The following is a 72,089-nucleotide window of genomic DNA, read 5'->3' as shown; positions in this document are numbered from 1 at the left end:
ATTCGACTTTTCTGGATACAAATTCATGTTTCATGTAATTTGTTAATGTCCAACGAAATCCTTCTTTTCTTGTAAAAGTAAGGTCGCTCTTGTTGTTCTTTCAGGAATGACATTTTATGAGGGAGACTTCTTAATTGAACTTGTGCTTTATTGCAAATCTTTGTGGGGAGTGTGGTTGTGGAATATTTTAGGAGTTATCTTGTACCTTAATAAACTCCTTGATAAATACACTAAGCTTCGACTATGTGAAATCAGCGAAACAAAGTTGATATGTTCTCTTTTAGTCATGAATTATCTCTTTGATAATTTCATTATGATCCCGCAAGTTTCGTACCTTTGCCAATTTATATTGACAAAAAGGGGGAGAATTATTTGGTAGTTCACACTACATACATATGGTTTACGGAGCATTATGTAAGGGGGAGTGGTTTTCATTCTGAGATGGAAGTATTGACTAAGCGAGAGTGATACATATCACCGTAGTATTATTGTTAAAGTTGTGATACAATTAGACTTTGATGTTGTATAATAATACTATGACACTGTATAATAATGATTGAGAACATATGTTTTTCATATGTTTTCTTATTGTTATGGTTACAGATCTTCAACAACAATGATGCTGAGTGGCGAAGAATTCAAGGAATATAGAAGAACCAAGGAAATCAAGCATGTTGGATGAGAAGCTACAAGGTTATTTATTTTGTAATCCATATGTGTTGATAGTTTTGTCACTAAAATTGACAAATTGGGAGATTGTTAGAGCATTGATCGGTCGAACTCGCAAGCGTTGCTATCTCAAGCTTGTTTGTCAAGTTTAGTTGATCAAAACTATAAGTCTTGATTTCTAGTCTACGTATAGCTATGTATCGGATTATGACAGAATGTGTGGTTGAGCTTTAGACTTCACGACGTTCATCGATTAAAGACGAAGATCTACTGAGGAGAGCTTGGAGGAACTTCATCAACAAAAGGATACACGTTTAGGTACGGTTACTCATATCTAAAATAAGGTATATTTCATTTGTGTGTAACAAGCTAAGACCATCTAATGGTGGAGAGATATTTCTTTGGTTTTAAGCAGACTTAGCTTGAATCTTAAGTCAGGATTTCATCTAACGGTGAATATCGAATGCGTTGTTACTAAGATATCTTAGCTTTGATTGAAAGCAATTTTGAAAGACTATATAAGGGAGAACTCTAGTAACTTGAAAACCTAATCCCGACACTTTCCTGTGTCCTAGTTATGACTAGAGTTGATTCTCCTTTAACCTAGGTTTTTCCAAAACCATTATAGGTTAACGACTTGAATACTTCATTTGGAATTCGTGAAGCCAGACCCAACTATTTTCTCTGTAGTTGCGTGATCTGATCTTACTTTCTTGTTCTATCGTTTTGAGTACTATCTTCTCTAAGATTAACTCGAGATTTTTCTCCGATAGGTAAGATATAAAAAGTAATCACAAAGCTCTTCGTCTCGTTCTTTGTGATTCCACAATAACTTCTTCTACTACCATATAGTTAAGTTATTATGAGGTGATTGATATTTCTAGGCTGTTCTTTGGGAATATAAGAACGGATTATCGATTGGTTCCTGTTCACATTGACTTATCAAAATACGGAACAAAAACTTCATAGGTACTTCTGTAGGACATAGATTTATCTATCGGAATAGACTTATCTATGGGAGACAAATTTGTTTATAAGTCTTCGACTTTGGGTCGTAGCAACTCTTAGTTGTGGGTGAGATCAGCTAAGGGAATCAAGTGCTTAGAGTCCTGCTGGGATTCAGAGACGTAAGGAACGTGACTATATCTTAATCGGTGTGAGACTTGGTTAGGGATCAAATACATTCCTGTCTGAAGTTAACTTGTAGTAGGCTGGTGTCTGTAGAGGCTTAGATCAGTGTGGTGTTCAAATCTGGACTAGGTCCCAGGGTTTTTCTGCATTTGCGGTTTCCTCGTTAACAAAACTTCTGATGTCTGTGTTATTTTATGTTCCGTATTATATTTTTTTTATATAATTGAAATATCACGGGTTGTGCGTAGTTCAATCAATTGGTAAATCCGACCTTGTTTGTTGGAAGTATAATTGATTGGCACTTGGGCGTTGGTCTTTGGTATCATCCAAGTCATTTCTCATATCAATCGGTCTCACAGATTTCTATCTGTTCGGTTGCAGATTGTATTGAGAAATTGAGATATAACTCTTTGGCATATTTCTTGATTGAGCTCGCTTTATAAGATGGAGTTCTCAGAATTATATTGGAGTTAGTCCATACATATTTCCGACCGAATTATTGGGTGTGGTTATTATACCTCTGTAAACACCCCAATCTCGCACAAACGTTGGGTCTAAATTAAAAATGTTGTCGCGAACCGAATCTAGCAATGATGCACTGTAAGCCCAAATATACCGTTACGAGTAAAATGGAACCAAGTGAGTTGGACAAAATGAACTCATAGAGTTCGTCCACTTTTAAAAATCCACTAATTAATACCAAAGGTCCTTAGCTGGACGTCCATATAGTGCGACCATGTTTTGTGTCCACTAAGTCCTTAGCTGGACGTCCATATCTTCCTTGTAGTGCGGCAAGTGTTAAAGATCCATCAGGACCTGTCCGGTCTCATGAGTATGAGTTAGTCTTTTGCATTTAGCTGGCCGTCCTCCCAGATGTCGACATTTTTTATTTTAGGTTCCTTTGTTTCCAAGTCTTTCCTTCCAACTAAGATCTTAGGTTTAAATGAAATCTTTTGCATTTTGGTAATAATATCCAATGAATTTAATAATATGAGAATAATATTTTTGAAAATGAGTAATATTTAGGTTTTAGAGTTCAACTGTTTAATCTTAGGCATTGAATCCTAGGGCCTTAGTTGATTGGAGAAGGCTATAAATAGGGAGCTTTTCCACGAGTTGGAGGGAGAAATTTTTAAGATAGGAAGGAATACTAGCTCGAGAGAATTCATAGAGGTCTTGGAAGGAAAACAGTGAGGCTAAAATTTCATTTTGAAACGGTGGAACTACGGGTTGCTAGATTCGGTTTGCGGAAGCATCATCTGTTGGTTCTAATAAATCCAAGTTACATTTCTATCATCTGCGAAACAGGTATATAGGATATCCCTTGGGCTATTATATGATTTTATTTCGGTACTTGCTGTGTAATGGTATTATCATCATGATGGAATGAAACGAAATGGTTTTTGAAAAAGTCGGGATACAACAACCACACCCAATATTTCGCTTAACAATCTGTATAGACAAACTCCAATATACTTTATAGAGAATCAACTAAACAGTCAGACTCAATCTAGATAAAAATTATATCAAAGAGTTTATATCTCAATCTCTCGATTTGATATATATTCAAGCAAATAGAAATCGGCGAGTCTTTATCAAATACTAGAGAGATAACTCGGATGGTACCAAAGACCAATATCCAAGTGTCAATCAACTTAAATCAACAACCAAAAGGTCGGATATTCTAATTGATTGAACAGCGCACAACCTGTGATATTTCAATTATATAACAAAATATAATGCGGAAAAGAAATAACACAGACACCAGAATTTTGTTAACGAGGAAACCGCAAATGCAGAAAAACCACGGGACCTAGTCCAGATTGAACACACACTGTATTAAGCCGCTACAGACACTAGCCTACTCCAAATTAACTTCGGTCTTGACTGTATTTGAACCCCAATCAATCTCACACTGATCCAAGGTACAGTTATGCTCCTACGTCTCTGATCCCAACAGGATACTACGCACTTGATTCCCTTAGATGATCTCACCCACAACTAAGAGTTGCTACGACCCAAAGTCGAAGACTTTAATAAACAAATCTGTATCACACAGAAAAGTCTACGGTAATAGATAAATCCGTCTCCCACGAATATACCTACGAGTTTTGTTTCGTCTTTTGATAAATCAAGGTGAACAGGAACCAATTGATAAACCAGACTTATATTCCCGAAGAACAGCCTAGTATTATCAATCGCCTCACAATAATCTTAATCGACGCAGCGAAAAAAAGATATTGCGGAATCACAAACGATGAGACGAAGTGTTTGTGATTACTTTTATATTTTTCCTATCGGAGATATCAATCTCAAGCCAATTATTACAATTGTACTCGTACGATAGAAACAGCAAGATCAGATCACACAACTACACGAAAGTAGTATCGGCCTGGCTTCACAATCACAATGAAGTCTTTAAGTCGTTAACCTGGTTTAGAAGAAGAAACCAAAGGTTAAAGGAGAATCGACTCTAGCTTAGCACAACTAGTATCACGTAGAAGGTGTGGGAATTAGGTTTCCCAGTTTCTAGAGTTCTCCCTTATATAGTCTTTCAAATCAGGGTTTGCAATCAATGTTAGCTTGGTAACAAAGCATTCAATATTCAACGTTAGATGAAAACCTGATTAGATTCAATATAATATCTTTCAACCGTTAGATCGAAAACTAGCTTGTTACACACAAATGAAATGCATGTTTCTAGGCTTGTGTAACCATACCCAAACTTGTACATCTGTTGGTTCAACAATAGTCAACCAAATGGTTAGCCATATGATCACTTTCATATCAACCATATTCTTCTTCACCATAACTAGTTCAAGTGACTCAAATGAACTAGTTAGAGAGTTGTTCAATTGCAAGGAAATCTTATGTAACTACACAAGACAGAATTGAAGCAAAAACGATTTGATTCACTCGAATCGGTTCATGAACTATATAGCTACGGTTTGCAATTTGCATTCCTTAGTTTATATAAGAATAAGTTCACAAACATCGTTTTTAGATATAACGTACTCAAGTTCGCGTACTGGGTTCGCGGACTTAAGTTCCCGGACGGAGTTCACAAACTCCAACAGAATTTCTCGGGTCGAGAAATTCCTCCAGTTCGCGGACTTGGCTCACGCCACTATTCCGGTTCTCTTGATCAACAAAGTTCGCAAACTTCGGTTCAAGGAATAAGGACTTATACATATATGTGTTTCCACAACAATGTTTATATCCTCCAATGGTTATATAATCTAAACTCTCATTTCAATCATTGAAACATTCTTAGAGGACGTTGATATTCTATAGTTGTTATTCACAAACTATTTTTCGTCAAAGTAAGCAATTTTCAAAGTGACTGAAACTTGTCATGACTTTCGTCACTAGGTAAAGATGAACCTGGCTAAAGCGAAATCTTACCAACACATATTTCGAGAAATAGATAGGCGAGATAAACTCAGCTCGAAATAGCAAATGTGTATAATCTAAATTTATATAGCAAAACGACTTTTATCTCAAGATAGGAGATAAATAGACTTTTGAGTGATAAATAAGTTCAAGTCTCCACATACCTTTTAGTCGATGAAGATCCACCGGTTCCTTGAGTAGTCCTTCGTCTTGTATGATGATTTCCATGAGAGTTCTTGATCTCAACTACACTTTCTATCCTAGTCCGAGACCTTAGCTATAGTAGACTAGAAATCAAGACTTATAGTTTTGATCACTAACATTGAAAAACATGCTTGAGATAGCAACGCATGCGAGTTCGACCGAGCAATGCTCTAACAATCTACCCCTTTGTTAATTTTAGTGACAAAACTATCAATACATATGGAATACAAAAAATAAATAAATAAACTTTTGTAGCTCCTGTTCCACATGTCTAATCTTCAACATTACTCGAAATATTCGTCACTTCCAAGTACTCCAATGATCCCAAAGGTTGTAAGTTCAGCATCATCGTTGTTGAAAATCCCTAGTTATAACAACAAGGAAACAAAAGTTCTCAATCATTGTTATATAGTGTCATAGTATCATTACACAGCGTCAAAGTTCAATTGTATCACAACTTCAACAACAATACTATGATGATATGTATCACTCCCCCTTAGTCAATACTCAATCCCACATGGAAACCACTCCCCCTACATAATGATCCGAAAACCCTATGTTTTTATTGTGTGAACTACATATTAATTCTCCCCCTTTTTGTTAATAAAATTGGCGAAGGTACAAGAACGGGATCCTAATGAAATTTCCGAAAGAGACATTTCATGACCAAAAGAAAGAAACACATATCATCTTATTTAGATACAATCATAAAGCAAAACTAAATTCATTCATCAAGGAGTTTATAAAGATACAAGATAACCCCTATAATATTCCACAGTCGCACTCCCTACAAAGATTTGGCAATTAAGCACAAGTTCAATTAAGAATTCTCCCCCATAAAATGTCGTTCCCGAAAGAACATCAAGAGCGACCTTAATTTCAAAAGAGAAGAAGGATTTCTTTGGACATAACAAATCACATACAAGTATGAATTTGAATCCAAAATACTCAATTAAATTAACCACAAGAGAACTCATGATTAATTTAATCGAAAAATGCTCAACATAAGTGAACTTATGGAGACTCAAAAATATACAATTAGATTAATCACAAGAGAACCCATAATTAATCTAATCGAAATACACAACCAAACTAATCACAAAAGTAATCAATTTAATTGGTCATGCTCTCATAAGAAAACTTACGGAGCAACAACTAAATAACCAAACAAGATGATTAATTTAGTTGAATATGCTCGACATAAAGTATCACGGAACAACAACTAAGCTAATCATAAAAATAATCAACTTGGTCGTTTAGTGCTCAACATAAGACACTTTACGGAGCCTCACAGTAATACATAAAATATGGATCAGGGAAGATCAATACTGCGGAATACACAAGGATTCATTCTATTTTCCATCACTATTCGCATAACGACATTCAATAGACATAATCCTTGCAAACAAAAGATTTTAACCTATCTTCCATCAATAATTGACAATAGGCTTAACTTTTGTATTTGTCAAAAGTCTATTCATTCTTTTATCAATATGCATATCGACATACGAAAGACTTTACTTTTGACAAGGTATGGGACAATCATAGTTCACGGACGTAAACACACATATCCCATAACAATATTGCAATATATAAAACCATAAAGATTAATACTGCAAAAATCATCTTCCAAACAAATTTAGAATTTAAACCAATAAATCTAAAAACATGAAGATGAAAACGTTGGACATAGCTATGTGTAATCACAATAATGGCTATTCCAAACTCTAGTTATTCTTCTAAATAAAACAAAAGAAAAATAGAAGATTTACTAGGCAATAAGACCTTTGAAGAATTTTATCGTCCCCGAACTCCTTGTCGTCAACACCATTGGGACATAAGGTTCATTAAGGTAGGAGTTTATATCAATAAACCTTCGGCTGATGATGTCGAACCAGGGCCTTCTGAATCTCATGAGTCTTATACACAAAAGCCTTTTTTGTTGAATCTCCTTTCGCATCTCCTTCAACACTTCAAGAACATCAGAAAACTTCTGAGAGTTTGAAGGAACGCTCTTGGCTTCCTCACATTCCTTCTTTTTTTTTCAAGGTAGGAGATAACGGAGATTTCTCTTTTTCCTTCATGATTGATGGCTTAACAATCATATTAACATCTTTTCCATCAGAAGACATCATGCTTGGAGTATCCATACGTATGGGTTTGTGAGAGGAAATCACAAATTGAACTCAACAAGTAGTCTTGAGATAAAAAGAGGTTTTGAGGAAGGAAAAAGGAATGTAGGGTTTCGAAACCTTTAAACAGGTTCGTACACGTCCAACTCACAACCCTATAAAGAGTAGAATTGTCGATAATAACCCTCTTTGTTGATAGACAGGGAAGAACAAAACTAAGAAAAGAAAAAAAAAACTTTTCCTAAAGCCTGAGAGGTACAAAATCATTGTCTCTTTTGATCAGGCACATGAGACAAGATTTCCAAAAAACACAATCAAGTTGCGTTGTGGTGAACAACAATTTGTCCACCATTTTCCTCTTGAGAGGAATCCACAGACCTCTGTCTATCAAAACGACTCGACCATACTTTCTTCTCTAATGGTCTTGGTTTATCCTTGGAAACTAACTTCTTAGACGAAGATAAATCCTACATACCTCAGCGGTCTTCCGAGCAAGTTTAAGCTTATTTGCTAATTGATTTGCTCTTCGTTGAAGTTTGTTGACGTGCCTCAATTGGTGTTTGTACTTGTAACACCTTGAAAGTTCATGACCCTTTAGAGAACAATACGAGCACGTCAAACTAGGATAAAAGTCAGGCTTCTGAGATGTGCACGCAGCTAGACACATGGTGGAACCTGAAACATTACAAACAGAGTTTCCAAGAAATGGGTCAATTTTTTCTTCCAGATTAGTTGGGTTCTTCTTCTGAAAGAATATCAGATTGATGTATGTATTGCTACAGTTATCAAAATCAATATTTTCACCAAGAAGTGCAACACTTGATTTCTCGTCTTCATTAGAATCATAGTTGTCAGACATTTCATCAAGAGTTGCAGCAAGACCTTTGTTCCCGGTGTATTTTCTACGATTTGGGCACTCGTTTGCAAAATGACCAAATCCCTTACACTTAAAGCACTGAGGCATATCCTCATCATCAGTTTCATCTGTTTCCCTGTTTTTAGGAGGAATACGATTATGAGGTTTAACTGATGCTTTAGGCTTATCTCTGGAGAACCGTTTACTTCTCTTCAACAGAAGATCCCTAAACTGTCTTGTGATCATCGAGACGACTTGTCAAGATCTTCATCTGATGAATCTGTCTCAGAGTGATCATCTTCGGAGATATACACTTTTTTAATCTTATAAAGTAATTTAGTGTCCTTTTGTGCTTTGAAGCAACATCCTTAGTTTTGGATGAATGTTCGTGATCAAATATCTTAAGCTTCACAACCAGCGTATTTATGGAGAGATTATCAAGGTTATTTTCCTCAACGATGGCATGCTTCTTAGAATCATATATAGATGGCAGCGATCTGATAATTTTCATCACAATGTCCTTTTCAGGAATAGTCTTACCCAATGCAAAAGATGCATTAACAATTTCAGGCACTTTGTGATTAAACTCATCAAATATATACTCATCTGCCATACGAAGGTTTTCCCAATCGGAATTAAGGTTTTGAAGCCTATCTTCCTTTTCACTGGAGTTACCTTCGAATACGGTTTATAAGATATCCCACACATCTTTAGTCCTCGTGCAATTTGACACATGGTGCTGAATATTTGGGGTAATGGCATGTATGATGGCATTCAAACCGTCGGAATTTTTCTTTGCAACATTTATCTCGACAGGGGTGTATTCACCAATATCCTTGGGAACATTTGCATCTTCAACTGCCACGCCGGGAGCATTATAGCCATTAACAACATATACCCATGATTGAAAATCACGTGCTTGAAGAAAAGCTCGCATAGAAATTTTCCACCACAAGTAATTAGAGCCATCGAAGACTGGTGGTACGTTAATTGAGATAACACCTCTGTCCATAGAGTCAGATCGCTACAAACACAGACTTGTAAGGTCTTGAACGTGTTTGCCTGCTCTGATACCAATTGAAAAAGTGGGGGTACAACAACCACACCCAATATTTCGCTTAGCAATCTGTATGGACAAACTCCAATATACTTTCTAGAGAATCAACTAGACAGTCAGACTCAATCTAGATAAAAAGTATATCAAAGAGTTTATATCTCAATCTCTCGATTTGATATATACTCAAGCAAATAGAAATCTGCGAGTCTTTATCAAATACTAGAGAGATAACTTGGATGGTACCAAAGACCAATATCCAAGTGTCAATCAATTTAAATCAACAACCAAAAGGTCGGATATTCTAATTGATTGAACAACGCACAACCTGTGATATTTCAATTATATAACAAAATATAATGCGGAAAGAAATAACACAGACGCCAGAATTTTTTTAACGAGGAAATCGCAAATGCAGAAAAACCCAGGACCTAGTCCAGATTGAACACACACTGTATTAAGCCGCTACAGACACTAGCCTATTCCAAATTAACTTCGGTCTGGACTGTAGTTGAACCCCAATAAATCGCACACTGGTCCAAGGTACAGTTATGCTCATACGTCTCTGATCCCAACAGGATACTACGTACTTGATTCCCTTAGCTGATCTCACCCACAACTAAGAGTTGCTACGACCCAAAGTCAAAGACTTTAATAAAAAATTTGTATCATACAGAAAAGTCTACGGTAATAGATAAATCCGTCTCCCACGAATATACCTACGAGTTTTGTTTCGTCTTTTGATAAATCAAGGTGAGCAGGAACCAATTGATAAAATGGACTTATTCCCGAAGAACAGTCTAGTAATATCAATCACCTCACAATAATCTTAATCGACGCAGCAAAAAGAAGATATTGCGGAATCACAAACGGTGAGACGAAGTGTTTGTGATTACTTTTATATCTTTCCTATCGCAGATATCAATCTCAAGCCAATTATTAAAATTGTACTCGTACGATAGAAACATCCAGATCAGATCACACAACTACAAGAAAGTAGTATCGGTTTGGCTTCACAATCCCAATGAAGTCTTTAAGTCGTTAACCTGGTTTACAAGAAGAAACCGAAGGTTATAAGAGAATCGACTCTAGCTAATACAACTAGTATCACACAGGAGGTGTAGGGATTAGGTTTCCCAGTTGCTAGAGTTCTCCATTATATAGTCTTTCAAATAAGGGTTTGCAATCAATATTAGTTTGGTAACAAAGCATTCAATATTCACCGTTAGATGAAAACCTGATTAGATTCAAGCTAATATATTTCAACCGTTAGATCGAAAACTAGATTGTTACACACCAATGAAATGCACGTTTCTAGGCTTGTGTAACCGTACCCAAACTTGTACGTTTGTTGGTTCAACAAAAGGTATGTGGAGACTAAAACTTATCTATCACTCAGAAGTCTATTTTATTATATATCCTAATGCGACTAAGTCATATAGCTATATAGACTTTTATATTATACATATTTGATATTTCGAGCTGAGTCTAACTCGGTTATCTATTTCTCGAAATATGTGTTGGAAGCTTTTTGCTTTAGACACGTTCATCATATTCTTGACGAGTTTAGTTGGAAACAATTTTTTTGTTGGAAACTAAATAATAAGTCAAAAGATGATCATGTGAAATCGCCTTGAAACATCTTACATGATTTGTGTGAGACAATCATTTGATGTCGACTCGGAAAGTTTCGTATTGATCATTCAATCACTTGAAAATTACTTGTAAGCTAATATCTTGTGTGACACAGATATTGTCGTCTTCTAAGGATGTTTCAAGGATTGAAATGGGAGTTTAGAACAATTAACCTTTGTCCGGATACAACACAGTATGCATACCAGTATGCAAATTGTTATGGGATGATTCACGTCCGGAAACCTTGTTTGCATACTAGTGTGCGAACGGTTTTAACTGTTAAAGTCTGGGAACCAAGTTTGCATACCAGTATGCGAACGGTTCTACCTGAGTTAAGGTCCGGGACAGCAGTATGCACACCGGTTTTCAAACTGCTGGACAAGACCAAAGTCTGGAAGCTATAGTTTGCGTACCCATTTGCAAACTTAGTGGTTAAAGTTCTAAAATCGGTTAATTATGTTTATACTCATGAAAAAATACATTTATGAATTAAAGAATGCAATATTTGCAAACCGTGGCTTAATGTTCATGAGTTGATTCTCATGAATCAATCCGATTTTTATTCATTCATTAGTGCATATATATTTCTGTGAAATAGTGAACATTCATTTGATTATCTTTCATGATTGATTGATCATCATATTTGATCTAGAAGTGTTAGATGAATGTAGTTAAGACAAAAGTGTTCATATGGCTAACTTCGGTTAACTATTATTGAGCCAACTCAATATACACATTTAGGTACGGTTACCCATATCTAAATGAAGGTATGTTTCATTTGTGTGTAACAAGCTAAGTCCATATAACGGTGGAGAGATATTTCTTTTGTTTTAAGCAGACTTATCTTGAATCTTAAATCAGGATTTCATCTAACGGTGAATATTGAATTCTTTGTTACTAAGATATCTTAGCTTTGATTGAAAGCAAACCCTGATTTGAAAGACTATATAAGGGATAACTCTAGCAACTGTAAAACCTAATCCCAACACTTTCCCGTGTCTTGGTTGCGACTAGAGTCGATTCTCCTTTAACCTAGGTTTTTCCAAAACCATTATAGGTTAACGGCTTGAAGACTTCATTTGGGATTCGTGAAGCCAAAACAACTATTTTCTCCGTAGTTTCCTGATCCGATCTTATTTGTTCTATCGTATTGAGTACTATCTTCTCTAAGATTAACTCGAGATTTATCTCCGATAGGTAAGATATAAAAAGTAATCACAAAGCTCTTCGTCTCATTCTTTGTGATTCCACAATAACTTCTTCTACTACCATATAGTTAAGTTATTGTGAAGTGATTGATATTTCTAGGATATTCTTCGGGAATATAAAACCGGATTATCAATTGGTTCCTTTTCACCTTGATTTATCAAAACACAGAACTAAACTTCATAGGTACTTCTGTGGGAGACGGATTTATCTATCATAATAGACTTATCTGCGGGAGATAGATTTGTTTATAAGTCTTCGACTTTGGGTCGTAGCAACTCTTAGTTGTGGGTGAGATCAGCTAAGAGAATCAAGTGCGTAGAGTCCTGCTGGGATTCAGAGACGTAAGGAACGCGATTGCACCTTAATCGGTGTGAGACTTGGTTAGGGCTCAACTACATTCTAGTCCGAAGTTAACTTGTAGTAGGATAATATCTGTAGCGGCTTAGTAAAGTGTGGTGTTCAAATCTTGACTAGGTCCCGAGGTTTTTCTGCATTTGCGGTTTCCTCGTTAAAACAACTTCTGGTGTCTGTTTTATTTCTTTTCCGCATTATATTTGTTTTTATAATTGAAATATCAAAGGTTGTGCGTAGTTCAATTAATTGGTAAATCCAACCTTGTTTGTTGGAAGTATAATTGATTAGCACTTGTGCATTGGTCTTTGATACCGTCCAAGTTATTTCTCATATCAATCGGGCTCACATATTTCTATCTGTTTGATTGCCGACTGTATTGAGAAATTGAGATATAACTCTTTGGTATATCTCTTGATTGAGCTCGCTTTATAAGCTGGTTCTCTCGAAATTATAATGGAGTTAGTCTATACAGATTTCTGAACGAATTATTGGGTATGGTTGTTATACCCCCGCCTTTTCACCCATTTATTGGTCTGTAGAAATCACAAATTGTCAAAGAAAAATCGGAATCAAGCAATCATTAACCAATCTAATGAACACTATTAAAACCCATAGTTCAAATAGGAAGGAAAACCCCCTACCTCAACTGCTGAATCTTCAAGGGAGAATGAACTTCTTCTTCCAATTTCAATCGAATTTCCAAAGCAAAGAAAAACGGGAACATCAAGAAGGAAGGCTAAGTATTGGGTTTTAGGTTTATTTCATTTTGTTTTCTTTACAAGACAGAAACAAAATCTCTTTTGCTCATGATGCAACCGAAAAGGGGAAAAAATAAAATGGCGGACATAGCAAATAAAAATATGGAGTACATCTAAAGATGATTTTGAAAGCCAAAGACAAAAGCTCTTTAGGTTGTTGCGTGCTTACTCACGTGTCATTCATGATGAGGATTTTTAGAGTTTTCTATCAATTCTACTAGCCAAAAACTCTAATACTACTATGGGATAGCCTACTTAGTGTTAAAACACTCATATTGGATTTTGGGCACTCGCCACACGGTTTTACGCATCTGATTACTAGGTTCGCAGGCGCACACTATGCAAATTTTAGCTTCCCATTCAAATGGACCGGGTTCGAGTTAAGGCTAAGTAGAATTTTTTTTTGTGGTATTACACCATCAACCCCTAAAAAGAAGAATTTCTCCCAAAATTCAAAACAAAAAGTAGGAGCAACAAAAATTACCTTTGATTGCAGCGTCTTTTACTTCCCTTTTCTCCTAAACGATGTGCTCTAACTTTCCTTGAACAATTTCTGGCATATTAGGTTGACGTCCTCTTGGTAGAAAATGTGCAATCTTTCCCATGGATGATGTTGCAGTGTCTTGTCGAAGTTCTGTCATTAAGCATTCTAATTGTGTGATTGGTTCACATTTTGTGGCTTCGAATCTTCCAATAGAGGGATATCTCTAGCATAATGACCATCCTTTCTGTAACAATAACACTCAGCCCCCTTTCCTCTCATGGTTGCAGTGTCCAGTGGAAGTTTTTGTTGTGGTGATGAATTATGTCTCGTTCCTTTGTCTTTTTCAATTTGTCTAGCTCTTCTTTTTCTTTATGACTTCTGATCCAGCTAGCAATGCAACATCAAGGACATCAGCATATGTCATGTAGTGCGACAACTTTACCACGAATCACAGCCTTCAACACAACATCAAGTTTTTGAGCCTTCTACTCTCCTGTTTCGACTAAATGCTTCCCCTGACATTCTAGCTCACTAAATTCCCTGTTTAGCTGCGTAATCGTCATACTACCTTGCTCTGACGTTGCTACCATGGCACAGCTCATGGATCCTTTGTAGGCGGAAAATATTTGTTAAGAAACAACATTTAAAACCAACAGTTCCAATGACATAACATTTAGTTTCCCACTCGCTTAACTTAATTCCACCAATTGCTCACAACTGAATTCCAGATGTTTTGCTATGATACTAAGATTTTTGGCTTTACCATTTCCCATTGAAGTAACATTTTTAAGCTTCTGAATCTTCGGAGGCATCTTCACGATCAAAAGACACAAGTTAGAAATTGTCAGTAATGCTTATTACTAACAAACACATTAATATGTATATCACGTTTCCTGATTTATCCCAAAATCCCCGAAATAAAAAGAAAAACTTGGCGTTTTGTAAGACCTTAAAAATCTTACAAGAAACAAAACGATACTTGTTGGAACTATTAAAAGAAATTAGAACTTCAGATGTTCAAATCAAGATAGAAATTCAAAATATGTCTACAAGATAACTCAAATTTTCAGCAAGAGTTATAGACACAATCCCAAAAAGAAATCACAGTATATTAATGCAAACAAAAAAAGTGTTCTTCCCAATCAAATGTAGAATCAAATAAAACACACTAAACATTTCTACAAGATTTTAAGCAGTCAAAGTATATCAATGAAACTAAATTCTTAAACAATCGACAAATTCAGTAAAGAAGAAAACAAAACATAGTCTCTAAAAATCGGAACACGCTCTGATACCAAACTGTAACGGACCAGAAATTTTTTCTTCTAACGGGTAGTTTTTTATCCCAACTAGAAAGGAAAAACATTCTGGTACGTCACTCGAAATGTATATATATATATATATATATCCACTTTAGGAAATTAATCAGCAACCATGTGTTCAAGGATTACAACAAAAATAAGAATGAATGACGAAAATCGCTTATCGTAGCTCCGGCAAGGTCAAAGAACTTCATGCAAGAACAAGTATACAAAGTTCTAAGAACACCAAATAGTCGTGAACACGGTTTTAGCTTCTTCTTTTTTTTTTTTTTAATTTTCCCAAGGTGATACATAAAATAAACTTATAAATAGAAAAAAAATAAAAATATACAAATGGCTTTTCACATTTGAATCTCAAGTGGTGGGAAAATCAATTCAGAAATGGGAGTACGTACTTAGGTCCAGTGATATGTTCATGTATATACGATAATTAACTGCACTCAATAATTTATATGTCCAATTGGAAGCTTAGATTAAACAAATTTAAAAGTAAAGCATAATGTAGAAAAATGTAGGAAACTAGAAACAACCCATGCCGTACGGCACAACATGTGAAGGAATAATTTTTGGTTATAATGACTTAATAATTACCACATACTATGAGGCCTAATTCAACGCATGAGAACTTGTAGACATGAATATTGTAATCCAAATAATAATATATTTGGTTAAGCTTAAATAATAGTTTAATAATTCCTCACGATATGTTTTAGACTTAAAATAGTAAATTTTTATTAAAATTCCATTTTAATTTGCCCTCAAGTAATGAATTTATTTCCGATCCTCATAGATTGATAGTCTGTGATATTGATTTGTGTTGTATGAAGATTATTATGTTGAATCTTCATCTGATGAGCAGTAAATGTAAATACATCCTCCTAGAAATTCTTCCTCAATCCTGGGACTATCTTCTTGTGTTCGTTATCAATATGCTCTGGTGATTCCATTCTGGTATGATCCCAAGTCCTTTCCATTGCATATGGTTTCGACACAGCCTCAAAATCCATTTTATTCCCAAATCATCAATAGTTACCCATACAGACGATGCATGATGCATGGATTTTCCTTCATCTTCCTCCTCAAAGGAACACTGATATTCTCTCTTCGAAACCATATTCTTAATTCCTCGCGATATTCTTCAGCAGCCTCGATAAGTTGCGTTTTCTCCTTGTCAGCTTTAGACTTATACCGCCCCAACGGGTATCCCAGGATAAATTCTGGCAGGAGAACCATCTGTTTCATTTTCATATCGGTTCACGGATTCCAAGTGTTTGTATGCCTCATTGTTCATTGCATACTTTGAGTCATATATGTGTCGTCGACGCAGTTTTTTATTTGATTTTTCCTGACTTTCTTTTCTTATCTTGGACATTTTGTTTGTCTTAGTTTATGAACTACTACTGCGATCCATTGGATTTTCCTTAGCCGAGACACATCAAATAGTAACGATGAGTGTATATATGTTATGTAAAATTCACGGCAATTATTCATTAAAAATGTTACATATTGTTGGTTTTTCAAAGAATTACCGGAAAATTAAAATCGAAGTATCTTGAAACTTACACGGATCCGTATGCCCTCGAAATGGTTTCTCAAGCCCACTTTTTTGATTAGAAAAGAAAAACGATCAAGGTTTTTTGCTCTTTTTTTTGTTTGTGTTGCAGATTTTAATTAAATTATTCATCACACTAAGATCTGATGAAGAGACAGTCACGATATCGACCAAGAATTCTCAACTGTTACCAAGAATAGTAAATTTTTTATGCGTGAAAACATGTTTCATTTTTCAATTGGTTAAATGTCTCAGTCGAAAAAAACATTTGTTATGAATGCTAGAAAATTATTCTAAAGTGTTTTTCATTAGGTTTTACACATTATAACTCTAATGTTATTTGGGTTTTTCAGGTTGATGAAGGTTGGCTTATTCGATTGCAATAATAAAATCAGTCATTCGTCGTAAGTGTAAATTTTTGGTGATTCATTTTTCGGATATGTAATTGTTTTCGATTTTTCCTTTATACAATGAGTATAATGAGTTTTTTTTTCCGATCATTCCCTTTACACAATGAGTATGACGAAAATTATTCTCTATTTTTTTCATCTATTTCATAATGAAAATTATTCTATTTTTTTTTATACGGGTGTAACATTTAACTTTTCACTTTATTTTTTAATGGTACATTTATATTTTTAATTGATGAGGAACTAATTAAGAAGGTTATTAATATCTCCATAATGGAAGGAGGTTACAAATAGCACAACCGCTAGATGTCTTTTGTTGGGATGAGATTGGGATGGTCGGATCACATGTTTGTCTCTTAAAATGTTATTCGGCCGTCCAAGGATCAAAAACCCATTCTGTTTTGTATTATAGAAACTAATTAAGAAGGTTATTAATATCTCCATAATGGAAGGAGGTTACAAATAACACAACCGCTAGATGTCTTTTGTTGGGATGAGATTGGGATGGTCGGATCACATGTTTGTCTCTTAAAATGTTATCCGGCCGTCCAAGGCTCAAAAACCCATTCTGTTTTGTATTATAGATACACAGTAAATGTTAAGGATAATCTACGGAAAAAAAATTAAACACAATATATTTTCAACAAAGTAAAACAAAACAAATTGAGAGACCTCTAAAGCCATTTTCAACTTCAACTAAAGAGGTATAAAGCGAAGGTCTACAATACATCAAAATAAAATGAATTTTACAAACTTACCTACATACACCGAAAATCAGCCCTTTCGCTTACGACGTAACTAAATTTCCCATACAAACCATATAAAGAATTTGTAAAATATCCCACCAATATGTAAATATAACAAAGTTAAAAGCAACATAATACTACCCCAGATGATCCCCGTGATATACATATTAGAGATACAAGCAAAAAAATACCAATTTTTGCTCAATATTTTGTCGTAAGCTCTTCCCTAGCTTACTGCCTCAAACTCTCCTCAAAATCTGTAGGAAAACAAAACAGAATGGGGTGACTGAATTCCCAGTAGGGGTTACGGCTGCAAAATAATAATATCGACATGAAAATATAAATGTGTAAACAAGAAGCAACAATAATAATAAAATAGATAAAGAAATCCTTACGTAAATACCAATCAAACAAGATTCAGAGCCATAAATAAATTTAATCTACTATTTTGATGGCTAGTGCCACCGCCAGGGTAGTTCTGGTTACCAGCCATCGTCGCCGCAATGATCTTCCGGGTAGCCACCGAGGTGGTGGGGTGCCACTTAGGACCGACGTTCCTAAAGTAGAGATCTCTAATTTCCTCTAATTCTGATCAAGATCAAATTCATTTATTGCCAAGGAAACATCAACAAGCTAAGCCATGAAACCTCGCAAATCCATAATCAAAAGTTTATACAAGTATTGGCAGCAATCGCATAAAAATGCAAGATGAGAGCGAGGATCACTTACCACATAGTAAGAAATATAATCATAATTAATAGAAAGAATCCAAATTTCTGAAAATTACCAGCAATGAAGTCTACCAACCAGTATGCAAGACAAGAAGTAAGGAATTCATCCTAAATCTTATTAACTGCTTAAAATTTCCAAATTTTCAGTAAGAGTTATACACATGATTCCAAAAACAAATCATAGTATATTTATGCAAACAAAATTAGTGTTCTTCCCAATCAAATGCAGAATAAAATAAAACACACTAAACATTTCTACGAGATTTTAAACAATCAAAGTATATCAATTAAACTAAATTCTTAAACAATCTACAAATCCAGTAAAGAAGATAACAAAACATAGTCCTTAAAAATCAGAACACGCTCTGTTACCAGACTGTAACGGACCAGGAAATCTCCCTTCTAACGGGTTGATTTTTAACCCAATTCGCAAGGCAAAGCCTTATGGTACGTCACTCGAGATGTTAAAAAAAACAGAGAAATATATATAGATATTAATTTGAGGAAATTAATTCGCAACCATGTTTTCAAGGCTGACGACAAAAATAAGAATGAATGACGAAAATCGCTTATCGTAGCTCCGACAGAGTAAAAGAACTTCATGCAAGAACAAGTATACAAAGTTTTAAGAACACCAAATAGTTGCGAACACGGTTTTCGCTTTTTTAAAAAAAATCCCAAGGAGATACATAAGGTAAACTTATAAAAAAAATCATAAAAATATACAAAGGCTTTTCGCATTGTGAAAAGACGATGGTACCTAAATATACCTCAATCTAAAACTTTTCCACCTATAAGTCCTTTCTCCGAAAGTGATTGTCTATGGACTGAGTCGAGACAATACAACTAATCGGTTCACACTTCGTGTGGTCATCTATGGATACGAGATCGAGACAATACGACAACAAGATAACTTGAGTGATTGACTATGGATGCAAGATCGAGACTGTTAGAGCATTGCTAGGTCGAACTCGCATGTGTTGCTATCTCAAGCATGTTTGTCAATGTTAGTGATCAAAACTATAATTCTTGATTTCTAGTCTACTATAGCTAAGTCTCGGACTAGGATAGAAAGTGTAGTTGAGCTCAAGAACTCCATGGCAATCATCATACAAGACGAAAGACTACTCAAGGAACTGGTGGAACTTCATCGACTAAAAATTATGTGGAGAATTGAACTTATCTATCACTCAAAAGTCTATCTACTCTATCTCCTATCTTGAGACAAAAGTCGTTTTTTGATGGTTATTTTCAATGATGTTGTAGTAAAAGGTTCGTTGAGACTTGTGAAGGAAGATTTTTTTAGACTTAATTTTTATAAATAAAAATAACAAACTCAATTAAAAAGTGTTGTAAAAATTATGGAGAGACCGGGGCTAGGATTCTACCATTGGTCGATATTAGTGATTTAATAAAATAATAATTATGCAACTCAACATTCAAATTGATTCTAATAGTATTGCCTAGATATGTAGATTTTCAAAAGAATAGATGTTAATCCAAGCATAGAATATCAAAACCCTAAAGCAAGCATATTCTATCAAGAGAAAATACACATAACTAATTAAAATCATATAATCAAGTTTTAATTCAAAGCAAAAATCATAATAGAGTTGTTATAATTAATTAAAAATAGAAATGTATCACTTTTATAGAAACAACAGCTTCCTCCATATCCCCAGGGATTGGATCTAGCTCCGCATGGTGAAAACACACTCAAAGGAATTTTTCATTGCTCAAAAAGGTGTTTACAAGGAGAAAAGGTATAAAACAGGGCCTTTGTAACAGTTATAATTGTTACAGATACAACAATAAACTGTTACTGACGTTGTAGCTTCTACAACTGTCACTATGTGTCGCAACCACTGTAGCTATACGACCCACGGCTAAGTGTCGTTGTTCATTGTTGGAAAACGACTGTCCTGGTAAGTTTGTTCTTCAGCTTTGCAGCAGCAGAAATGAAGTTTCTGCAGCTTGATTTTTCGACTCTGTGGTGCTCTATTCCTCTCCCAAACTCTCCATCCCCCTTCTGATTCTCTAGACTCCTTTTTATAGCCAAAGCAACCCAAAATATCCCCGCAATCAATAAAAGATATTCTCCGTTTAAGCTGCGGGATTTCTTTCCTGGATTATCTCCGGCACGCTGATGATTGTTGTTGGCACACTCCATACTTAGGAAAACTCGACTAGGATTGATAGAAACTGGTCCTGTAAAAGACTAACACACAGAAGACACGAGGCACCACAAAGCCAAACCGGATATTCTTATGTCCCAGTTTCAATGAAAGTCCACGCAGCATCCCTAATTTCTCGAATCCAGTTGACCTACCATACCTGTTAATACTCAACAAGATAATATGGTTCCAATCCCGTGTCAAACTCCGGTTAAATCTCCTTCCAATCCTTACCAGAACACCCGATAAAACTACCCTGCAGTGTTTTCTTCTCTACAATTATTTAGTCATTTGCAGCCAAACCAAAGACCCGAACCAAGCCTGTTACGCCCAATCAAGTCATCACAAATATTTTTAGCCATTGAGTCTTCTTAATTCCAGTCTAGAAAGCGAACCCTACTTCTGATGTAGCATGTGAAGCTTCTTCCCGCCATTTTCTGAAGTTGAAGTTAGGAAGAAGATGTCCTCCCCCTAATCCAGTACGGGTATCCCTTTAGCACTTGCCTTGCGGGGTGAAAATAGTGAAGAAGGTTCCCCTTAGTAATTGAGTGCTCTTAACCAACAGTGAGAGTCCGAATAACACTTGGACTCCGGGCGCCTTTAACAACTTTTCGAGCCGATTTTTCAAAAAAAATGTTTATTGCCCAAAAACACCTACAAAGATATAAAATACCAAAATTAGTACAAAATCGAGTGCCAACAATATATAGTATTGAGATCAAATTAGACACAAAAATGTGTCTGTCATTTTCCTATATAGACTTTGATTATACACATTTGCTATTTATTGCCGAGTTTATCTCGCCTATCTATTTCTCGAAATATGTGTTGGTAAGATTTCGCTTTGGCCAAGTTCATCTTTATCTAGTGACGAAAGTCATGATATATTTCAATCACTTTGAAAATTGCTTTGACGAAAAATGGTTTGTGAATAACAACTATATAACGTCCTCTAAGAATGTTTCAATGATTGAAATCAGAGTTTAGATTATATAACCAATGTTGGATATAAGCATTATGTGGCAACAAATATATGTATAAGTAATTTTTCCTTGAAACGAAGCTTGCGAACTTTGTTGATCAAGAGAACCGGAACAAGAGACATGAACTCAGTCCGCGAACTGGAGGAAGTTCTCGACCCGAGAATATCTGATGGAGTTTGAGAACTCCTTCCGGGAACTTAAGTCCGCGAACTAAGTCTGCGAACTTAAGTTGGTTATATCTAAAGACGATTGTTTGTGAACTTATTTATATTATCTAAGGAATGCTAAACGCAAACCGTGGCTATAAAGTTCATTAACCGATTCAAGTGAATCAAATCGTTTTTGCTTCGATTGTGTCTTGTGTAGTTACATAAGATTTCCTTGCAATTGAACAACTCTCTAACTAGTTCATTTGAGTTATTTGAACTAGTTATGGTGAAGAAGAATATGGTTGATATGAAAGTGCTCATATGGCTAACCATTTGGTTAACTATAGTTGAACCAACAAATGTACGTGTTTGGGAACGGTGACACAAACCTAAGTTGTATTAGCTAGAGTCGATTCTCCTTTAACCTTAGGTTTCTTCTTGTAAACCAGGTTAACGACTTAAAGACTTCATTGGGATTGTGAAGCCAGACCGATACTACTTTCTCATAGTTGTGTGATCTGATATTGCATCTTCTATCGTTTTGAGTACAATCGTAACGATTGGCTTGAGATTTATATCTCCGATAGGCAAGATAGAAAATTAATCACAAACATCTTCGTCTCATCGTTTGCGATTCCACAATATCTTCTTTCGCTACGTCGATTAAGATTATTGTGAGGTGGTTGATAATACTAGGATGTTCTTCAGGAATATAAGTCCGGTTTATCAATTGGTTCTTGTTCACCTTGATTTATCAAAAGACGGAACAAAAACTTGTAGGTATTTCTGTGGGAGACAGATTTATCTATTCATGTAGATTTTTCAGTGTGATACATATTTGTTTATTAAAGTCTTCGACTTTGGGTCATAGCAACTCTTAGTTGTGGGTGAGATCAGCTAAGGGAATCAAGTGAGTAGTATCCTGCTGGGATCAGAGACATAGGAGCATAACTGTACCTTGGATCAGTGTGAAATTGATTGGGGTTCAACTACAGTCCAGACCTAAGTTAGTTTGTAGTAGGCTAGTGTCTGTAGCGGCTTAATACAGTGTGTGTTCAATCTGGACTAGGTCCCGGGGTTTTTCTGCTTTTGCGGTTTCCTCGTTAACAAAATTCTGGTGTCTGTGTTGTTTCTATACCGCATTATATTTTGTTATATAATTGAAATATCACAGGTTGTGCATTTGAATCAATCAATTGGAAATCCGACCTTTGGTTGTTGATTGAAATTGATTGATACTTGAACATTGGTCTTTGGTACCGTTCAAGTGATTTCTCTTGTATTCAATTAGACTCGCTTCTATTTGTTTGAGAAATAATTGAATCAAGAAAGAGAGATATAACTCTTTGATATACTTTATTAAGATTGAGTCTAGTTGATTCTCTTGAAAGTATAATGGAGTTTGTCCATACAGATTGCTAAGAGAAAGATTGGGTGTGGTTGTTGTACCCCCACTTTTTCAATTGGTATCAGAGCAGGTTAACACGTTTAAAGACCTCATAAGTCTGTGTTTGTAGCGATCTGACTCTATGGACAGTAGTGCTATCTCAATAAATGCACCACGAGATCCAGGGATTTCAGAATTCTCTTCCATGACTGATTTAATAAAATCTGTAGAAGAAATTCTGTCTAAACCTCCTTCAGGTTTAAAATCCCTTGAAGTGTTCTCAGGGATTGAAAAGAAACTAGAAAGCTTATCTCTTGATGTTGAGGTATACCTCCAGAAAGAAGAAGAATCTCTTGATAGGCTGAATCTCGTTATGATGAATAATGTTCATGTTGAGGTTGAGGTTGATATTGATTTAATAATCACTCAAAACCATGTTTCTCCTCTGTGTAATCCAATTGGTTGTAACATACTGAACGAATTACAAGAGGAGTTTAAATCTCAGTCTTTAGACTGCATCACCTCAAAGCATGAATCGATTTATTGCTCAATTCCTGATACTTCCCATCAAGATAGTAGTATTGTCTTCTTTTATGAAGAATCTAGGACGTTTATTTTTATCAAAAGAGTTTCCCTTCGCAGTACTAAAAACTAACTGTAGAAACTTTTTTTTATAAGTTGGAAAACAAGAAATCAGAAACACAAATCTTTTGGGGTTCTCTTGAAGTTCTTTGATAGACTTATAAAAACAATTCCTTCGGTGTTTCTCAACACCACAAGATGTAAGAGTTGCTCGAAAGAAACTCTCTCTTGGTGCCATGGTGAGCAAGACATTGCTCACCTCAACACAACTTGATTGTGTTGGAAATGCATCCTCACCAAGAAATGCCATGTTATGTATACGGTGAGGGAAGCATAAGAACTGGGGCACACATATTATGTTGGGTATGATTTTGAATGCTTGATAACATTGTAGAATTCGATCGGGTTCTTCTAAAAATGTATGTCTCTAAGCTTGAGCAAGTTTTATGATGATCTATGTACCCTGTGTATCGTTCATTTCTATCTAACTTGATTTCTATTTAAGGTTCTTAAATGTTCCGGTTTGAAAATAATAGTTCGGGATGTTTGGACTACATGGTACACATACCAAGTATGCATAACATCATTTAAAATCAAAATCCAGGGGTTTAAGTACGCATACCCGTTTGGATACTGCTCCAGGATACAAAAATTCGTTTGCAAACCCGTATGCATACTTGACGTCGATATTCGGTAAAATTCTTTGGCCGTAACTTCTTCGTCCGAACCCGGAATGACCTCATTCTTTTCGAATCCTCTTCCTCTTTGAATTCTCTTCAAAATGGTGTTGATAAATCCTAAATTTGGAGGAGTTGGGGTTGGTTTTTTTCCCCTATCTTGTTTTTGAGTGTTTTTCTCCATTTCGTCGCACTTGTTCCACTTCTCTTGAACTTGGGCACTTGGATTCTTGGAGTAATACTCTTCTAAGCTCATCTGTAGCTTTTACAAGAATGTTGTTGGTGAATCACAAAGAAGGAAGTTCAAGAATGGGCAGTAGTACATAATGTTATCGGGTTCTTGAATATTCACAATCATCTTATGTTAACTATTGTGCATGGTCGTTAATGACTTTGTATGTTCTTCTTTGTTAAGAAAATCTTTTTATACACCTTTGGTAGATATTCTTGGTGTAAATCCGGGCGAAAAAGATTGATTCTACCCTTTAAGGACAAATCAGCTTATATGTGCATTACGAGTTTGTCTTGATGCCTAGGAAATATTCTTCAAGATTTTAAAGTCGTACGTGAGCAACTCGAAATTGCAACAAGGAATCTTGATTTTCTGAAACACGAACTGAAGAAGGGAACTGATGAGCTCGTACATGTTCAATCCCTAGTTGCTGACCGAGTTTAGTTTAATGTCTAGTAAATCTTCTATTTCTTGTTTTGTTTAAGAAGAATAACTAGTGTTTGGAATAGCCATTATTGTGATTACACATAGATATGTCCAACGTTTTCATCTTCATTTTTTTAGATTTATTGGTTTAAATTCTAAAATTGTTTGGAAGATGATTTTTTGCAGTATTAATCTTTATGGTTTTATTATATTCCAATTTGTTATGGGATATGTGTGTTTGCGTCCGTGAACTGTGATTGTCCCATATCTTGTCAAATGTTAAGTCCTTTATATGTCGATATGCATGTGTTGATAAAAGAAGGAATGAACTTTTGACAATACAAAAGTTAAGCCTATTATGTCAATTTTTGATGGAAGATAGGTTAAAATCTTTTGTTCACAAGGATTATGTCTATTGTGTAAATGGTGATGGAAAATAGAATGAATCCTTGATTATTCCACGGTATATGGTCGACCTCCGGTCTACAATTTTTGTGCATATACTGTGTTGTTCCATAAAGTGTCATATGTTGAGCACAATCGACTCAGTTATTCTTAGTTGTTGCTCCGTGAAGTATTTTATGTCGAGCATGTTCAACTAAATTAATCATCCTCGTTTGATTATTTAGTTGTTGCTCCGTAAGTTTTCTTCTGTCAAGCATGACCAATTAAATTGATTAATTTTTGTGGTTAATTTGGTTGTGTATTACGATTGGATTAATTATGGGTTCTCTTGTGATTAATCTAATTGAGTATTTTTGAGTTTCCATAAGTTCACTTATGCTGAGCATTTCCGATTAAATTAATCATGGGTTCTCTTGTGGTTAATTTAATTGAGTATTTTAGATTCAAATTCATACTTGTATGTGATTTGTTATGTCCAAAGACATCCTTCTTTTCTTTTGAAATTAAGGTCGCTCTTGTTGTTCTTTCGGGAATGACATATTATGGGGGAGATTTCTTAATTGAACTTGTGCTTAATTGCCAAATCTTTGTGGGGAGTGCGGTTGTGGAATATTATAGGGGTTATCTTGTATCTTTATAAACTCCTTGATGAATGCATTTAGCTTCGACTTTATGATTGCATCTAAACAAGTTGATATATGCTTTCTTTTGGTCATGAAATGTCTCTTTTGGAAATTTCATTAGGATCCCGTTTTCGTACCTTTGTCAATTATATTGACAAAAAGGGGGAGAATTAATATGTAGTTCACACTACAAATATATATGGTTTTCGGATCATTATGTCAGGGGGAGTGGTTTCCATGTGAGATGGAGTATTGTCTAAGGGGGAGTGATACATATTACCATAGTATTGTTGTCGAAGTTGTGATAAATTGAACTTTGATACTATATAATGATACTATGACACTGTATAAAAATGATTTAGAAATCTTGTTTTCTCGTTGTTATAACTACGGATTTTCAACAACGATGATGCTGAACTTACAACCTTTGGAATCATTGGAGTACTTGGAAGTGACGAAGATTTCGAGTAATGTTGAAGATTAGGCATGTGGAATAGGAGCTACAAAAGTTAATTCATTTATTTTTTGTATTTCATATGTATTGATAGTTTTGTCACTAAAATTGACATAGGAGGAGATTGTTAGAGCATCGCTCGATCGAACTCGCATGCGTTGCTATCTCAAGCATGTTTGTCAATGTTAGTGATCAAAACTATAAGTCTTGATTTCTAGTCTACTATAGATAAGTCTCGGAATAGAATAGAAAGTGTAGTTGATCTCAAGAACTCCATGGAAATCATCATACAATACGAAGGACTACTCAAGGAACTGGTGGAACTTCATCGACTAAAAGGTACATGTGGAGACTTGAACTTATCTATCACTCAAAAGTCTATCTACTCTATCTCCTATCTTGAGACAAAAGTCGTTTTGCTATATAGACTTAGATTATACACATTTGCTATTTCGAGCCGAGTTTATCTTGCCTATATATTTCTCGAAATATGTGTTGGTAAGCTTTCGCTTTGGCCAAGTTCATCTTTACCTAGTGACGAAGTCATGATATGTTTCAATCACTTTGAAAATTGCTTTGACGAAAAATGGTTTGTGAATAACAACTATATAACGTCCTCAAAGAATGTTTCAACGATTGAAATGAGAGTTTAGATTATATAACCAATGTTGGATATAAGCATTGTGTGGCAACACATATATGTATAAGTCCCTTTTCCTTGAACCGAAGTTTGCGAACTTTGTTGATCAAGAGAACCGGAACAAGAGCCGTGAACTCAGTCCGCGAACCCAGTCCGCAAACTGGCGGAAGTTCTCGACCCGAGAATATCTGCTGGAGTTTAAGAGCTCCTTCCGGGAACTTAAGTCTGCGAACTAAGTCTGCGAACTTAAGCTGGTTATATCTACAGACGATTGTTCATGAACTTATTTATATTAACTAAGGAATGCTAAATGCAAACCGTGGCTATAAAGTTCATGAACCGATTCGAGTGAATCAAATCGTTTTTGCTTCGATTGTGTCTTGTGTAGTAACATAAGATTTCCTTTCAATTGAACAACTCTCTAACTAGTTCATTTGAGTCATTTGAACTAGTTATGGTGAAGAAGAATATGGTTGATATGAAAGTGCTCATATGGCTAACCATTTGGTTAACTATTGTTGAATCAACAAATGTACATGTTTGGGTACGGTTACACAAACCTAAAAATCGTGCATTTCATTTGTGTGTAACAAGATAAGTTTTCGATCCAACGGTTGAAAGATATTAGCTTGAATCTAATCAGGTTTTCATCTAACGGTGAATATTGAATGCTTTGTTACCAAACTAATATTGATTGCAAACCCTTATTTGAAAGACTATATAATGGAGAACTCTAGCAACTGGGAAACCTAATCCCTACACCTCCTGTGTGATACTAGTTGTATTAGCTAGAGTCGATTCTCTTTTAACCTTCGGTTTCTTCTTGTAAACCAGGTTAACGACTTAAAGACTTCATTGGGATTGTGAAGCCAGACCGATACTACTTTCTCGTAGTTGTGTGATCTGATCTTGCATCTTCTATCGTTTTGAGTACAATCGTAATGTTTGGCTTGAGATTTATATCTCCGATGGGCAAGATTGAAAAGTAATCATAAACATCTTCGTCTCATTGTTTGTGATTCCACAATATCTTCTTTCGCCGCATCGATTAAGATTATTGTGAGGTGATTGATAATACTAGGTTGTTCTTCGGGAATATAAGTCCGGTTTATCAATTGGTTCATCTTCACCTTGATTTATCAAAAGACGAAACAAAAACTTGTAGGTTTTTCTGTGGGAGACAGATTTATCTATTCATGTAGAATTTTCTGTGTGATACATATTTGTTTATTAAAGTCTTAGACTTTGGATCGTAGCAACTCTTAGTTGTGGGTGAGATCAGCTTAGGGAATCAAGTACGTAGTATCCTGCTGGGATCAGAGACGTAGGAGCATAACTGTACCTTGGATCAGTGTGAGATTGATTGGGTTTCAACTACAGTCCAGACCGAAGTTAGTTTGTAGTAGGCTAGTGTTTGGAGCGTATTAATTTAGTGTGTGTTCAATATGGACTAGGTCCCGAGGTTTTTCTGATTTTGCGGTTTCCTCGTTAAGAAATTTCTGGTGTCTGTGTTATTTCTATTCCGCATTATATTTTTTTATATAATTGAAATATCAATGGTTGTGCGTTTGAATCAATCAATTGGAAATCCGACCTTTGGTTGTTGATTGAAATTGATTGATACTTGAACATTGGTCTTTGGTACCGTTCAAGTGATTTCTCTTGTATTCAATTAGACTCGCTTCTATTTGTTTGAGAAAGAATTGAATCAAGAAAGAGAGATATAACTCTTTGATATACTTTATTAAGATTGAGTCTAGTTGATTCTCTTGAAAGTATATTGGAGTTTGTCCATACAGATTGCTAAGAGAAATATTGGGTGTGGTTGTTGTACCCCCACTTTTTCAATTGGTATCAGAGCAGGTTAACACGTTTAAAGACCTCATAAGTATGTGTTTGTAGCGGTCTGACTCTATGGACAGTAGTGCTATCTCAATAAATGCACCACGAGATCCAGGGATTTCAGAATTCTCTTCTATGACTGATTTAATAAAATCTATAGAAGAAATTCTGTCTAAACCTCCTCCAGGTTTAAAATCCCTTGAAGTGTTCTCAGGGCTTGAAAAGAAACTAGAAAGCTTATCACTTGATGTTGAGGTATACCTCCAGAAAAAAGAAGAATCTCTTGATAGGCTGAATCTCGTTATGATGAATAATGTTCATGTTGAGGTTGAGGTTGATATTGATTTAATAATCACTCAAAACCATGTTTCTCCTCTGTGTAATCCAATTGGTTGTAACATACTGAACGAATTACAAGAGGAGTTTAAATCTCAGTCTTTAGACTGCATCACCTCAAAGCATGAATCGATTTATTGCTCAATTCCTGATACTTCCCATCAAGATAGTAGTATTGTCTTCTTTTATGAAGAATCTAGGACGTCTCTTTTTATCAAAAGAGTTTCCCTTCGCAGTACTAAAAACTAACTGCAGAAACTTTTTTTTATAAGTTGGAAAACAAGAAATCAGAAACACAAATCTTTTGGGGTTCTCTTGAAGTTCTTTGATAGACTTACAAAAACAATTCCTTCGGTGTTTCTCAACACTACAAGATGTATGAGTTGCTCGAAAGAAACTCTCTCTTGGTGCCATGGTGAGCAAGACATTGATCACCTCAACACAACTTGATTGTGTTGGAAATGCATCCTCACCAAGAAATGCCATGTTATGTATACGGTGAGGGAAGCATAAGAACTGGGGCACACATATTATGTTGGGTAAGATTTTGAATGCTTGATAACATTGTAGAATTCGATCAGATTCTTCTAAAAATGTATGTCTCTAAGCTTGAGCAAGTTTTATGATGATCTATGTACCTTGTGTTTAAGGTTCTTAAATGTTCCGGTTTGAAAATAATCGTTTGGAGTGTTTGGACTACATGGTAGACATATCAGATACGCATAATATCATTTAAAATCAAAATCTAGGGGTTTATGTACACATACCCGTTTGCATACTGCTCCAGGATACGAAAATTCGTTTGCAAAGCCATATGCATACTTGACGTCGATATTTGGTAAAACAATTTTGACCGTAACTTCTTCGTCCGAACTCGGAATGACCTCATTCTTTTTTCATCCTCTTCCTATTTGAAGTATCTTCAAAATGGTGTTGAGAAATCCTAAATTTGGAGGAGTTGGGGTTGGTTTTTGTCCCGTATCTTGTTTTTGAGTGTTTTTCTCCATTTCGTCGCACTTGTTCCACTTCTCTCGGACTTGGGCACTTGGATTCTTGGAGTAATACTCTTCTAAGCTCATTTGTAGCTTTTAAAAGAATATTGTTGGTGAATCACAAACAAGGAAGTTCAAGATTGGGCAGTAGTACACAATGCTATCGGGTTCTTGAATGTTCACAATCATCTTATGTGAACTATTGTGCATGGTCGTTAATGACTTTGTATGTTCTTATTTGTTAAGAAAATCTTTTTATACGCCTTTGGTAGCTATTCTTGGTGTAAATCCGGGTAAAAAGATTGATTCTACCCTCTAAGGACAAATCAGCTTATATGTGCATTACGAGTTTGTGTTGATGCCTAGGAAATCTTCTTCAAGATTTTAAAGTCGTACGTGAACAACTCGAAATTGCAACAAGGAATCTTGATTTTCTGAAAAACAAACTGAAGAAGGCAACTGATGAGCTCGTCCATGTTCAATCCCTAGTTGTTGACCGAGTTTAGTTTAATGTCTAGTAAATCTTCTATTTCTTGTTTTATTTAAGAAGAATAACCAGTGTTTGGAATAGCCATTATTGTGATTACACATAGCTATGTCAAACGTTTTCATCTTCATGTTTTTAGATTTATTGGTTTAAATTCTAAAATTGTTTGGAAGATGAGTTTTTGCAGTATTAATCTTTATGGTTTTATATATTGCAATTTGTTATGGGATATGTGTGTTTGCGTCCGTGAACTGTGATTGTACCATACCTTGTCAAAAGTTAAGTCATTTGTATGTCGATATGCATGTGTTGATAAAAGAAGGAATGAACTTTCGACAATACAAAAGTTAAGCCTATTATGTCAATTTTTGATGGAAGATAGGTTAAAATCTTTTGTTCACAAGGATTATGTCTATTGTATGTCATTGTGTAAATGGTGATGGAAAATAGAACGAATCCTTGCTTATTCCACAGTATTTGGTCGACCTCCGGTCTACAATTTTTTGTGCATATACTGTGTTGTTCCATAAGGTGTCTTATGTTGAGCACAATCGACTGAGTTATTCTTAGCTTAGTTGTTGCTCCGTGAGGTATTTTATGTCGAGCATGATCAACTAAATTAATCATCCTCGTTTGGTTATTTAGTTGTTCCTTAAGTTTTCTTATTTCGAGCATGACCAATTAAATTGATTACTTTTTGTGGTTAATTTGGTTGTGTATTCCGATTAGATTCATTATGGGTTCTCTTGTGATTAATCTAATTGAGTATTTTTGAGTCTCCATAAGTTCACTTATGTTGAGCATTTCCTATTAAATTAATCATGGGTTCTCTTGTGGTTAATTTAATTGAGTATTTTGGATTCAAATTCATACTTGTATGTGATTTGTTATGTCCAAAGAAATCCTTCTTTTCTTTTGAAATTAAGGTCGCTCTTGTTGTTCTTTCGGGAATGACATATTATGGGGGAGATTTCTTAATTGAACTTGTGCTTAATTACCAAATCTTTGCGGGGAGTGCGGCTGTGGAATATTATAGGGGTTATCTTGTATCTTTATAAACTCCTTGATGAATGCATTTAGCTTCGGCTTTATGATTGCATCTAAACAAGTTGATATATGTTTTCTTTTGTTCATGAAATATCTCTTTTGGAAATTTCATTAGGATCCCGTTTTCGTACCTTTGTCAATTTTATTGACAAAAAGGGGGAAAATTAATATGTAGTTCACACTACAAATATATATGATTTTTGGATCATTATGTAAGGGGGAGTGGTTTTCATGTGAGATGGAGTATTGACTAAGGGGGAGTGATACATATCACCATAGTATTTTTGTCGAAGTTGTGATACAATTGAACTTTGATACTATATAATGATACTATGACACTGTATAACAATGATTGAGAACTCTTGTTTTCTCGTTGTTATAGCTACGGATTTTCGACAACGATGATGCTGAACTTACAACCTTTGGAATCATTGGAGTACTTGGAAGTGACGAAGATTTCGAGTAATGTTGAAGATTAGGCACGTGGAATAGGAGCTACAAAAGTTAATTCATTTATTTTTTGTATTCCATATGTATTGATAGTTTTGTCACTAAAATTGACAAAGGAGGAGATTGTTAGAGCATCGCTCGATCGAACTCGCATGCGTTGCTATCTCAAGCATGTTTGTCAATGTTAGTGATCAAAACTATAAGTCTTGATTTCTAGTCTACTATAGCTAAGTCTCGGAATAGAATAGAAAGTGTAGTTGAGCTCAAGAACTCCATGGAAATCATCATACAATACGAAGGACTACTCAAGGAACTGGTGGAACTTCATCGACTAAAAGGTACATGTGGAGACTTGAACTTATCTATCACTCAAAACTCTATCTACTATATCTCCTATCTTGAGACAAAAGTCGTTTTGCTATATAGACTTAGATTATACACATTTGCTATTTCGAGCCGAGTTTATCTTGCCTATCTATTTCTCGAAATATGTGTTGGTAAGCTTTCGCTTTGGCCAAGTTCATATTTACCTAGTGACGAAAGTCATGATATGTTTCAATAACTTTGAAAATTGCTTTGACGAAAAATGATTTGTGAAAAACAACTATATAACGTCCTCTAAGAATGTTTCAACGATTGAAATGAGAGTTTAGATTATATAACCAATGTTGGATATAAGCATTGTGTGGTAACACATATATGTATAAGTCCTTTTTCCTTGAACCGAAGTTTGCGAAATTTGTTGATCAAGAGAACCGGAACAAGATCCGTGAACTCAGTCCGCGAACCCAGTCCTCGAACTGGCGGAAGTTCTCAACTCGAGAATATCTGCTGGAGTTTGAGAACTCCTTCCGGGAACTTAAGTCCGCGAACTAGGTCTGCGAACTTAAGCTAGTTATATCTAAAGACGATTGTTTGTGAACTTATTTATATTAAATAAGGAATGCTAAATGCAAACCGTGGCTATAAAGTTCATGAATCGATTCGAGCGAATCAAATCGTTTTTGCTTCAATTGTATCTTGTGTAGTTACATAAGATTTCCTTGCAATTGAACAACTCTCTAACTTTTCATTTGAGTCATTTGAACTAGTTATGGTGAAGAAGAATATGGTTGATATGAAAGTGCTCATATGGCTAACCATTTGGTTAACTATTGTTGAACCAACAAATGTACATGTTTGGGTACGGTTACACAAACCTAAAATCGTGCATTTCATTTGTGTGTAACAAGCAAAGTTTTCGATCCAACGGTTGAAAGATATTAGCTTGAATCTTATCAGGTTTTCATCTAACGGTGAATATTGAATGCTTTGATACCAAGCTAACATTGATTGCAACCCTGATTTGAAAGACTATATAAGGGAGAACTTTAGCAACTGGGAAACCTAATCCCCACACCTCCTGTGTGATACTAGTTGTATTAGCCAGAGTCGATTCTCCTTTAACCTTAGGTTTCTTCTTGTAAACCAGGTTAACGACTTAAAGACTTCATTGGGATTGTGAAGCCAGACCGATACTACTTTCTCGTAGTTGTGTGATCTGATCTTGCATCTTCTATCGTTTTGAGTACAATCGTAACAGTTGGCTTGAGATTTATATAATCAGAAACATCTTCGTCTCATCGTTTGTGATTCCACAATATCATCTTTCGCCGCGTCGATTAAGAATATTATTGTGAGGTGATTGATAATACTAGGATGTTCTTTGGGAATTTAAGTCTGGTTTATCAATTGGTTCTTGTAAACCTTGATTTATCAAAAGATGGAACAAAAACTTGTAGGTATTTCTGTGGGAGACAGATTTATCTATTCCTGTAGATTTTTCTGTGTGATACAAATTTGTTTATTAAAGTCTTTGACTTTGCGTCGTAGCAACTCTTAGTTGTGGGTGAGATCAGCTAAGGGAATCAAGTGCGCAGTATCCTGCTGGGATCAGAGACGTAGGAGCATAACTGTACCTTGGATCAGTGTGAGATTGATTGGGGTTCAACTACAGTCCAGACCGAAGTTAGTTTGTCGTACGCTAGTGTCTGTAGCGGCTTTATACAGTGTGTGTTCAATCTGGACTAGGTCCCGGGGGTTTTCTGCTTTTGCGGTTTCCTCGTTAACAAAATTCTGGTGTCTGTGTTATTTCTATTCCGCATTATATTTTGTTATATAATTGAAATATCACAGGTTGTGCGTTTGAATCAATCAATTGGAAATCCAACGTTTGGTTGTTGATTGAAATTGATTGATACTTGAACATTGGTCTTTGGTACCTTTCAAGTGATTTCTCTTGTATCCAATTAGACTCGCAGATTTCTATTTGCTTGAGAAAGAATTGAATCAAGAAAGAGAGATAAAACTCTTTGATATACTTTATTAAGATTGAGTCTAGTTGATTCTCTTGAAAGTATATTGGAGTTTGTCCATACAGATTGTTAAGCGAAATATTGGATGTGGTTGTTATACCCCCACTTTTTCAGAGACAATACAACAACGAAGTATGTTTACTTGATAATAGGTTCGGACTTAACCAAACATAATAGGATTGCTATCAAGTAAATAGGAATTAACGTTTGTGTAATTTACTTTTAATTATAATAACAACAATTATATAAAAAAAAGGGTGAATGACACAACAAGATTTTGTTAATGAGGAAACCGCAAATGCAGAAAAACCCCGGGACCTTGTCCAGAATTGAATACTCTCAGGATTAAGCCGCTATACAAATCAACCCAACTTCGTATAGTTGATACCAAGCAACTAAACCTATAGTTCACCTAGTTCCGTCTGCATTCCCATACCTCTGACTTGTAGTAAGTCACGTACTTGGAACAATTCATTTGGTTCGTATTCCAAACAGTAAAGGAACAACAAATTTTTTCGGTAACAACTCTTTTCAACCAAGTGATATGAGTTCGACAAAAGGCTCTTCCGTTTATCCCAATAAACTCCTTTGTCAGGTCCTTAGATCTATCTAATAACAACTACCAAACTAATTGTCAAGATTTTGCAATCAATACTTTTAATCACAAAGAAACGTATTGATGCCGATCTATTCAACTAATCAATCCAATCTATCACAAAGATAAACCGATTATAGTTGGATCCTCTTTACCCAAAACAAGTATTGTGCACACCAAAGATTATGAACCCAAATCAGAAATATTCTTAGATCTTCAATAAACACCTGCACACAATCAATATTGAATCTCTTGTGATCAATCACACATAGAACGGAGTCTATTAACAATGGATTATAACAAGACCTCTTTAGATCTACAAACAGTCTAAAGATCCCCGTCGAAACTTCGATCTACTTTGAGTGAATCTTATATCAGAAGAGAAGATTCTCAAGCATAAACAAACTAGGTGCAATGAAAGTTCAACAACAGTTAGTCAATAAAATCAATCGAAAACAAAACATAAACCGCAATTATCTAGTTTCCCACCAACGATACTAATAGAGCTTCTCAATCCCAAAGAAGTCTTTAAACCGAGCGGCTGTAAGATATTTCGCGTAATTAGGTTACTTTCCTCTCCGAATAGGCGGCTCCACCAGTAACAACACAACTAGGTAGTTTTGCTGGCTTTGAGGATTAGTTTGCTCGAAATGCAAACTTTGATATTTATATACCAAGGAAGTTTGGACACCAAGGAATTTCCAAAACCGAAAATATTCTCAGGATATGCAATAAATTCCAAATTCGTTTTCCATAATTCTTGGAAATGCTTTGTCCAAATATTGACCGAAATCTCTAAGAAAATCTCCAATTAGTAAATGCACATTACTAATTTTTATTTTCCAAATATAAAATTAAAAACCTTAATTAAAATATTCTCAATTTATTTTCGATCCGGTATTCTCCTTTAGCTATTAAGGAATATCTTTGAACATTAAAAGATAAGCGTTACTGCACATGTTCAAAGCATGTCGACATCTTTGCTTTGTAAGTCCTTTTTTATACTTACAATCTTGGAATCGATTTGCCACACTTCCAAACAAGTTTAGAATTGGTTCGTCTGACTTCCAAGAACTATGTGATTGATTAGCTATCAAATCACCAAACACGGGTTTCACGGTTCTACCAAAACAAGTTTCGGTTCTACCTCCATGTGGGTACTAGAATTAGTCACGCTAGTTACCAAAACTTGGTTGACTAGGTACTAGGATCAGTTCCCACATATATATGGTATCTAACTTGTATTTGTTGCACATGTCCATAGGATCGGTTCCCAATTTCTAAAAGCGTGTTGCACATGTTCATAGGATCGGTTCCCAATAACTAGAAACTTGATGCACCTCTTAGAACGATCGATTCCCCTCTGTGATCGGTTGCACCTCTTACTAAGATCGGTTCCCCTTTGCCTAGAGTTGGTCATACCAATAACACTAAATCGATCATACCATCTCAGGTGATTACTTAAGATCGGTTTCACTAATATAAGTCATACAAATACAAAAGTCAGGCCTTGTGAATAGTTTTATCAAGAACATAAGCAAGTCATGAGCGGTTATACTAATCACACATATTGGTAGTTCAAAAGATATGCAATGAATAACAATACCAATAAGCCTAGCGATTTCCCTTTCGATTCACAAAACAAGTTCATGAATTTACTTCCTTTAAACGAATGTAAAACATTGTTTCCTAGGATGAAATATTCACCACATACCCATACATAATCACAATAGCATTCAAACGATTATGTTGATGTCTTATATACGAAGTTCAAAAGATAAGCGTTATACTTCGTATTGTATTCCTTAATACTACGTCTAACTAGAGTATAATCATTCATAGCTTCGCAGTTATGTTTTCAATATGCACGACTTGAAAGATAAGTTAGGGAATGAAATAGTTTAAGTCAAATATTACTAACCTCAAGTGGAAGGATTATGTCATCGTTGTAGCTCCGTACTTCTTCACATTCTTCAAATCTTCATGTAATACGTGTAATGTCTCATATCCTAATACTTTCAAGCTAACCTATACGAAGTTGACTCTAGTATATAATCAAGCGACTCTATAAATGAGTTTTGGTTCACTAAAATATGACAACCAAACTTGACATACCAATGCTTGGTGGGTTCAACCAAGCTATGCTCTAACACATTGGAATCTCAAGTGGTGGGAAAAATCAACTCAGAATTGGGAGTACGTACTTAGGTCCAGTTACAGTTCATGTATATACGGTAATTAACTACACTCAGTAATTTATATGTCCAATTCGAAGCTTAGAATAAACAAATTTAAAAGTAAAACATAATGTAGAGAAATGTAGCAAATACACAGTAAACGTTAAGGATAATCTACAAAAAAAAATTTAAACACAGTACATTTTCAACAAAGTAAAACAAAACAAATTAAGCGACGTCTACTACCATTTTCAACTTCAACTAAAGAGGTAGAAAACTGAGGTTGCAATACATCACAGTAAAATGAATTTTACAGGCTTACCCACATGCACCGAAAATTAACCCTTTCGCTTATGACGTAACTGAATTTCCCATATAAACCATATAAAGACTTTATCCCACCAATATGTAAATATAACAAAGTTAAAAAGCAACATAGGACTACCCCAGATGATCCCCATGATATACATATTATAGATACAAGCAAAAATACCAATTTTTGCTCAAGATTTTGCCTTAAGCTCTTCCTTAGATTACTGCCTCAACCTCTCCTCAAAATCCGTGGGAAAACAAAACAGAACGAGGTGAGCGAATACCCAATAGGGGTTACGACAGCAAAATAATAATATCGACATGAAAATATAAATGCGTAAACAAGGAGCAACAAAAATGATAAAATGGAGAAAAAAATCCTTAAGTAAATACCATTCAAACAAGATTCATTTATCGTTGACCAACATCAAAATAAAGACTTAAAACAAGAAAAAAAATAAATTTATCCATCAATTCAGGTCGCGTTTGATATTTCAAAAACATAGCTCATTGAGTCATTTTGGCAAACGGGTCATCGGCAAGTTCAGAAATTTAATGCAACACTTAAATTTTATGATGGAAAACAGTACTTAGGTGCCTACAAACATTTTTAATCTCCAAAAATCAGTTATACCACTCAAAACCGAACATAGTTCCAAACACAAAGAAATGGTCTACAAGGGCAGAGATAACCCAAAGGAAATTAGTGAAGAAATTTTATTGAATTCATGGTTAGATAAACAACCCCATTGGTTGGGTAATCATTCACCAGCACGGTTATAAAATCAGAGGCAATGCATATTAACATGACATTAATATCAAATACATCGACATTAAAAAGGGTGAAATAAAGGCAAGGAATTCAACTAAAGAATAAAATTACTAGTACAATGGTCGACACTGTAGAAGGGCCGACCGAAAAACTTGACGAAACGACACCACATTGCACGGATTCAAATTTGTAATGGAAAAAAATATAAAAGAGATGTTCAGAAACTTTTTGTCATAAATTACTAATACACACAATAGTATTCCTAATCATTTGTTTCGTACATTACTAATACACACGGTAGGTACTCTGTTTCGGCCACCGGTAGTAGAAATTAGAAACCAATCAAAGCTTAAATCTTTGGGTTGCACGGACGCTCCATTTCTTGAGCCGTGCTGCGTCCGATTCGCGTCAGATACGGGACGCGCGTGGGACACTCACACGACGAGTTTCCGACGCACCAATTTGTGCATCCTGCGCGCATCTGGTTTGGACGCACCGATGACGCGTATCCGACGTATTTTTTTTCCATTTTCATTTAAACTTCTTCCTTTATTTTTACTATTATTAACCAAATGAAGAAAGACAAACATTTAGATCAATAATTTAAATCTTTATTAGGGTTTTGTAATTGGAAATGACATCACGTATACCCTTAGTTGCGCATGTGTTGTTCTAAGAATGCATTTTGATTGTGCCATTTGTTTAATAGTGACCGATTGTTTGATCTTCGGCGTGTATAAACAAACGATATCTTCTTTTCTTTTGAAATTTATACACATGTAGCATCATTTTCTAATTTTTAGGATCGAAATACTTGACTTTACTGTATGAATACATTATTATATATATAAATAATATATAAATAAAATATGTATATACGTGTCCGCGTCCTAGTTTTTTGAGAATTTTGTAGTATCCGCGTCCGCGTCGTGTCTTGTCCCTGTCTACGCGTCTGTGCAACCCATTCTTATTTGATTTCAAAAACAGAACAACACTTGATAAGTTTAACATTACTAACATGAAAGCAATGGGTTTAGTCTCAGATGTAAGTGTCGATCATGGATAATCATTGTTTGTATTTTTTTTAATATCAGCAAATGGTAATTGCTCTTTCTATTGGAGAAGTAGCCAGTACCGTTGTTCAATTTCTTTTCAAATTTGGATGGGTTTTGATTAAATGTTGTTATACAGCAAAAGCCACCAGATTGGCAGGACTTTGTTGGAACCACCATTCTTTGTATGAGTCCATCAAGTGGAAATGCCTTTGCTGCTCTTATGGATCGGTTCACACATTTTGGCCTTAGTCTGGGATCTGAAATAGCATCTACATGAGGTTCTTGGAGGCTGTTAAGTCACAAGTATTTTTGCTGCCAATTCGTTCTCCATCCAGGCTACAACACAACTGCAACCAAATTCAATTCCAATAACACTTTTTATCTCTTACTGTCTTCTTGGCCACTGATTGCAAAAAGTTTCTTTGACTTGAGCCTTCTAAATCTCGTCATTACGGGATGCACAAACTCCGGCAAATCCTCCCAAGATCCGACCATACCATCTTATATCCATCCCTGGCCGCAGAACTGAACTTCATCACCAATGTTCATCCACGTCTAAGTCACCCACCAGTTACTACAGACTGAAACACCTGCATTCATGTTAACTGGCCGATTCAAACAACAACCAACATTGCCTGCAATCTCTTAAAAATCCAGCCAGCACATATGTCCACTTCTTGTTGGTATCTCATAAGCATCTCTAGCCACAGATGGACCCAAACGACCACCACCTGAAATCGATCCATGTGACCACCGGCATACTACTCTCTAGTGCATGCAATCATTAGTTCATGGAGTTGATTCTAACTATATTCAAGGCTGCAAACGTTAACAGCTTCAACCCAAATCCACTCGTTGCATCTCAGCCAGCAGCTACAGCCACCTGCAATCGATCCATTCTTCCCAGTTCACCTACAACGAGCTCAATTTCCCCTGACATTTAACAATCAATACCACCTTATGTCGTTATTAGACAACACCAAAATTGTATTATGTTGATAATGGTTCTAATACAACAACCATTTGCAATTGAAAAAGATCACCAGCACCAATTAAGAAAAAACAACATCTGCGTTAAGAAAACGCATTCACAATCCAGAACTAAATAGACAAGATGCATAAGTATAATTAATGAATGCAAGTCGAAAATCTCACATCAGGGTAGAAAGAGAGATCTTCGTAAACGTGACACTCCACTCAAGTGGGTGGCGATTGGATGTTCATTCATAAAATGTGTGATTATTTTTCTAATATCTACTGGGTAAATATTGCCAAAACAGTGTGAAAAATGGGATCCATGTTCTATTTCATATATGTGACGAAATAAGAATATCTTAATTAAAGTAAGATGTTTTACTGGAATATCCCCCTAATAAAGCTGCATACCTGTTATAACTTGTAAAACCCCTGGTCTCTGTGATGTCATTCCCTCCTCTTTTTCTGTCTGTCCGGCCACGCTAAGGTAACTACTGGAATGAATTGGTTTGACAACTTTATTGGGATGCACAGTAAGTGGGAATTGAGTCTCAATCCTCCAAAGACGTTCTTTCAAGGCGTCGTGAACAGCTTCAGATGCATGCAAACCATGCAGGTCTAGCTTCCATGCATCATTTTTGTGATTCCTTATACTTCAAATTTCTTGGGCTGCCTTAAAATTCAGACTTTCAGCAGTCATCCACTCTGGATGTGCCTTCCGCAAGAGTTCTTGGGTAGAGTAATGATCGCCCCTTAGGAAAGCATTGGTGGCTGCTCAAGAATGTTGGGCTGCTGACCTGCAGGGAGACGAAGTAAGTGGTTAGTTTAACATTTTTCAACCTCAGAATAGTAGACTAAGGTGCTCTAAATGAGATTCTTATGCAAATATATGTTAGGTCAGTGAAAGTAAACTTCAGCTACAAACGTATGCCTACTCTCTTTTTCTTTTCTTTTTTTGCAAAAATATATGCCTGCTCATTGTTAAAACTACAGAAAAGAAGGGTACTGGAAATCGCACACGAAAAATCAAGTGTAACTGGCAATATAGTGCAATAGACGGCAGGCCTCGGTCTTCTTTTGTAATGTGTTTAAGAGGTGAAAACGTTCTTTGATGGAGCCAAGAAGTCTGAGAGGCGACTGACAAAAAAACCATTGAGAAGGAAAAGAAAGAAACACAAAATCAATATTTAGCTGTTGTATCCAAGGGCAGAGCATAGGGCCATAGCTAAAGGGGACTGCAATATAGGCCTTAAATAGATCACATTTAACCCCGCCATATCTCAAATATGATGTACTGAAGAAAAAAAAATTCGATTCATTACACCCCATACCCGAATATAGCAAAGAAGTAATCAAATCCAGTTAGTCTGGCAACCAATTTTTTTTAAAGAAAATAGATGACTGTATATTGGACACCTTCGAAATGTACTGCTCATCAAAATTCGAAAATTCTCCAAACAGCTGTAGAGATTACGAAAATAAGAAACTGGAATTGTGAAGCACGAATCAAAACTCACATTTTGAGGGAGATAAGGAGGCAAACGAGGTAAAGCTCCCAAAGGTCGAGTGAAATCTCTCTACAAAGCTCTATGCACACTTCATGTCTTAACTTCTTTTTAAGCTTATCAACCTGTAAAAATTAACAGTAATTAGCATTTAATTAGAATGAAAGTAAAATGATCGAAAAACAATTCAGAATTTAAAATAACAATAACATCACATATCTTCGATTCTCCATCTCAATCACTGCCATCACCATTTATCATCAAACCCATTCTGAACTTTTTAACCTAGCTACAGCACATCCATCTTCTTTCTCATCAAATCAACCACAACCCATCTTCCAATTCATCACCATCTCTTCAGTTCAATCTCAGATTTTCCAAACCCTAACCTCTGAAATCAAACTCATTAACACAGTAATCATCACCAGCTTCTCCTTATTCTGCTCAATACTCTTCAAGAAAGTAACAACCAACAACACCCCCTTTCTTAAATCTTCTGCAACTCTCCAACTCCTCAGTTCAGATTCAAATCCCATCTGCTGAAATCTCCAATCTCCTTCAGTCTCAATAACGAAATTTAGGATTAAATTTGTGTTGGTTGGCCTGGGATCAGTACTGTTACTTGATGAAGATGATAAATTCTCGAAGGAAGAAGAGTTCGATGGAGAGGAGAAAGATCGAGAATGGAGAGAGGAGGGAAAAATCGACGGAACACACTGAAATTGAAGGAAAAATCATTGAAATTGAACAAATTAGTTCACTCTGTTCTGTTGGTATTATGGTGTTGTATTTCAAAATACATTGCGGGCGGTTATGACTAATAACTACCTTAAAGTAGTTATGATATCAACAGGTGTTTTGAAGGGATTGATCACAGAAAATGGTTAGGAACAAATAGCATCATTTGGTGAAAAGAAGTGTTGATTGGTTAACACTCAAGTGAACAGACTCATGGAAGTGATTAAATGTATACTTGGGTTTCGACCCAAGAGACGCATCTACTAGAACTCTATAAATGCATGGAGGTTTCTCACTTGTAAAAAAGGTCTGGAATTTTTCTGTCAATCTCATTCTCCTCTAATCTATGTGCAAATACTATTGTGTTGACTTGTGTCTATGCTTACACTGCATATACATTGTGTCAACAGTAAAGTGATATCTTATTGTTCGCAAGAATCCGGTGTAAGAGAGTGCAGTCTTACTGGATTGAGATCGTTGAATCTTGGAGAATAGACGTCATTAAACCGTGTTGCACCATGAGGGGCGAAATCTATTCTTAAGGACAGTGATTGTATCACGCCTCGATCAAACATTGCTTGCGTTTATAGCATCCGTAGCCTTAGAATTTCCAACAATCTTAAGAATAGATTTTCATATGGCTGTTATAATATCTAGTATGGTTTCATTCGAAGTTATGAATCGAGACTGTTTGGAATTGGATCGTATTGATACGAGACCAACTAACAAAGACGCCTCTGAACTACAAGAGGAATGAAAGGAGTATTTCGCTGCAACAAACAGGTTAGATTGACATTTTTATTTTATCATTCAATTAGATATTGCCATTGCAATTTTGTTAATTTGAAACTTTATAGTTTGCTGATTTTGAGACAAAGTGGGTTGAACACAAACGTGTTTGACAAATTATCTTGGCCAAATTTTTATGATTTTGAGGAAACACTAGTAACTGGGTGTTGAGTTTAAGATTTCCATTTTGGAAAATCTCCATGAACACATATGGTGTTTTGGTATGCCATCCGTAATTAGTTTGATTGACATTTTTAAGTGTTACTGCCATACACTGAAGAATGGTAAGGCATGCATGGAATTTTCTTAGTGAAACTTTCTAAGTTCTATTACAAAACTTTGAGCGGGTGCGGCTCCATATGTTTGGGGTTTATAATTAAGATGATTTTAGACCGTTCATGGGTCTTGCGCTAATCGTAAGAAAGTATTGATAAGTGCAGTTGTTTCTGATCGGACATGTGTGTACTTTGTCTAACCTAGTTATACATTTTGTGTACAACTGAACCTAAAATGGTTTTTGTGGTTTTCAGTTCATTGACTGACCATCTATGACCTTAAAGAAATTGAAGTAGGAAATTAAATTAATTTCACTGCCAATAGATTGACTTGTGTGGGTCAGTAAACGAGTGGGAGAAATGTTAATCCGCAAGATTAATCTACTGGCTACGGTCATAGTTATATACTTGTGGTAAATGTTGTCCATCTGGATGTTGATACAAAATTGAAGCGACGGATATGACTTTCCTTGGTGTATGTTCAGAAGGAATAGTCCCGTATCCTCATTTGGGGTCATTTGATGGCAAATAAATGGTTGTACTACTAGTAATATTAGTGTTAATAAACAACATTCTTTGTATGGAGTGTTAAAGTTCAAACCCCACTATCGAGATTTTGTGTAAGATGATTAAGTCAGATTAAAAATAGTTCATATCATCTATGGGAGATGATTGCTACAAGACTAGATGTAGTTCATATCATTTGCGGGAGATGATTGCTGCAGTTTTAAAGTAGTTCATATCATCTATTTTATATTATTGAAAAAAAGTGGGATTGAAACGTATGTAAATGAATTGGATACCCTTTTAGCAGTGGGTACCAAAGTGCTTAAGATGGTAATTGTGACTAACTTCACAGTACTTTATCATTCTCCTTGTTGTACTAGTGTAATTGAAAAATTCAATTAGGCAAGTCAAGAAATGTGGGGTTGAAGATTTATACTATCTGAAACTTTTGAGAAACTAGGAGATAGTTATCTTTGATCCGAGTGACAACGTATCGTAATCAGTCGACAAACAGGGATTTAGAAAATTGTTAATTTACATACTTCTAACAAGTTGGTTAGAGTTACAGTGGTGTGTGTGCACCTTGAAAAATTTGGAGGTTTTCCAATTAAAGGAAAACATGGTTATGGTTAAGAATAATTGCTAAGTGTAAACCATATTAAATGTTTTTGTAGAGATACTAAAGTGTTGTATCTACAAACTAGAAATGTAACCTCTAGTGAATAGTCTTTCTGACCGCGCGAAATGTTTAAAGTTAAGAAACTACAAATTGTTTGAGAAGTCTGTTGTGACATGATAGTACTTATATGCAGTATGTAAGGATGAGTTATTCATATACTCTTAATGAATTCCATACCATTTGTTGGTTTGTATAACTGCAGTACATATCCGATGGAATTTCACCTATTTGAGTTTGGAATGAGGTCGATTCCAACAGAAACTAAGGTGTTGTTTCTGTTAGTCTCTATGTTGGTTTAGCAATAAAACATGTTTTGTATTTCTTTAAACTGGATTAATACTAATCCTAATCAATGAGGTTAAGGTTAGTTAATGTTAATTATGTAAGTTCAAGGGTACATAAGGATAAGTATCTCTTAGACTATTTAGAATGGCATAATAGTTATAATAATGCTATGTGAGGTTGTTTTTCAACTCTTGATGGAAGGTTGAATGACACGTGTCTTTTCTAGCATGAGGTGGACTCCATTCTAGCTCTTGTTTAAAAGAAATTTTTCCATCATCAAAGGACAAGAGAGGATAGTAGTGGAAGTGTCTACCTAGATAGAAAACAACTGAAATTTCTAAGTTTTCCTTCAATTGTTGTGAGCTAATCTAAGGTATGTCCTTATACTTCCTATCTACTTTCATCTTAATGTTACACAAATGCAGAATATATGATCCAGATGCATGAATTGTCATACCAGCTTATAACATTAACCTTATATGAAGAATAACATGATTTATAGATAATAAAGTTTTAGAAGCATGATTATAGGCTGATATTCCAACATTGGTATCAGAGCTCTAGGTATAATATATTTTGCAACTAGTTTTGAAATGATTGCTTAAATACAAATGATGGGTTATACATGTTTTGTTGTAATCTTGTTACAAGGCTGTAATAAAGTATTACTTGAACCTTGTAGCAGTCTTCATGTTCTTTTATCGTTTCTATGTGTCACCAAAGTGATACTTAGGGAGCTGATAAAACGACATATTTCGGTATGAAACGACTGCGTAAGTGGAATTTCAGATGTTGTCTGTATGATGATACCCAAAGGTTAATCATACTGGTAACATATGTGATGGAGAAAGAGAATCTACTTGTACACGGTAAATGATAGGTCTTTTCGACCCAAAGGTTTAAAGGTCCTGTCGAGTACTATGTGTGAGTTGATTAGACTTGTTTTTGTTTGACTTGATATATTACAAGTTTACCCAAAGGTAAAGTTGTGGTTATATCGAGCCTTAAATCAGAATTTAGTTATTATGAAGTATCAATAACAATTGTTGTTAATTCTGATTTATTGTTATATGAAGTTTCAGAATGTTTTATGTTTGAATACATACATATCATTCATATGGAAATAGATTAAGGTTATGCATGCATATTTCAGCTACTTCAATGAATCCTACACAAGTTCAAGGTTACTTGGATGGTATTGAGCCACTAAATGGCATTAACTATCTCAAATGGAGGTCGCATCTGGATATAGTTCTTGGTTACTTGGAGTATGATATTGCTTTAAGAGAACCAATGCCTCAAAAGCCTGTAGATAGTTCTAATAGAAGTGAAAAACAGAATTTCTACAAGTGGGAAAAGTAAAATAGAATGAGTATTATGATCATTCGAGGTGCGATTCCAGATGCAATTCGAGGTGGAATTCCGATGAAAGACACTGCCAAAGAGCAGTTGGATGTTATTAAGTCACAATTTATGAGTTTTGCAAAGTCTATGGTTGGTGATCATATGAGTCAACTGACATCAATGTGGTATAGTGGAGATGGCAGTGTTCGAGATCACATACTACAAATAGCAGATCTAGTATACAAGTTACGAGGTCTGGATATGAACCTAAACGATGATTATCTAGTGCAACTCGCAGTAAATTCACTTCCAAAACAGTTTGAGAGTTTCAAGATCAACTATAATATTTGTGACAGAAAATGGGATGTAAACGAGTTAATCGCTCATTGTGTGCAAGAAGAGGAAAGGCAGCGACGTGAGACTAAAGAATACACACACTTTGCTTCAGCTGTTCCTAGTAAGAAAAGTTTCAAGAAATCAGGAAAGAACAAGATACCTCAGGAACAAAAAAAAAGAAACACCAAATGATGAGTCTGAAGTTAATAAGGATGGTAAGAAGTTTCCATTTAAATATTATTTCTGTAAGAGAAAGGCCATATGAAGAAGGACTGCTTTAAGTATAAGAATTGGCTGAAAAAGAAAGGTATTGATTTCCATATGATGTGTTTTGAAATTAATCTTGTTGATACTCCTTTGAATACTTGGTGGTTAGACACCGCAGCAACCATTCATATTGCAAATTCCTTGCAGGCATTCACAATCTATAGGAAACTAAGTAAGGAAGAGCGGTTTCTATATATGCCAAATGCTCAAGGAGTGGAAGTTAAAGCTATTGGAAATGTGCGACTAACTCTGGATTCCGGAAATTTTTTGGATCTTTTTGATGTATTTTATGTACCTACTGTAAGAAGATGGTTGGTTTCAGTTGGTAGACTTGATATTAAGGGTTTTTCGTTTTCTATCGGTGGTGGATGTTTTAAGATGTATTATAACTCTCAACTGGTTGGTTATGGTCCGAATGTTGATAATCTATACAAGTTGAATGTTGATCTAAACTGTGTAAATTCAGTATCTTGTATGAATGTTGATACGACTAAAGGTATCAAAATAAGTTTAGACACAGATAATTCTTCGATGTTGTGCCATCAACGTCTAGGACACATATCTAAAGATCGAATGGAAAGGCTTATAAGGGAAAATATGTTACCACAGCTGGATTTTTCAGATTTCAGCACTTTTGTAACCTGCATTAAAGGGAAGTTCGCTAAATCTAGAAAGAAAACAGCTATTAGAAGTCAAGGGTTACTTGAAATTGTGCATACTGACATATGTGGTCCTTTTATAATTGGTTATAGAGGTGGTCAGAGATATTTCATTACGTTTATAGATGATTATTCTCGTTATGCTTATGCTTACCTTATTCGTGAAAGATCAGATACTTTGGAAGTTTCCAAACGTACGAGACAGAAGTTGAAAACCAACTTGAGAAGAAAATCAAAGTGTTGAGATCTGAAAGGAGAGGAGAATATCATGGGAAAGATGATTCTCATGGTGAGCCTCATGGAAAGATGATTGACTTTTTACGAGAACAAGGTATTGTGGCTCAGTTTACTACTCCCGGATCACCGGAGCAAAATGGAGTTGCTGAAAGACGTAACAGAACTTACAAAGATATGGTTCGCAGTATGATGAGTAATTCTACATTACATGAATCATTTTGGGGAGAAGCTCTAAAAACAGCGGTGTACATTCTAAATCGTGTACCTAGTAAAGCAGTTACGAAGACTTCCTATGAGCTTTGGACAGGCAGGAAACCGAGTCTAAATCATTTTCATGTTTGGGGTTGTGCAGCGGAAGCTAGGCTGTTTAATCCTTCAGAAAAATCACTTGATTCTCGCACTACGAGTTGTTTCTTTGTTGGTTACCCGAACAGATCGAAGGGTTACAGATTTTACTGTCCATCTTCGAAATTGCTGAAACTAACTATGTTAAGTTTCCAGAGAATGATCAGATCAGTGGGAGTGAATATCGACAGATTGCATTTGAAGAAGAGGATCCTACAGATCTGGCTGGAACCGAAGTTCATAAAGAATCAACAATTGACATTACAGAATCATCTAAAGCCGCCGAAAAAGAAGAAATAGTTTTGCGCAAATCTGCTAGACCAAGAAAAACAGTCATCAAGCCTGGTTTTAGTACTTTCATGGTGGAATCATATGGAGTTATTGACGATATGGAAGAACCATTGACATATTCACAGGAAGTGAATGGAAAGAACTCTCATGTTTAGCTTCCTGCCATAGATGAGGAATTAGAATCGATGGATAAGAATGGAGTATGGGATATGGTGGATCTGCCAGAAGGTGCAACAACAGTTGTATGTAAATGGATTTTCAAAATTAAACGTAATGCTGATGGTAGTATCGAAAGATTCAAAGCGAGACTTGTTGCGAAGGGGTTTACTCATGAACCAGGTGTTGATTATGAAGAAACCTTTTATCCTGTTTCCAAGAAAGATTCGTTTAGAGTTATCATGGCAATGGTAGCTCATTTCGACCTAGAATTGTTTCAAATGGATGTAAAAACGGCTTTCTTGAATGGTGATCTAGATAAGAAGATTTATATGGTACCACCGAAAGGTTTAACATCTAAAGATCAAGAGGGAAAACTCTGTTGCTTGAAGAAATCTCTATATGGGATAAAACAAGCTTTTAGGCAATGGTATATGAAGTTCGATCAAGTAGTGTCATCTTACGGTTTCGTTGAAAGTGAAGTTGACAGATGCATATATCTGAAAACTAGTGGGAGCAAATTTATCATCCTAGTTCTGTATGTTGATGATATTCTACTTGCTAGCAACAACATTCATATGTTGCATGACACTAGAAATTTTCTCTCAACCAATTTCGAGATGAAAGATTGGGGAGAAGCTTCGTATGTTCTTGGTATTCGGATACATCGCGACAGAAAGAGAGGTTTATTGGGTTTGTCTCAAGAAGCCTACATTAAGAAGATACTCCAAAGATTTGAGATACAGAATTGTGCACCGGGTGAAGCACCTATTGTGAAGGGTGATATTATCAACCGCCTGCAGTGTCCTAAATATGACTTAGAAAGGATTCGAATAGACTCTAAAAGGTATGCATCAACTGTTGGCAGCTTGATGTATGCCATGATTTGCACCCGTCCAGACATTAGTTTTGTCGTTGGTGTTTTGGGACGCTGCCATAAAAATCCAGGTGAACTACACTGGAAAGCAGTGAAGAAAGTGCTTCGCTATTTGCAAAGAACAAAACATTTCCAGCTTGTATACAGAAGATCCAATGAATTGGAAGTGGAATGTTTCTCAGATTCTGACTTTATGGGTTCGGATAAGCTGAAATCTACATCTGGTTATGTATTTATGTTTGCTAAAGGTGTTATTTCGTGGAGAAGTGTAAAGCAATCTGTTGAAGCTCAATCCACAATGGAGGCAGAATACATTTCTTGCTACGAAGCAACAATTCATGCAGTTTGGATGAGAAATTTTATGAAAGGTCTTTTGGTTATAGATTCTATATTTAGACCTATGAAATTTTACTGTGACAATCAATCTGCAATTAGCTTTCCGAAAGACAATCAAGGGACAGGAAGATTGCGACATATAGATGTTAAATACTTCTTGGTAAAACGCAAAGTCAAGAATCGGGAAATTGATATTTCTTATGTTTCGACTGATAATATGCTTGCAGATCCTATGACTAAAGGTTTGAACCCTAAGGCGTTTAAAGAGCATGTAACTTCTATGGATGTTGTTGATATGTCATAAATGTATGACTTTGATTGTAAATAATCAAATATCTCAGTTTGCATATCAACATATTTTGTTATGATTGCTCTTGGTATTTTATGTTTGTTGTAATGTCTTAATTGATGCATTCTAAAGTTCGCAGATATCTTTTGAGGTTAAAATGGAATGCGGTGGTCTTTTAAAAGACGTTAGAAGATCTCTTTTGAGGTCATATGAGTGCGGCAGTCTTTTAAAAGACGTTGGCAGATCTCTTTTGAGGTCATAAGAATGTTGTAGTCTCTTGAAAGAGGTATTAGCAAATCCTTTTAAGATCACAAGGAAGTCTTTTTTAAAGCATAAAGGGATCTTTGTGAGGATTAAAAGGTTATTGTCCTTTATGTAAGTATGCTTAAAGATTAACTCAAGAACAATAGTCTGTCTAGATTTCTGATTATGGAAACGGCATGTGCATCTTTTAAATGGTGTTTGGGTCTTCATAGTCAAATTCTAGCGTATTGTTGATCTTGAGGATAAGGTTATACATGAATGGTTGCTCATTGTAGGATTATTTTTTCTTAAAAAAAAAAAGGGTTGGCCGCCTACAGTTTTCTAACTCACTAATCCAAGTCTGTTTTTTTGTAAAGTTTTCTTAAACTTAAAAGGTTTTGTTGCTGCCCAAAGTGGGAGATGTTAGTCTATATGTTGGTTTAGCAACAAAACATGTTTTATATTTCTTTAAACTGGATTAGTACTGATCCTAATCAATGAGGTTAAGGTTACTTCATGTTAATTATGTAAGTTCAAGGGTACATGAGGATAAGTATCTCTTAGACTATTTATAATGGCATACTAGTTATAATAATGCTATGTGAGGCTGTTTTTCAACTCTTGATGGAAGGTTGAATGACACATGTCTTTTCTAGCATGAGGTGGACTCCATTCTAGCTCTTGTTTAAAAGAAATTTTTCCATCATCAAAGGACAAGAGAGGATAGTAGTGGAAGTGTCTACCTAGATAGAAAACAAATAAAATTTCTAAGTTTTCCTTCAATTGTTGTGAGCTAATCTAAGGTATGTACTTATACTTCCTATCTACTTTCATCTTAATGTTACACAAGTGCAGAATATATGATCCAGATGCATAAATTGTCATACCAGCTTATAATATTAACCTTATATGAAGAATAACATGATTTATAGCTAATAAAGTTTTAGAAGCATGATTATAGGCTGATATTCCAACAGTTTCTGCATAGACTCATGAAACCAGGAGGGCGCAGGACCGAAAAGCGCCAAACCGCAGAATAATAATGATTTATAAACAAAGTGTGGTTGTTAAATCCTCTAATTTACATAAAAGAAGGACTGGTTTATAGAAACTTTTTTTTCACCGCGTTCTTTTAGTAAGCTATGATTATCATCCTAAGATTGGTTCATAGCCCAAAGGAACCATTTCGAATGCACTTGTTCATAATTCTTTTACTGAAAATGTTTACTGTATTTTGAAATTGTGGGGGATTGTTGGTATTATGGTTATGTATTTCAAAATATATTGCGGACGGTTATGACTAATAACTACCTTAAATTAGTTATAATACCAACAGGTGTTTTGAAGGGATTGATCACAGAAAATGGTTAGGAACAAATAGCATCATTTGGTGAAAAGAAGTGTTGATTGGTTAACACTCAAGTGAACAGACTCATGGAAGTGATTAAATGTATACTTGGGTTTCGACCCAAGAGACGCATCTACTGGAACTCTATAAATGCATGGAGGTTTCTCACTTGTAAAAGAGGTCTGGAATCTTTCTGTCAATCTCATTCTCCTCTAATGTTTGTGCAAATACTATTGTATTGACTTGTGTCTATGCTTACAGTGCATATACATTGTGTCAACAGTAAAGTGATATCTTATTTTTCACAAGAATCCAGTGTAAGATAGTGAAGTATTACTGGATTGAGATCGTTGAATCCTGGAGAATAGACGCAATTAAACTGTGTTGCACCATGAGGGGAGAAATCTATTATTAAGGACAGTGATTGTATCACGCCTCGATCAAGCATTGCTTGCGTTTATAGCATCCGTAGCCTTAGAATTTCCAACATGTTCCTCAATACCAATTGTGGATGGTGATGGTAGTGGAGATGATGGTGGTGGACTGGAGAAGAAGATGGGAGCAGTTTCGATGTGAACTTGGAGGAAGAAAAAAACCAAAGGAGAAGGGAAAAAAAAAAGCTAAAAATTTTGAGGTGGCCGGGATTCGAACTCAGGACCTCTACCTCCGGTTTTACGAAACTGCCCCTCAACAATTAAAACATTTCCAACCTTCATGTCCTTTTTTCTGCCCACGAAATTTACGCGATTACCCTTCATTTTGTGTTGTATTTACAATAGTTTTAGTGAGAAATAGAAACATGAATGGGGCTCTTTTAACATTTCATTGTTGATTGAAATCTATCTGGGGCACCAAAGCCCAGTTTGGTATTGCTGTGGGTTTTACAAAAGTGCTTTTCTGTTGCGTTGTGCGTTGTTGTGTTGTGCTTTAAAAATAAAGTAGTCGGACGTTTGGTAAACTATAATATGTAAAGTGCTATAGAACCAACAAACTGTAAATTCTGTTTGGTAAATTATCTTTTTGAAGTGCTTATGATGTGGCTAATGACGAATATAGACATGGCTTAAAAATTCTTTTTAAATTACATCTATTAATAATAATTTTTTTTTTTATTTTAAATATTATTTGTAATCATTTGTTTAGAAAAATAATAATATATTACAAATAATAATATTATTTGTAATCATTTGGAGCCCAGCTTGTTGCTAGGTTGCCGACCATTCCTTGTAATATTGATTTTTCTTTTTAAAAATATAATAATAATTTTTGTAGTAGAATTTAATTTAATTTTGAAAATAAATAAATAAATAAAGATAAAAAATAAAATATTTCTTATTCATATTTTAATTTTATTTTAATTTTTAATATTTAGCTTTAAATACTATTACAGTAAAAACTCCATATATTGATACTCCATATATTAATAAACTCTATATATTAATAAAAAATCATGGTCCCAACTTGGGCCAGTTACAAATAGTAATAAACTCCACATTTTAGTATTAATAGATTTTTCTAGTCCCACCTTAATGAATTTACCTCCATATATTAATAAAATCAACATAATAGGAAAATTATAGATCTTGTTACATCAAAATTTAAGATGAAGGAAAATATTTATCTATAGTTTGTCACTTGGTTGAGAAAATGATGTAATTTTTTGGATTGTTATGGCATCTTTTGATTTGCGTATGCGTAAGACCTCGTTGCTATGTGCACCATCTTGTTGAAGCCAAAACATTTCCAACTTGTCGAGCATATTTAAGGATTCTTGGCGTGAAACTTTTGATATCTCCGTACTATCATCATCGGGATTATCTCCCTCCGCTTCTTGTCTAATTCCATCGATTATTTCTTCTTCGGTTGAAGCGTATACGACTTGTTGCTCATTGGGATGATTAAGGAAGACGTCCATATCCATTCGATTAGTGTAGTGCAACTGTTCAATTTGATTACTCATAAGTATCTTTCAACCATTTCGCAAGATCTTTTTGTGTCCAATTTGGATGTGATTTTTTCTTTTCACACAATTCTATACGAATTTTATCACTCATATGAGTTCTTTTCCTAACATTGGATGACATTTTGATTTGGTTTAGAAGAAGAGAATATTAAAAATAATGAATTATCTTCTAATATATATAATATTATTTATAGTGTAGAGAAAACTTTAAAAATTCTTAATAGGATATAATATTCAATATATTAAAGGATATTCAATATATAATAAAGGATATATTATTCAATAGGATATATTTTTAATATATTATTCATAAAGGATAAATATCCTTCACATAAAGGATATATTATTCAATAGGATATATTTTCAATATATTATTCATCTTTTTTTTGGTATACCTCCCTATATTAATAAACTCCATATATTATTAATTTTGTAAAGTCCCAAGGTTATTAATATATGGAGTTTTTACTGTATTATTATTGTTGTTGTAATTAATATTTTATACTAAAAAATTAATAAAATTTGATTAGTGAAATAATTGTACATAAATAAATATTTAAGGGTATATTTTGTCTTTTTAGTATAATAACAAGGTTAAAATAGAGAATAAATTAATTAAAATTGTGTGGGTCCACAGTTTCTGCATTTACTGCTTTTAAAGCTACTCCGGGGTATCTTTTAAAGTTAGCCTAAAACAGAAGTGCTTTTGGAGAAAAACGCTTTGAAAAAGTTTACCAAACGCTAATTTCCTAAAAAGTTTGTTACAAGTTGGTTACAAAGTGCTTTTGAGGCTCAAATCCAATCTTTTTGTGTCAATTGATCACTTACTATTTACAAAAAAATGGCCATATAAAGGTCCTCCCTCGCTTCGCTCGGTCGGCCCAATAAAATTCCATATACCCGTTTATTGGTTGGTAGAAATCACAAATTGTCAAAGAAAAATTGGAATCAAACAATCATTAACCAATCTGATGAACACTATGAAAACCCATAGTTCAAATAGGAAGGAAAACCCCCTACCTCAACTGACGATTTTTCAAGGGAGAATGAACTTCTTCTTCCGGTTTCAATCGAATTTCCAAAGCAAAGAAAAACAGGAACATCAAGAAGGAATGCTAAGTTTTGGATTTTAGGTTTATTTCTTTTTGTTTTCTTTACAAGACAGAAACAAAATCTCTTTTGATCATGATGCAACGGAAAAGGGGGGGGAAATAAAATGGCGGGCACAACAAAGAAAAATATGGAATACATCTAAAGATGATTTTGAAAGACAAAGACAAAAGCTCTTTAGGCTGCTGCATGCTCACTCACGTGTTATCGATGCTGAGGATTTCTATAGTTTTCTATCAATTGTACTAATCAGAAACTCTAATACTACTATGGGATAGCCTACTTAGTGTTAAAAAACTCATATTGGATTTTGGGTACTCGACACATGGCTATACGCATCCGATTACTAGGTTCGCAGGCGCACACTACGCAAATTCTAGCTTCCCATCCAAATGGATCGGGTTCGGGTTAAGGCCAAGTAGAAGAAAAAAAATTGTGGTGTTACAGAAGCTGTCTTACCCACTGAGCTGAAATTTCCGACCACCACAACATTGTCAGCCATCTCAGGAAGAAATTACGAAGTTGTCCTAAAAACGATTAAAGAAGTCCATCTAAAAAGAGAAAGAGCACTGATACAACTGGGAAAGCACAAGAGGTGCATGATAAAGAATCATAAGCATGTCATATTAAGAGATCTGACAATTGGCGACCTGGTGCTAAAGAATTTCTACCCGGCAACACAAGATATAAGCTGGGTAATCTCGGGGTATCATGGGAAGGACCCTATATCGCATCTGAGAAAATGGGAAGGGGGGCATACAGACTGAAAAACCAACTTGGAGAAGAGCCACCTGAAGAAGTACTATCAATAAAGAACTATTATTTCAATTAAGAAAGATGAAACACTAAGATTGTAAACTTCTTTTCCCTTTATGAAAGTTGAAATGCACGATTTTATGAAAAATTGAAATGATTAAATTCGTGAAAGCTGAAAGCTGCAGATTACAAAATGAAATAGAGTTGGAAAGCTCAGATTATATAGTGAAGTAGAGCTGGTATGGTCAGGTTACAATGAAGCAGAGCTGAAATGCTCAAATTACAAAGTGAAGTTTAACTGCTCATTCAAAAGGTATTAAGAAAATAACTCAGATTGACAACTGCAAACGTTAAGTCTTATAAGAATAAATCTCATATTACCTCCACTAAATCAAGTCTAATCTTCTCTCTACATGCTAAAAATACATCTCTCGAAGAGTTTTTCAGTAAAGGCAGAACGAGGTAAAACCTCTTATTGGTCGACTGGTAGGCCTCGAAAAAGGGTATAGAATTTATCCCCGGCAGCGGCGCCAAAAACTTGGCAGGTCCGGAAAGTGTATAGAATAAATGCGATGAAAACGGGCCTACAGTAATACCGCAAGTGCACGGTCGTCAGTTGTAGCTCGTGCAAGTACGGGTCGATCCACAGGGATCGGGTGTGTTTTGGAAGTGTTTTAGCTAATTGGGTTCCTAGATTTGCTTTAGGCTTAGAAGCCCTTTGGAAGTGTTGGGCTTAATGTACTATTGGGTTTGAATGCCCTTTGAATGGATTGGGCTTAGTGGGTTTGTAAACATAAAATGAACTGAGCTTGGGCTCAGTTATCTTTAAAGTGCAATTGGGCTGTGGTTCTAGAAACTGGTCTGAGCTTTGGGCTCAACAGTTCAACTAGGAGTTGGGCTTAACAGTTCAACTAGCAAGTTGGGCTAGTAGTGAACTAGGCTTTTGCCTTAACTGGGCCTTAGTGAACTAGACCTTGGTTTTGGTCTTCACTGAGTTGAACTTGGGCTTTTGGTTGGCTGCAGGCTTGGCAGCAACACTGCACAGGAGAAGAAGTGGCAGCAGCTTGGCAGGGCAGCTGCAACAGAGAGTGAAGGCAGCAACAACACAGCACAGGGGAAGGCAAAGGCAATGCACAACAGTGGTGCACAGCAAGGGAAAGGGAAGAAAGTAGCAACAGAATGCACAAGCAATAAGAAGCAGAAAACAGTGCAATCAGCAAGCAACAGAAAACAGTGCAAGATGAGTGCACAAGCAGTGGAAGCAGACAGCTGCAGTAAGGAAAAGAAAGCAGCAACAGCAGCACCAGTGCTGCTCAGCAGGGGGGAGAAAGCAGCAGCACAACAAGGCAGTGAAGGAATGAGGACAAGTAAATACAATGTAACAGCGAAGTAAATATGAAAGTACAATGAAACTACAAGAACAAATGGAAGTAAACCAAAGCCTAAGCCAAGGGCAGGGGAGAACTAAACAGCAAAAACAAAATGGGGCAAAGATAAAATGACACAAAGGCAATTAGCCTAAGGCAGGGGAAGAAGGTTAAGCTAACATGGAGCTAAACTAAGGCAAAGCTAAGGCATACCAATGGAATGGGAGGAGAATTAGCTTGCTATGAGCACTAATTTCCTCCCATTGCTCAATCACAACTATGCAATAGAGTTAAGCAATTACATGGAGTGGGAAGAAAATTAGCTTGCTATGAGCACTAATTTCTCCCCACTGCACAATCAAAACAGTGCTTTAAAGCTCTAACCTAGCATACCATCATTTAACATCAAGTTTAACATAACAATGAACTAACAACAGTAACATGACAAATTAACAATGAACAGGTTTAACATAACAATTAACAGTGAACTAACAACAGTAAACTAATCATGACAACAACAGTGAACTAACAGTGAGCATTCATATAAACAGAGAATTAAAAATTTGCCAAACAAGAACCCTAACAGTTAACAGTGCATAAATTGAAACATTAAAATTAAACATACACTAACCCAAATTGGGTGGAAACTTGGCTAGTCCAAGAACACGTTTTAACAGTGATACCCAACCCTCAATTTATACCCAAACATTAAAATTAGGGTTTCCCCCAAATCCCAAAAATTAGGGTTTAACTTTCATTACCCAAAATCGAGGAATTGACTCTCTTATCTTCGACCCATTCCTCCTCTGATCTTCCTGCTCCCTCTCCTGTGTTCAATTGATGTCTAGAGCCTCATCTATTTTAGTGATTTCCAACCTAGGGTTTAGAGTGGTGAGAAGTCACTAAAATAGATGGCTAGAGAGATAAAGGAACGGCTGGGGAGGTACTGATGATGTTGGTGAAGAAGTGATGGTGTTGCAGAGGTGAGGTGGTGGCTGAAAATGGTCGGGGAAGGTGGTGGCAGAGAGGTGGCTCTGCAAATGTCGGGTGAAGGAGATGAAGTTTTGGGGCGATGGGTTGTTTGGGTGGATAATAGGATTCGGTGCTAGGGTGTGAAACGGGAGCATCTGGTTCGATGTTTGGCGAGCTGAGCCGCGAGATGCGAAGCTGGTAGGTGAATCGGACGGTGATGCGGAGTGAAGCTTGTAGCGACCGTCAGATTATATGATACAACAAAATCAACGATGCCAGATGGAGTTAGGTGTTGTAGTGTTAGGCGGAGATATCAAACTTTGATGAACAGCAAGGGAGCGACCGTTGGATTCAACTACCATCTAATCTGAAGGCTTGGAATTTCAGCGCTGTGGTGCTCGGCAGAGACTTCAGATTTTGATGCTCTATGAAGGAGCGACCGTCGGATGCTTCTGAGAAATGATCTGATGGCTGAGAACGGAGGCGCTTTTGTGTGTAGAAAATGAGGTTGTGCGCACCATTCTTCGCGGCTTCCTTGCGTAATTCCTCCCGGCTTTTCACTACTTTTCTGCTCTTTTTGCTCCGCACTTCATCCAGATTTTATTTGTTACCTAAAAATGCAAAATTAAGTAAGAAAAATATTTATTCTTGAAAACAATGAAAATACAGAATATGGGATAAAATGTAGAATTAATGCACAAAAGATGAGTTAAATGCCAACAAAAAGGGATAAATATATACAATATTTGGCACTCATCATCGACCGGGTCATAATTTTGACCATTCCAATAATAACTTAAGAGCAACAAAGACCTATCCTAGTGAGAGATCTATGATGTCATTAAGATCAACACGGTGAAGCTTTGGACCAGTATCTACATGACACGGAATGGTACCCTGGCCAGGTAACCTCTGAACTAAGACCCATGACCATCACCATTGAATGCGATGAAGATGACATCCCCAGTGCAGTAATGAGAAATAAAGCAATAAGAGAGAAAACAACTAAAACAGAACAATGCTAAAGGCACCCAAAGAGGAAAACTAAGGTCAAAAAGGACAAAAGCGGAACTGAAGAAATTGCTCACCTGGAAAAGGAAAGTCTTCAAATACCAAGTATATTCCTGATACATGTAAGAAAACAATTAAGAAACCTGAACACAGGTAGTCGAGCATATAAGTGCGTCGAAACGAATCCCAAGTAATGATCAATTTGACCACCACAAAGGAGGGGGACGAATCCCAAGAGGTCAGGAACATTGAAAAGAAGAAATAAAGCCTTTCCAAAAGCCCATCTGAGACAGAAGAGATGATATGATTATCTCACAGCTAAGCCAATATGCAAAGGATAGGACCAGAATTCAGGTCAGAAATCCGTATTAAGGATCTAATGAAATCCAAATTGGATTCAGAGATCGGTAATTCAGAGCGAAAAAAATGAAGTGTTCAAAATAATTGATCATAGAAATATGTTATCAGACGTTCAAAACCCTAAAATTCTTATGGAATTCAAAAGGAAGAGATTAAAAAAGTGCAAATGTGACAAAATAAAGCATTCAAAATAAGAACAAAAGTAGAATGTTTATATATGAGTTTCACCAAAAAATTCAAAATTATACAAAGAAAAGGGGCGATAAGAATGATTTAGGCTCAGCTTGAAAATCATAACATGGTAGACGTTCCAAACTCGGAATCCTCGTCATAACTATCAGAGTCAGATGAATGATCATGACTTGTATTATCACCAGATTCCCTAATTACAAGGAGAGGATTTGATGGGAACTTGGATGATTCATGACATGAGAAGCTGCCAGATTTTCTGACGACAAAGGAGGTTTTTAATGGAGGCTAAGTCGATAAATATCTAAAAGAATCTAAAGAATGTTCGAGGGTTGAAACTTTAGATCTCTTAGCAGCGAGTTCTTCCCAGAGATTATTTATAGTTTAAATGTCATTCGATGATGACACAAGCTGGGATTGAGCTCGGGAGAGATCATCTTTCAAATCAGCCACGCCAAGAGCAATGAACTTGGCGCCAGCTTTCAGGCTTGCAGTCATCTCATCTTTATGATCGAGCTTGAAAAAGTGGGGGTACAACAACCACACCCAATATTTTGCTTAGCAATCTGTATGGACAAACTCCAATATACTTTCTAGAGAATCAACTAGACAGTCAGACTCAATCTAGATAAGAAGTATATCAAAAAGGTTATATCTTAATCTCTCGATTTGATATATACTCAAGCAAATAGAAATCTGCGAGTCTTTATCAAATAATAGAGTGATAACTTGGATGGTACCAAAGACCAATATCCAAGTGTCAATCAATTTAAATCAACAACCAAAAAGGTCGGATATTCTAATTGATTGAACAACGCACAACCTGTGATATTTCAATTATATAACAAAATATAATGCGGAAAAGAAATAACACAGACACCAGAATTTTGTTAACGAGGAAACTGCAAATGCAGAAAAACCCCGGGACCTAGTCCAGATTGAACACACATTGTATTAAGCCGCTACAGACACTATCCTACTCCAAATTAACTTCGGTCTGGACTGTAGTTGAAACTCAATCAATCTCCACTGATCCAAGGTACAATTATGCTCTTACGTCTCTGATCCCAGCAGGATACTACATACTTGATTTTCTTAGCTGATCTCACCCACAACTAAGAGTTGCTACGACCCAAAGTCGAAAACTTTAATAAACAAATCTGTATCACACAGAAAAGTCTACGGTAATAGATAAATCCGTCTCCCACGAATATACCTACGAGTTTTGTTCCGTATTTTGATAAATCAAGGTGAACAGGAACCAGTTGATAAACCAGAGTTATATTCCCGAAGAAAAGCCTAGTATTATCAATCACCTCACAATAATCATAATCGACGCAGCGAAAAAAGATATTGTGTAATCACAAACGATGAGACGAAGTGTTTGTAATTACTTTTATATCTTGCCTATCGGAGATATCAATCTCAAGCCAATTATTACAATTGTACTCGTACGATAGAAAGAGAAAGATCAAATCACACAACTACGAGAAAGTATTATCGGTCTGGCTTCACAATCCCAATGAAGTCTTTAAGTCGTTAACCTGGTTTAGAATAAGAAACCAAAGGTTAAAGGAGAATTGACTCTAGCTTAGCACAACTAGTATCACACAAAAGGTGTGGGGATTAGGTTTCCCAGTTGCTAAAGTTCTCCCTTATATAGTCTTTCAGATCAGGGTTTGCAATCAATGTTAGCTTGGTAACAAAGCATTCAATATTCACCGTTAGATGAAAACCTAATTTAGATTCAAGCTAATTTCTTTCAACCGTTAGATCGAAAACTAGCTTGTTACACACAAATGAAATGCACGTTTCTAGGCTTGTGTAACCGTACCTAAACTTGTACATTTGTGGGTTCAACAATAGTCAACCAAATGGTTAGCCATATGATCACTTTCATATCAACCATATTCTTCTTCACCGTAACTAGTTCAAGTGACTCAAATGAACTAGTTAGAGAGTTGTTCAATTGCAAGGAAATCTTATGTAACTACACAAGACACAATCGAAGCAAAAACGATTTGATCCACTCGAATCGGTTCATGAACTATATAGCCACGGTTTGCAATTTGCGTTCCTTAGTTTATATAATAATAAATTCACAAACATCGTTTTTAGACATAACCTACTCATGTTCGCAGACTGGGTTCTTGGACATAAGTTCCCGGACGGAGTTCACAAACTCCAGTAGAAATTCTCGGGACGAGAACTTCCGCCAGTTCGCAGACTTGGCTCATGCCACCATGTCGGTTCTCTTGATCAACGAAGTTCGCAAACTTCGGTTCAAGGAATAAGGAATTATATATATATATATATGTGTTTCCATAACAATGCTTATATCCTCCAATGGTTATATAGTCTAAACTCTCATTTAAATTATTGAAACATTCTTAGAGGACGTTGATATTCTATAGTTGTTATTCACAAACTATTTTTCGTCAAAGTAAGAAATTTTCAAAGTGATTGAAACTTGTCATGACTTTTCGTCACTAGGTAAAGATGAACTTGGTTAAAGCGAAAGCTTACCAACACATATTTCGAGAAATAGATAGGCGAGATGAACTCGACTCGAAATAGCAAATGTGTATAATCTAAGTCTATATAGCAAAACTACTTTTGTTTCAAAATATGAGATAAATAGACTTTTGAGTGATAGATAAGTTCAAGTCTCCACAGACCTTTTAGTCAATGAAGATCCACCGGTTCCTGGAGTAGTCCTTCGTCTTGTATAATGATTTCCATGGAGTTCTTAAGCTCAACTACACTTTCTATCCTAGTCCAAGACCTTCACCATAGTAGACTAGAAATCAAGACTTATAGTTTTGATCACTAACATTGATAAACATGCTTGAGATATCAATGCATGCGAGTTCGACCGAGCAATGCTCTAACAGAGCTCTCGATTGTACTCCAACTTCAAAAAATCATAACGAGCTTGAGCGGTTATAAGACCACGTTCAAGATCAGTCGCACATCCTGATCCATGAATAATTCGGAACGTAAACCAAGCATCCTACTGTTGTCAGCTTGCAGTTGCTCCATATTGGAGGCTAAAATTTACAACGACACACCCAACTGACGAGTTCGGTAGTCAACTGAAAAAATTAATAATGAATCAAAAAGTACGAGAATATGTAATCCAGATTAGTAATAAAAAAGAGAGATAATACTCGTGCATTCAGGCCATAAACGTGTGAATCAGCGATCACAAGATCCAATTTATTATTCTCAATAAGATCATCGATTCGAGGGAATAGGTTATAGCATGGAGAGATAAATCTCCATAACCGTCTCCGAAAAAAGAGTCTAGTTGAACAAATTGAGTAAAAAGGCACCTTGCGAAGCCTGGAGCTCAGTAATGTTTATTCGAGATCTATTAGTTATAATCCCTTGACCCAAAAAGGAGATATAACATTCACCAGAAATATTACCAAAAGATCGGAGAGGAGTTGAACTCCCACCAACGTTATCCTATTCTACTACACCATTTTCCCGATTATAAACAGAACCTACTTGTTACAAAACAGGGTTGTGACATGCAAGTTCTGTTTCGAATCGATGTGTTACATTCTTTTTGTAACGGCTTACTGGCTGTTAATAAAATTTAGGTTGTAACAGGAGGCATCCTTATTACGTGGAATTTCGTAACATGGACCAACAGTTACGAATTATATCCGTAACTGGAAGGTTGTAACAGGAGGTAGCCGTTACTACGTGTCCTTTTGAAACAATTGAGATCTGTTACTACGTGATATACTGAAACAACTTAAGGCAATTACAATTTTATTTGTAACATCAAAAAGAATTACTACCAATCAAATATTGACCTTTTGACCTGGTCAATATCGACCACGGTCATCACATTTTCATCCGGAAATACGCCGGAATTCAAAATAACCTGTAAATCTTTCATTTAACAATCCACCCGTAGATTCTATCACACATTTAACAATAACTTCTTCTATTAACAATAACTTATGTTCTTTCTACATTCAAATCTACATACATTCAAGCAGTTTGTACTAGAAGAGAATCCTTAAGTTTTATCTTGATAATTCCTAAACTAAAAGATAACCTGAGTTTTATTCCCAAGGATTATGAGATAAAACTAACAGAAACTTGACTCATATAACAGTCTTTTCCTTCTCATGCCGCAGACTACTGCATTTGTAGCTAAATCGGAGAAGCTGATGTAATCCAATGCGACAGCATCTACACGTATCTTCAGACGAAAGGACACTTTCTCATGCCTATTGCTCTTGCAGGAGCCATCTCTTCTAAGAAATAAGCAGCATTAAGCCCAGACTCACCTGAGACAAATAAGCAATACTTCAGCAATGACCATCTTCCTGACAACCGCAACCCACCTTGCTCCAATTCGATTGGTCATAATTCTTCTCCTAATTGGAACATAATGTGAACTCCAGCTCCTCCTTCTGCCATGGTCCTAAGAGTAACGAGCTTTATAGATGGTGCAGTCTTAGTTTCAGAGACTCATCTTACGGTGATCACTCTTCCTCTTGATGCATTTATTCTGAAAGTAAGAGCTCCTCATTTATGTGTTCATGGCTAAAACCATTAAACACAATGGCTTGTGTGAAGAACCTCATTGTAGAATTGATGCTCTGGACATTTTTCAAAGATATGATGTTATCTCTGTTTCAGGATCCCATATGTTGAAGTACATTCATAGTAAGTATTATTTTCTTCTCATCATTAAAGGAATAACCAATTGTTTTCAATTTATTTTAAGAATTTTTTTTGTTTGTTTGTTCAGGGAGGTATAATATTTTAGATAACGTTGTTGAATCACTCTTCACCTTTTATAAAGGACTCTGCGAGACTGCTGTGGAAGACCTTCATGGTATGATTCACACAACTGAATTTAAGGGGAATGAACATTTTCGTCCTTAGAAGTATGAATATTTTTAGAGATCCTCCCTCTATTGGTTCTACTTTTTCCCCAGCTTCCACTTCGTCTAACTTCTAATAGGGCTGCACATGGTATGGGACGGTACGGGTTTTTGCTTAGCTCAGTACCTGTACCTCCATATGGCGGTACCTGTACCTGAGAAGTACGGGACGGGTCCTGTACCTGTTTAACACGGGACGGGTCCTGTACCTGTTTAACACGGGACGGGACGGTACCGGTTCTTTACCTGCAACATATGTAAAATATAAAAAAAAAACAAAAAAACAAAAAAAAAAAATCTTGAAAGTTGTAAGTTTAACAACTTTTAACTGTTAAGACCTGAATACATACTTTAAGCAAATCTTTAAAGTTCTAAGTTCAACAACTGTTTAAGACTTCAAGTAGAAAAAAAAAACAAATAAAAAAACAGCATTTCGGCAGTTCGGCTTTGGCACTTAACCACTTTCATAAGTTTGTTCCGACAAAAAATGAACTCCATCTCCAAACATCAAGCATCCAAGACCTCTGACAATTGAACTGCACCCAAGATGTTTGCAACAACAATTTATATTTCAGTTTGTGTTTTGAAGGTACTCTACTACGCATAAAGGACAGAGAACCAAGCAAATTAGGCATACTACTGTTTAGCACGAAAATTTGATGGCTAATCAGCAAATTAGGCATCTGGATAGTGATTAATAAAAGACAACCAATAAATATAACAAGGACTGACTCCATATATAACTCCCTTTTATGCCTTTGCAAAATCAAATCTCAAACTCATAAGCCTTTGGGTAATTCGTCATTATCTCAAGTACAATTCCAATCGGGGTCCGGGGAACACTTATTACTTACTTTTAAGTTTAGAGAGTAAAAGAACTTAAAGATAGAAGTCTAGTTAAGGCAGTAGCCATAGAAAGAATTCATAATGCTTTTCAAAACCCCAACACGCCCGGCCACCAGGGCATGATTTTTGTACACCCACAGGCAAGTTTGAGAGCTAAAATTGAAACAAATTTTCACAAACCCTTGCAAGCATTTAACATGAATTATCCATCACCACCAGATGCAGGAAAAATACCCTAAATTTCTAAAATTGAAACTCAAAGACGGGTACAAAATACATATATCTTATGCTTTAATATTTCTTGGATTAAGATACTCCATTGCACATATGCATCAATAGGTTCAATAATGTTTTCATGTTGTTGTTTGTTGTTGACCAAACAATCAGTCCATATGAAGTTATGAACCACACCAGAAATTCCAAAACCCTAAAATCAAAAATCAAAAAATTACAATCAGTTTCAAATCTAAAGAAATCAACAAAAACTAAATAGAAATGAGCAAAAACTAATTAGTTTTCAAAAACCTTAACTATTATTAGGTTTTATTAGTTATTACCTGTTTGTTGTTGCAGACCTACAGAAAAAGAAAAGGAAGATTGTGATAAGTGCCTAAAATACATCTTTCGAATATCGATTTTTTATGCTTTTCTTAGCTATTTTTCTTGTATTTTTGTATATTACGTTGCTTTTGAGTTTTATATCCATTTTGGAGTCATCGGAGTAAAAGAAGAAGAAAAGGTATAAAAGGAGCGAAACTGAATTTCATAAGAAAGTGTTATTTGGAGCCCAGTCGAGGATGTTAGAGCATAGATCGGTCAACCTCGCATGCGTTGCTATCTCAAGCATGTTTGTAAATGTTAGTGATCAAAACTATAAGTCTTGATTTCTAGCCTACATAGCTAAGTCTCGGACTAGGATAGAAAAGTGTAGTTGAGCTCAAGGACTTCATGGCGATTCATCATACAACAACGAAGATCTATACAAGGAACCGTGGAACTTCATCAACAAAAAGGTATGTGGAGACTTGAACTTATCTATCACTCAAAAGTCTATCTCTTATATCTCCTACTTCTTATGAGACAAAAGTCGTATATTATATAGACTAGATCATACACATTTGATATTTCGAGTCGAGTATATCTCGCCTATCTATATCTCGAAATCATGTGTTGGTAAAGCGTTTCGCTTTGATCAAGTTTATCTTCACCTAGTGACGAAAGTCATGAAAAGTTTCAATCACTTTGAGAATTTCTCTGACGTGAATCGGTCTGTGAATAACAGCTGCATAGCGTCTTCTGAGAATGTCTCAATGATATAAATAAGAGTTTAGATCACATAACCATGTATTCATTGAACCGAAGTTTTCGAGCTTTGTTGATTAAGAGAAATCGGGAGGATTGTGGAATTGGTTTGCCAAGTCCGCGAACTGACGGAAGTTCTCGACCGAGAATTTCTGCTGGATTTTCCAAAACTCGTTTGTATGCTAAGTCCGCGAACCCAGTCCGCGAACTGGCGGAAGTTCTCTTTCCGAGAATTTCTGCTGAGTTTGGAAAACTCAACCGATTAACTTAAGTCCGCGAACTTGTTTGTGAACTTAAGAGGTTATGATCTAAAAATGTGCTGTGAACATGAAACTTAAATTACTAAGGAATGTTTTATGAAAATCGTGGCTATAAAGTTCATGAGCCGATTCAATCGAATCGAATCATATTTGTTTCAATTGTGTCTTGTGTAGTTACATAAGATCTCATAGCAATTGAACAACTCTTTAACTAGTTCATTTGAGTCAATTGAACTAGTTATGGTGGAGAAGAACAAGGTTAATATGAAATGCTCATATGGTTGACCTTTTTGGGTTACTATGTTAAACCAACATACACGTACACGTTTGGGCATGGTTTTCACGAACCCAGTAAACGTTTACCAAAATGTGTGTGACAAGCTAGGTTTTTCGATCTAACGGTTGAGAAATATTGGCTTGAATCTAAATCAGTTTTTCATCTAACGGTGAATATGGATTGCTTTGTAACTAAGGCAAGACCCTGATTTGAAGGCTATATAAAGGAGACATCTAGCATTGTGCAAAACTAATCCCCACACGTAGGTGTGCTACTAGTGCGCCGCTAGATTCGTTCTCCATTAACCTTTGATTTTCTTCTCTAAAATCAGGTTAATGACTTAAAGACTTCATTGGGATTGTGAAGCCAGACCGATACTACTTTATCGTAGTTGTGTGATCTGATCTTGCATCTTCTATCGTATGAGTACAATCGGTTGATTGACTCATGAGAGTTCTCCGATAGGAAAAATAAAGAAGTCACAAACATATTCGTCTCACTGTTTGTGATTCCTCGACAATCCGCTTGTGTAGTCAGGAAGGATTGTAGAGAGGTGATTGATTAATCTAGGCTGTTCTTCGGGAATATAAGACCGGATTATCAATTGGTTCCTGTTCACCTTGATTTATCAAAAGACGGAACAAAACTAGGGTTTATCTGTGAGAGACAGATTTAACCTTCGATAGACTTTTTTGTGTGAGACAAATTTTTTTATTATCAAGTTTGCGATTTTGGGTTGCAGCAACTCTTGGTTGTGGGTGAGATCAGCTAAGGGAATCAAGTGCACGGTATCCTGCTGGGATCAGAGGCGTAGGAGTACAATTGTACCTTGGATCGATGGTAGATTGATTGGGGTTCAACTATAGTCCAGTCCGAAGTTAGTTTGCAGTAGGCTAGTGTCTGTAGCGGCTTAATACAGTGTGTATTCAATCTGGACTAGGTCCCGGGGTTTTTATGCATTTGTGGTTTCCTCGTTAACAAAATTTCTGGTGTCTGTGTTATTTCTTTTCCGCATTATATTTTATATAATTGAAATAATACAGGTTGTGCGTTCGTGATCATCAATTGGAAATCCAACCTTTGGTTGTTGATTGATATTGATTGATCCTTGGACATTGGTCTTTGGTACCGTCCAAGTATTCCTTGTATTTGATAAAGACTCGCAATTGTTTTTAGCTTGAGTAAAAATCAAATCAAGAGAGAGATATTAACTCCTTGAAATACTTTTATCTAGATTGAGTCTGACTGTCTAGTTGATTCTCTAGCAAAGTATTTCGGAGTTAGTCTATACAGATTGCTAAGCGAAATATTGGGTGGCGTTGTTAGACCCCCGCTTTTTCAATTGGTATCAGATCAGGCAAACACGGTAAACCTAGTAAGTTTGTGTTTGTTCGTTCCATATAAATTACCCTATGGGAAATTTCTTTGGAAAACTTGATCCTGGCATCTGTAACGCACGCCAGAATTCCGTAAAGATTGTTATGGTTAAAACCTCTGGGTTCTCATGATAATCTTACTTCATCTAAAAGGGGAGATTTAGATGTTAAGAAGCAATCTGAGGAAAAAAAATAAAAAGAAGGAACAATTGGGAAAACGTTCAATACGCTCAAGGATATGGAACCTCACTAGATTAACTCTTGATCTCTATGAGGAATACTATCTTGATGGATCAATTGATAAAGATCTGTTTAAAGCATTCGAAGGCGTTTTTAAATTCTTAGAAAAACTTAATTCTGTTAAGTCTAAGAATCATTCCGAAAAGGGTTTCGTATGTATTAAATCTGTTGATACTGTACAACCCAGAAATCGGAAGAATCCTTCTTCTATCCAGAATAAACGAAGGATAGGAAGCTCTAATTTCCCTGACTATCATCATTATTTTGATTATACTACAAGGATTGTTCACACTTATCAACCAGACATATCGCATGAGAACTCCTCTGCGCATTATGCCTCTTGGTAACAAGATTGGCATTTACCCCATTTGTACATATATTGAAGTGGGGCAAGAAATAGTTTGTGTTATGTACAGTTGTGTTGTGCTTAGTTAGCTTTCTATTGCTTCTGTTAGATGTTGGTTGCATACCTTTAATGTGAAAAGGGCTAAGAATATCCCCTAAGTCTTGTGGGTCACCGTTCGTGTACCGCCCAAGCCCATGAATGAGGGATATATATATATGTTGGTGGTCCTTGAACCTTCTTCTCTCTCATCTTCCGTCCGCGTACATGAACCAGGGTTTGTATTTCTCCACCATTAAAGCTTCTTTGAAGAAATCAAAAGGAAGGGTGTTTGAGGTTCTCTTCAAGTAAGTAATTTTCTCTTGTATATCTCTTTATGATGGGTTCTAGAAGCATGAAAAGGAGTTCTAAAAGCTCAAAATCCTCTAGCTTGAATCCTCCTTGTGATCAAAATTCTCTTAGAATTAGGTTTGTGAATGATTCTTGTGCTAGAACTTTTGATAGAATTGCTTCCAAAGGTTTTATTCTAGAAAAGAAGTTGGAAACCTTTAGTGGACATGGAGAGGATTTAGTTTGCTTCAAAAAGTTCAATCTTGGGAATATCTTTAATGGCCTTGGTGAAGGTTTTGATTCTCTAACAAGGATTTTCTATGCCAACATTCGTGATGCTAACTTTAAGAAGATGGAATTTAAATCCATGATAAATAGAGAAAGGTTCCTCGTTAATAGAGAGTTATTTTCAAGGGTCACAGAAATACCGTTGGGGAACGTACGGTTTTACCTTAACCAAGTGATGAACGTCCATCATATGATGATATTTCTATTGGACTTTGTGGAAAGAAGGTTGTATGGAGTCAAGGAAAGTTTCCTACTAATGATCTTAGTATTGCTTTAATGGCGTTTGGAAAACTCGGTATCTCTAACCTTTGTCCCTCCACAATTGAGAATTCTTGGTGGAGTTATGAATTTGCGGAATTAGTCTACTTCCTTGAATCCGGCAATACAAATCTTGACATTTGTGGTTTTATCATCTTTCAAATGATGACGATGACTTCTCACATCAAGATGTTAGGTTATCCTTGTTTGATTAGCCAAATTTTTCGTGATCGTGGACTTGATGTTATTGGAAATTCTCTTGGGGTCCCCAAACTTGTTCGTCCATGTACCTTTCGGCGTATAAGGGAAAATGTTCGCAAGCGACAAAGAGGTACTCCTCTTGATGTTGAAGACCCTACCACCTTGAGGCTTATTCAAAAAGTTTACAAGGGTGTGTGCAAGGTAAATGCAAGAGTAAAGTGCTTAAAAGATCAAGTGTCGTTAATTGGAACCAAGTGTCCCGAGTTCAAGGAAGAGTTGGATTCAATTCAAGCTACTTGGAAATTGTCCGATGATGAAGGTGATGAGTAATGCATCTTCTTATATTCCTAGTAAGTCTTTTTTTTTTGGAGTAGTTGGAAGAATAACTAGTTCTTTGAATAGCGATGATTGTGACTACACATAGCTATTTTTGTTTTCATCTTCTTATGTTATTTTTTAGGTTTATTGGTTATTAAGTTCTAAAAATATTTGGAGGATGATGTTTATTGCAGTATTTTAATGGTTTGTGATATTGCAATATTTTTATGGGATATGTATTGTTTGCGTCCGTGAACTTGAAGGTCCTATATTGCGGTCAAAAGTAAAGTCGTTCATGAATCAGTATTCGTATTGATGAAAGGACGAATGGACTTTTGACATATACAAAATTTATGCCTATGCAGTCATGTATTTGATGGAAAATAGGATAAAATCTTTTGTTCGACATGGATAAAGTCTATTATGTCGTTATTATGGAAAATAGAATAGATCCTTGTATGTTATCCACGGTATTGATCTTCATTGATCCATTTTATTATGTTTTACCGTGAAGGCTCCATTGTGTGTCTTATGTTGAGAACCTTACAACTAAGTCGATTTACCTTGGCTTTGTTGGTTGTTCCATGAGATGTTATATGTCGAGCATTAGGAACTAAATTAATCAACTAGTTTGGTTATTTAGTTTGTACTCCATAAATTTTCTTTCTTATGTTGAGTACATGTACGGTTAAGGTTGTCATATTCTATGATGAACTTAGTCGGGGTTCCATAAGTTCTTTTATGTTGAGCCCAAAATAATTAAATTGATTACTTCAGTGATTAGTTTGGTTATTTGTATTCTAATTAGATTAATTATAGGTTCTCTTGTAATTAATCTAGTTGAGTTTTCATATATTCCACAAGTTCTTGTGTTGAGTATATGAAAGGCTACACTATCATGTTCTATTGGTTAATGTAGTCGTATATTCCGTAAGGTTTTCCTTATGTTGAGTATTTGAACGGTTAAGTTAGTCATCTCCGTGTGATTGACTTAGTCGTAGCTCCGTGAGTTTACTTATGTTGAGCACCTTCAATTGAATTGATCACTTTTGTGGTTTGATTTAGTTACGTATTCCAATTGAATTAATCATGGATTTACTTGTGGTTAATTTGGTTGAGTTTTGGATATAGAAAATC

The 72,089-nt window shown here is 35.7% G+C and overlaps 1 long non-coding RNA gene across 1 annotated transcript; it reads right to left on the bottom strand.

Annotated features, from left to right (window-relative positions):
* Nucleotides 1-39,890: 39,890 nt before the first annotated feature.
* Nucleotides 39,891-43,329, bottom strand: LOC113308365. The gene is made up of 3 exons (XR_003339690.1): nt 42,284-43,329; nt 41,178-41,563; nt 39,891-40,724 (listed from the first exon to the last, which is right to left on the bottom strand). It is a non-coding gene; the product is annotated as an uncharacterized LOC113308365 (long non-coding RNA).
* Between the last annotated feature and the right edge of the window lie 28,760 nt (nt 43,330-72,089).

The sequence above is a fragment of the Papaver somniferum genome, chromosome 9, assembly GCF_003573695.1.
Source record: "Papaver somniferum cultivar HN1 chromosome 9, ASM357369v1, whole genome shotgun sequence".
In the NCBI taxonomy this organism is placed as follows: domain Eukaryota; kingdom Viridiplantae; phylum Streptophyta; class Magnoliopsida; order Ranunculales; family Papaveraceae; genus Papaver; species Papaver somniferum.
The sequence above is the reverse complement of the archived record's forward strand: the minus strand, read 5'-3'. Positions and strand labels throughout refer to the sequence as shown.